This window comes from Lytechinus pictus, chromosome 2 (assembly GCF_037042905.1).
Source record: "Lytechinus pictus isolate F3 Inbred chromosome 2, Lp3.0, whole genome shotgun sequence".
In the NCBI taxonomy this organism is placed as follows: Eukaryota; Metazoa; Echinodermata; class Echinoidea; order Temnopleuroida; family Toxopneustidae; genus Lytechinus; species Lytechinus pictus.
In genome coordinates this window covers 20,890,401-20,962,489 of record NC_087246.1, presented here as the reverse complement: position 1 = coordinate 20,962,489, position 72,089 = coordinate 20,890,401, and the positions used below count along the sequence as shown (strand labels likewise).

General features: G+C 35.9%; 3 protein-coding genes across 4 annotated transcripts; all 3 read right to left on the bottom strand.

Moving 5' to 3' along the window:
* Positions 1 to 9,078: 9,078 nt before the first annotated feature.
* Positions 9,079 to 16,158, bottom strand: LOC129273769 (uncharacterized). Of its 2 annotated transcripts, XM_064112700.1 has the most exons (3): positions 14,885 to 15,051; positions 14,221 to 14,666; positions 9,079 to 11,109 (listed from the first exon to the last, which is right to left on the bottom strand). In XM_064112700.1, the coding sequence occupies exons 1-3, from the start codon at positions 14,899 to 14,901 to the stop codon at positions 10,487 to 10,489; spliced, it is 1,086 nt and encodes a 361-aa protein (XP_063968770.1). In that variant the 5' UTR covers positions 14,902 to 15,051; the 3' UTR covers positions 9,079 to 10,486. The 2 variants fall into 2 exon arrangements, with proteins under 2 accessions (XP_063968770.1, XP_054766754.2); XM_054910779.2 differs by having other exon boundaries at positions 14,221 to 16,158.
* A 6,533-nt stretch (positions 16,159 to 22,691) lies between these two features.
* Positions 22,692 to 55,716, bottom strand: LOC129283288 (carboxypeptidase B-like). Its single transcript, XM_064095792.1, has 10 exons — positions 55,611 to 55,716; positions 45,755 to 45,836; positions 44,170 to 44,370; positions 41,652 to 41,753; positions 38,768 to 38,869; positions 35,694 to 35,789; positions 28,077 to 28,167; positions 25,826 to 26,040; positions 24,859 to 24,943; positions 22,692 to 23,292 (listed from the first exon to the last, which is right to left on the bottom strand). The coding sequence occupies exons 1-10, from the start codon at positions 55,673 to 55,675 to the stop codon at positions 23,105 to 23,107; spliced, it is 1,227 nt and encodes a 408-aa protein (XP_063951862.1). The 5' UTR covers positions 55,676 to 55,716; the 3' UTR covers positions 22,692 to 23,104.
* A 3,446-nt stretch (positions 55,717 to 59,162) lies between these two features.
* Positions 59,163 to 69,691, bottom strand: LOC129254584 (carboxypeptidase B-like). The gene is made up of 10 exons (XM_054893080.2): positions 69,579 to 69,691; positions 69,331 to 69,412; positions 67,562 to 67,783; positions 66,839 to 66,940; positions 66,245 to 66,349; positions 65,502 to 65,612; positions 64,857 to 64,947; positions 62,826 to 63,034; positions 61,483 to 61,567; positions 59,163 to 59,673 (listed from the first exon to the last, which is right to left on the bottom strand). The coding sequence occupies exons 1-10, from the start codon at positions 69,635 to 69,637 to the stop codon at positions 59,483 to 59,485; spliced, it is 1,257 nt and encodes a 418-aa protein (XP_054749055.2). The 5' UTR covers positions 69,638 to 69,691; the 3' UTR covers positions 59,163 to 59,482.
* Positions 69,692 to 72,089: the final 2,398 nt, after the last annotated feature.

Sequence of the window (72,089 nt, the reverse complement as noted above, 5' to 3'; positions counted from 1 at the left end):
TTAGACGAGGGCTTGCTTGGTCATGTAAACCAAAGTCTGAAGTTCGTTTACACAAGAAAGAAGTTTGTAGCAATTTTGTAAAGGACAAGGTCAAAAATGGCATCGTATTTACACCACTCTTAAAGCCTCCCATGGCCTGTAAAGGACTTGATTGTTGACCCCGGCAATGACCTCTCCTCGGAACAGCGGATTTAGCCGGACAAGTTAACCATTAAAAATCATAAATGATTGCATATTTAGGTACAACCATTTATCTCCTTGGTACAACGGTCAAGTTCAATATATACAATTTCATGGAAGATGGACAGAAATACGAGGATGAGCACCTTTTACTTTCTTAACCTGAGACTATGGTGTTATCTTATTTCAACATAAATCATTTGACGTGGGCCAGTTTGATTACTTTTAAGACAGTTCTGACAGATTTTAGCCCATAGTGGCATTAAATATGTAAAGAATTCCCGAGTTTATTATAATATAGTTTAGGCCTGATGAATTGAAAACTATTTTTACTAAAATAGAGATCGACTTCCTCGGTTTTTTACCTTCTATTGATGAAATACTTTGAAAGGTAAGGTTTCTTACAACAAAAACAACAGCAACATCTATAGCACTACTACTACTGCTGCTGCTACTACTACTACTACTACTATTACTATTATCATTACTACTACTACTACTACCACCACCACCACCACCACCGCCGCCACTACTACTACGACGACTACTACTACTACTACTACCACTATACTACTATTTCTATATACTACTACACTCTAAAAAATGAAGTGCTAATTTAGCACTTAATGTCCTTGTATAGTGACTGCACTTTGAGTGCTGATTTTCTAGTTTAAATTTGAATGACTAAATCAGCATTTAAAGTGCAGTCACTATAAAAGGACATTAAGTGCTAAATTAGCACTTCATTTTTTAGAGTGTGGGGGAGATAGTGACGACCTATTCGATGCGATACACAAAATGAATTAAATGTTTTGTTTTCCAAGAGTTTTACACTGAATAATACTGTTATTTTGATTTCTTCTTCGAGACAAACGATGCTACATGTATTGAGAAAACCCCAACAAAATTAACTATACATGGCAAATATGAGAGCGTGTTAATATATTCCAAGGCCAGGCACATATATCTTCGTAGTCTCGTTTCCTAATCACCTTTATAACTATTCCTTGTCCGATTTCTTGGATTTCTTTCACATTTCCATTTGCTTCACTTCGCTCTTTTCCACTCCTTATATTGCTACCCAGTGGATTAGTCTCCGGACTTTGAAACAGAGGATCGTGGGCTCGAATCCCAGCCATGGCGCTATTTCCTTCGGCAAGAAATTAATGTGCTGCACTCGACCCAGGTGAGGTGACTGGGTACCCGGTAGGATTTATTCCTTGAACGCTTTAGCGCCTATTAATATGGCAGCTGAGCTACAGCCGGGGTAATAATATGATACCAATTATCAAAGCGCAGTTGAGTATATGCACACAGTAACTGCGCTATATAAATGGACATATTATTATCATTATTATTACTAAGTTCGGATTCCCCTTTAAAGTTTCTAAATAAAATAATGAATTGGCATAGGGGGGACTTGCTACCGAGCTACATCAAAAAATACCACCGATGCAGACTAAAGCACCTGCCTCGAGCAAATCTTCGCTATGTCAACGTAATTAGGCCAAGTGAATATATTTTTAATAACACACAGGCTACACTGAGTTCATGAGAATGTATCGTGAGTGAGAATAATTATAATGCATGATTTTACGAAGAACAGAAGCCATGTACCAAAAGCAATTTCAAACACTTTTTCTCTTTCACTGCATATGAAATAATCGAAGCAAAAAAATGCAAAAGGAAGAATGGATAGAGATCAAATTTAGGTCATGCGATCAAAATTATGATCAATATTGTAGCATTTGTTCTGAACGTTCGTAAAGTCATTTTATAACTTCAAGATAAGTTTAATAAAACTGAATCATTTACCAATACAGGTCAAATGCACACAGTTCAAGAGGCTGATTAACATAAGAATTGCTTTTTACTCACAATTCCCATTTCAATTTAGCTTGACTGTGGGCATATCATTGGCAATAAAATACACACCCATTCGCCATACCATATGAGACGGATAATCATTTACAAATATTTTTTCTACAAATATAAGTCATTGTAGGTAAATGTTGTATTTAAAAAAATCTTATATCCCTATCCCTTGGAAACAAACTAAAGTTAGAGACTGGCCGGTGATCAGGTGATAATCATGATAATAGTCCAATCATAGTTCATCCTGTCATTTTATCAGATTGCATGACATTGTCTTTCCTGTGTCTCTCATTTATTTATTCTGAAGACAGACAGTGTCTTCCTATTTCATATTTCTTGGTGATCTAAGCAGATGTCGCGTGCAGCAGTTTTGTTTACAATTAATAGATACCATGCGGGCAAATTATAAAGAACACTGTTAAATGAACAAAGGGTACACAGATTCATGTTTTCCCTCTAGATGAGAATGAATTAAAGAACTATTTACAAATCATACATACGATCAAGTGTATTATAAATAATTACTCGCAAGATGTAGGTCTACCTATGTAGTATATATTAAGATGAAATAACATAATAATTAAAATGCCTCGGCAAAAAGGAAGTGCATACTATGTTTCATAATAGTGCAAATGAGTTATTTGGCAAACCATTCTAATCACAAAACAATGACCGGTTAATAGGGATTCTATACCAGTCAGTAGTCTATTTAGTTGTTGGGTATTACTGGTTACGTGATATATTTCAACCAATCATTTGATAGGGTCCATAATCTGATAATAACAATTTTATAACAGAAAGGCACCAAAAGCAGGTGTGACATATACGTTTTAAGTAGGATCCACACAAATTTCCAGTTTCCTTGGTATGTTATATGGTCAGGAAAATATACCAAATTCCAATACAGTTGTGCGCTTCATTCCCAAAACCCGAAGGATTATCTCATACACGGGGCTGTACCTTGGTTTTAATGATAGTAATAACTTCATATACAGTATATACAACGTAGCCATTATGATGTGATATAAAAACTATTGCGAATGAACGAATGGATTTAGGCATCTATATTCACAATTAATTAACATCTCGCGAAGACCGTCCCTTCCCACCATGTCGATAGTAAGAAAATAGTGAATGATGATCGCTGGTTATTTATGAGCCCGGATATATTGAGATAAACAGTCATTTCTTGGATTTCCGCGTCAAATTTTAGAATCAAATTTGAAGAAAAATCTTGGCCGACTTCCATCGCTATACCACCTGAAGCAAGAGTCTCCATGCCAATGGCTGCAGCAGCTAGACAGATAAAACGAACTCTTTGATCAACCGAGGGCATTTTCGAGTTAGGTGGATGTTTCAGTCAATTTAAATTTTAAAATGAAAGTCAGGGAGAAACGCATAACTAATGTCATCCAAGAGGTCTGAAGATCGCAGCCCCATCGTAGTTTAGAAACTAAATTATTCATCACGATGTCAATTAAGTCGTTTCCTATTTTGATTTTTTGTCTCCCCAAAATAAATAAATAAAAACTGAAATATTTCTACGAATATTATTTCTTTCAGGCTTAAACCCTCTTAATGATTAGTGAGTTTATTCTACAGTGTATTGCAAATTATATGATAGAGGCCCACGACTAATTATTCCGACCAAACATGTCAACATGATCAATTTGGGTCAAAAGGGACTCCGGGCACAATCGCAATTATGATAATCATTATCATGGTTATAAATAAACATGATGTAGGCCAAAGCAAAGAAGCTCAAGCATCATACACCAATGACAACAGAAAAACGAACCATGGGATGATGACGGCCTATAGGAGAAAGGAAAATGACACGAAGAAATCCCTAACCCAACTCTACTTTCACCATCCAAACAGTGAGATTACCTCGGAATTCCTCAAGGATCTCAGCATCGTCTACCAAGGCGTCTAGAACTCTTATCATAATAGCATGGTAGAATCCACTAAGATGGCCAAATTGACAGAGTTCAAGGTCTTCCTCAAGGCTTGGATTCGACCAGTCGACCATCGCCGAAATTCGGATATGACTGGCGCAAATTATTCCTTCAAGTCCAGTGACTACCATTCTTCACTATATTTCACCTACGTATCATGCAGGTCCATAGCTCACAAGCATTCATCCTTCTGACCAATGAGGTAAACACAAATAACTACCACCACGAAACATGTAAATGTATTTGAATGATTATGATGAGAAAGCCACCTTTCATTTTTTAGGTATAAGTATGGTGATCTTATATAGGGTATCCATTTTACCCAAAAGATTACCTAAATCTTCCAGAAACGAAGTCAAGATCAATCGTTTCATACTGCAACGTCGGACTCCTCATGAGAATAGAATGTCATGATCTCAGACATCAATTGGTGGGCTTGAACGAATTTGTTTATCATGATCACAAATATTTTCCATTAAGAATGAAATACAGGGTTCGACCCATCGTTATTGTAATTCACTAGAATACATCCACGGACTCTAAATGAAAATCTTTGAAAGAAATAGAGATCACAACATGACAGGACGTTTTTGGTTTAGAGAATATGCCAACATAAGCAAATTACTATTTTATCAAAACTCCATTACTTTCCATTCATTATCAGGATATTTCCAGTTTCATGTTTACAATGTTGAGTTTAAAGGTCAAGTCCACCCCAGAAAAATTATTATTTTAATAATTAAAGAAAAATAAAATTGGTAAAACGCTGAAAATTTCATCAAAATCGGATGCAAAATAAGAAAGTTTTGACATTTTAAAGTTTCGCTTATTTCTCATATTAAAACAGTGATATGCACAACCCAGTGGCATGCAAATGAGACAGTCGATAACGTCCCTCATTCTCCATTTTTTGTTTTTATTGTTTGAATTATACAATATTTCATTTTTTTTACAGATTTTACAATAAGGACCAACTTGACTGAACCATACAGTATTAAACAATACCAATTTCACATTTTCAGAGAGGAATTAATCGTTGTTTGACTTGAAAATGAGGAGAAAATTAGAATATATTTCATAGAATAAAATTAAAAAGAAATAATGAGTGGATGACCTCATTAGTCTCCTCATTTGCATACCGACCAGGATGTGCATATAACATGTATAACTGTTTTGTGAAATTAATCGAAACTTTAAATTGTCATAACTTTCATATTTTACATCCGATTTTGATGAAAATTTCAGTGTTATGCTTGTTTGATTTTTCTCTTTTTATTCCAGTCAACTTTTTGTTGGGGCGGACTTGTTCTTTAAATAATAAAGTAACTTACCAACAGGGTATTCACTAAACAGTCCATGGATCGATATGATTGAAATTAATAAAATGAATCATCCAAGGCAGGTTATGTTTATCAATATAAGTTTTCGACCATCCCAGTTAAACATTAATTTTCCAACCTACGTAGTTGGAGGATTCGGCTTTGGAATCGGACAAAATGGCTTTGATCATATTAAGAAAAACTGAAGACAGACTAATCACAACATCTTGATACATATACATTATAAACAACTTAATAAAATCTGTTGTGCAGTAAATTGAGAGAAGGTGTGCTTTTGAAGAAAAGTGATAGAATACACCTCACCTGGTTCGACTCCTTGGATATTGTCCCGAATAGGAGACTTGACACGAAGTAAGCACAATCTGCAAGATGAGTAGAATCCATGTTAGCTGTATACCACTCATCATGAAACACCTCTCTGGACTTTCCCTGGATCTAGGCCCCACACGTCCGCTTGAGTGACTCCACGGCTTCACCCTTCTCATATAGAAAATTAAGTAGATTCCTCCGGCAACTGTGAATAAAATCACAATGACGATGAATTTCCCTGTCTTCTCCCGGTTGAGGCCGATAACTGTTTTCCAAACTTTTCTTGGGATGTCAACGACTTCAAATGATTTCTAGCCTTTCGTTGACTAAGTTGTACAATGCTGGGTATTGCTCCTCAGCAACATCACAAGGGGCAAGCTCACCTAAGTACTGTCTGCTTGATGAAATGTCCTCTCCTTGTGGTCTTCTTCTGAGCGTGCGTTTAGAGAAGTACTCTCTCTGGCTTCCTGCACTTCTGAGGCACGCTCGGATGCTATGAGCTCGAGAGGACATAGAAATCATAAGATTCTCAAAGACTTTACTTATAAAAGACGCTCATAGCTTCGCTGTTATATGCAGAAGGTTCATGAAAAGCTGAAACATATATTGATGATAAATGAAGAATATACTTTGAAACTTCTGTTATTCTGCTAATATTCACGACATGCACGGTCAGTGTAAGCCTATCAAGTTCTGCAGGAATATTCTGCAGTTTTGAGGTGGCGCTGTTCAATAATACTTGTCCGAGTCATTGATGCCTCCCATGATGAAAGCGTGGTGTGTGGGGGATGAGGGTGAGTGCAAGATAATGTAGGTTTGAAGTAACTTCCTCTTAAACAATTATTGTTACGATCATACAGTGTTTCATGAAAGAAGAGTCTAGAGAGTTCATGTAAAAATATCCATGTGTTAATGTGCTGAAGAAAATATTCAGTAATATTGACTTGAGATCATTCTAATATTTTTTTTAATGCAATACTTCGTTAAGTATGAGTTTATGTGATTATTTTTGGATTTTTATATACTTATAAAGGAATGAATAAACTTGAAACTAAAAGAAGAACTGATACCCTTATGGGCATGGCTCCATGACAAGGGGTACTAATTTGGCTTAATTTGGACATAATCATGGTGAGTAGTGTTCTGTTGGATGAAGTGCGTATAAACCCTACAATGATGAGATAATGCACAAAAAAAGACCCCAACGATTCACTTAAAACATTAGTCCTATTCAAGTTATGATTTACACGTCCTAAAACTGTTATAGCATAGATATATCAAGCTTTCTGTCATTTTAAATGAACCCCTCCCGAAGAAAAACAACAAATCTACGAACCGTCATCAACAATGGTGAGCAATGTTACTCGACAGTATTTGGGAAAAATAAGTAGCGCACGTACACTTATGACAGGTTAAAAACACCTAAAACAAACTAAGTAAATCTAAATCTATAATTATCCCTATTTTTTGATAAGTGCAAAATACCAAAGTCGCCTATTTTAGGGTCTATTACATGTGTTCGCGGCGAAGTCTTGTTCTTTCTGCCCATGAGGCAGGATCTATGCATTCTTCTCTTTGTCATGCTAATGTTTCACATTCCTAACCCTGCGCGCACATCATTAATGTTAGGCATCGAACCATGTCATTCATTTGGTCAATGAATTTCCTGCATGCCACTCAATCACCTCCATTTCAAGGCATGAAACGACCGATCGTTTTGGTTAAAAAAAACACGATCGGTCACTGAGTACGGTCGGAGAGGTACTTCAGCGACCGATGCACGCTTGATGTGAAAGCACATCGTACTCAGAGACCGATCGATATGGCCCTATTCATCCTTTGCGTAAAATATGTGCAGATCATTTTGCGCACAGACAGTTACAGCGACCGATCGCTCTGGGCCTGACCAAATTTCGACGGCGTTGTGAAAGCACTTCCGATCGGTCGCTGGGTACCCAGCGACCGTACCTTGATGTGAAAGCAGTGTTAAACTCGTAACATTTTTGTCATATTCTATTTGGACCATGCGGCATGAAGTCACCTTTTTTAGCTCTATTGATTTACTTGGTTCAAAAGTTTTACTCTGATTATAATTTGGAGATTATTTCGACAGTCGAGCACGTACGGCATGACTATCATCTGCAATCATGGCAATGCAAAATCAACGTCGTGAAATCGCTGGAAGAATAACTTCAAATGATCAATTCGGCATTATCCTGGTTTAAGTCACCACTCCCGTTCACTGCCGTTCATTTCGTCAGCGGCGATGACTTCTTTCCGCTCCCATTGACTTTGTACACAACGAGCGCACACACACTGACACACACGAGAAGAGAGGTGACTTATTTCAGGATAAGGCCAGGCATCATGATTGACTTAATGTCGAACTGTGAAATAACCTTGGACTATCGGGACCGGCAAGTTTCGTCTTGCGTGTGTGTGTGTGTGTGACACCCCAGTGGACACCGAGTGATCCGGGATTCGAGATATTTCGGCGGACTCGTCATTTCAATATTCTGCGGGGAAACAAGTTTTCGGTGAGTTGGAATCATTTTCTGAAGCTTAGGTCTCTTTCTCCTCGTATTGTCTCTCCTCGCCTCATTGGATTCCACAAGATATTCTTATTGATTTTCATCCTTCATGTTTTTAAACCTGGAGGTTTCAGACTGTTTGTGGGGAGCGTTTCATCGACGCTTATGTCCGACAAAATGTCGGGTCTATAACAACTTTCCAGCTCCACTTTGCGCTCACATTATTGACAATGACATTCGTATCCTTCTCTCTCCCCTTCTCTCTCTCTCTTTCTCTCTTTCTTTTTGCTTGTCATTGTTTTTCTGAGAAAAATCACGTTCGTTTTTTAATAAACTTTTATTTATTTTCTCTTTTTTTTTCTAAACCTTCACCCCCTACTTACAAAAAAATTATTCCCAGGCCCCTGATGTTTAGGGAGGAAATAAATTTGTTTCACATTAATGAGAAGACTGAAATACTTATATTTCATATAATAATAAACAAAATATTGAATGGATGGCGTCATCGCTTGACTTACATGTATTTGCATAACAACCAGGGGTTGCCTGTGAAGTTATTAAACTTTTTGGGAAATTTAGCCAAACTTTGAAAGATCTTATTTTAAATCTGATTTTCAAATGAAATGAAAGTTTCAGCATCAAGCTTGTGTGATTTTTTGACGATTCACATGAATATTTTTTTGTTGTTGGGACTCACTTTCCCTCTATTAGAGTAAACATTCTTTATTCCAATAATAGATTGAATGAATTGGTAACTCCGTCGAGAGTTGACGAATGTATTACGTCGTTTGGAAAAATGAGTATATAACAATCATATACATTTATTTAGAATACAAACATACGTAAAAAAAAGAAGTGCATTGATGAAACGTGGATATACAGGAGTACAGATTTCCATTAAATTTCAATTTAATTGATGTCAAGCAATGGGAACAAGGCATCTCTAATAAACCTGAAGCCCCCTTTTTTTTGTGACCGTATGAGGTTTGAGGCCGGATCGAGTCAGTCAATCTTAAAGTTTGGTTATGTTTAATCGGGTGCATGATTCAAAGACCTAATCGGAAGCGGATAACAAAGTTGACAAATTGTAGGCCAATGGAACTCTGATAAGCAACAAAATTCAATCATGCCAATCCCACATTCATGCATTTTTTCATGCGGACTGAGTATTTGCTTTAGAATGCCCTTTGTTGCGCTACTCGCCAGATAAGTTACTATTAAAAAGCCAGTTCACGGTTAGCTCATGATCAACTTTTCTCAAATGACCTTTGTGATTTTTCATTAGGATAAGCACTATCATTTTCAGATGTAGATGTTGCGTAAACCGGTAGAGTATTCAAATTCTAAGAACAAAAGGCATTGTATAAACCAGGTGACTAGAATAGTACATCAGGGATAAAGTTTGGAAATCTGTTTTATTGTCTGCCTTTGGCACATTTGACTATTGTTTAGGCTACTGCTAAATACCAGTGATTATGAAGGCTCTATTTTTTACTCTTCAGCTTGGATGTGATAAAATGAATATTTTGAAAGGAATACATGAATAATCATCAAATCACGAATGCCTATGTCAGTGAATTTGAAAGCCACCTTCATGGTTTATCTCCAATGACCTTTTTCTGCTCGCGCGCAGTTTACAACCGTGAACAGGCTTGGATTCAGCAAATAGGTCTATAGAGGGTCCCAGGATAGCCGAAATAAAGAATTAGTGAGGATTTATCATAACATAATTACAAATGCATGAGGCAAATAGCGTATCATTGTAAAGCTTAGAATCTTGTCATTCGCCTGATCAGAATTTGAACCATTCCTCATTTAGGTATGAGTAATTACAAAAATGAAAAAAAAAACTGGTGGTATCTGAATTAAAAAAAGAAAATCAATGTTCGTTAAATGATATCACAATCACAGCAAATAGTTAAAAATGACAATGTCCGGTTTTTTTCTTAAATCATGCCTGAATTCAAGTAATTTCATAAAATGAAGATGTTTTACAGGATAGCTGTCAAACTTCTCGACACTTTCTTGATAAGTCATGCATAAAGTCTTTGCTTACCGTGCAAATGCTACAGGAGAAAATCCGTTAGTATGGAAATAGAGTAGAAGCATAATCTCAAAGAGATACCAGAGGAAGAGACAAGGATACTTTAAGCTTTACAATGATACGTCATTCGTCTATTGAATTTGTGATAAACTTAGAATAGCCTAAGTCATCAATTCTTCGTTGTTGTTTTTTTTCTTGTGGGACGCACTGTGTAGTTCTAGTAATAACTCACTGAAATAATTACCATAATTATGTACATGGATTTTTCGGACAAAGATAATCTCTACCAAACTCATACGCAGCCCCGTGGAATATCTGATCTTCAATCACGCTGTAGCCCCAAATACCCAGTTTCTTGATGACAATCCTTATGGTTGCCACGTAGGTCTCTACCAAATTGTAACGGAAGCCCGTTTCCACTGGACCGCGGAGACACTTCTGAAAAGTATTTAAAGGAGTACTCATTGTCAACTCCAAAATATACAATGGACTGAAGATCTTAACCGCAGCCGTCCCATCACACGGCCATAGCTCCTGTGTCGTAAATGAATTATCAGGCCTGAAATCAAAATGAAGATGACGTTCAAAGTTTCTGTAGCCAAACAAGTGGGCCGGGATTGTGGGAGAGGTATCAAAATATGAAAGGATTCCGAATGTTCCTGCGAATGTCGCATTTGCAGTGCGATTGTATGCCTGTGTCCACATCCAGCCTGCCGGGAAGCCCTGGCCCCAGTTCTTCTCTTGATGGGCATGAGCCATACCATATATGACGGAGCCTGAATGAGTCCATGTGTATCTTCCTAGAGTTCCTAGGCTATAGACAAACCAATGAATTGGTAGCAGTGGTAGGTTAGAAAGCCAGCCTTCTGGACCTAAACGGGGAGAAGAAAAAAACATTCCCACGTAAGGAGGCCTAACCTTTTGCATGCGTCAGGTTTTGATTAAGTTTGTTTTACATAATTTAAATTATCACATTCATTTCATGATTTGCACATACTAAATTAAACTATTCATGGTTTATCGATGAAAACGAAATACAATTTTCTTGATTGTTTATCAAAATCAAATTAAACTAGAATTTTAATTCGTCATGAGGACGAATTAGGTGATCTGTCTCTGATTTCATGATCAGGAAGACAATCAGCAAGTTTATTGAGATCAATACGATGATCATATTGAAAACTGAACCTTTATTACGAAGAGAACATGTGGAATACTCTTAAAAAGAGGGAAATGAGAAGTTTGGTGAAATAAGTGAAGGTGATACACATTGTACATGTACATGTCATAATAAAAGGGTTTTTTAACTATTTTATTGTGCAATATATACCTTGTAATTGTCATAAAGGACCATTTGTGAAATGTTGAAAAGAAAAAAAAAAGGAAAAAAAATCTCATGTTCACCCCTGGGCTCGAACCCTGGACCCTAAGGACGCAAGTCTGACGCCTTATCAACTGAGCTACACTATTTCCCATAGACTTTACACATAAGCACTATTTCCCATAGACTTTACACATAAGCAAATTGAGAGGATCTCAAATCCAATTTTGAAAGAGAAATACGGGCATGATCCCGGCATCTGATCAGAAAATGGAGACCACATCTGCCATAGCTTACAATCTCAGCTACAACATATTCCAAGCTCAGAGAAAACCAACAAACAGAAATGGAGATATGGCTCGCGAATTAGAGGAATGTAAAATCCAGTTTTGAGAAAAAGTCATTTCCCATAGAGATTGCACACAAAATAACTTGCCATGTTTCAGGATGATCCATTCCTTGAAATGTAAACAAAGCCATCAAATTAGAAAGAGTATGTCCTCAGCTACAACATATTGAAAAGTGAGCGAAAATTGGCCAATATTTACGGAGTTAGAGTCAAATATGCATAATTATGATGACGTCATAAAAATGAAGTAGCAAAATGGGAATTTTGCGTTCCGACGCCATTTTGATGACGTCATGATAAAATTTCGGGTCAAATGTGACATGAAATCATATCTCCCATTCATACTCTATTCGAATATGAAAAAAAAATTTGGGGTCAACGGACTTCCTGAAGAGCTATAATGAATTTTGTATAGGCATGTTTTTGCACATATATTGTCTATGGTTAGTGCGCGCGCGCGTGCTGTAAACTTTGATGGAGGCTAATTCCGTTATTACTTGTCGTAGAAGGTTGATCAAGGTATCAAATTGTTCAGAATTATATTATCGGTGCATTGATATAAAAAAAAAACGGCAATCCTATGTTGCATAGTGCCATTACGCGCGAGAACGCGCGCGCAAATTTTTGAAATGCTTAAAATGGCCTGATTCATACTCTACTTTGGTCAAAAAGTGATTTTGAGCATTTTAAAATTTTGACGCGCGCGTACGCGCACGTCGTGACCTTTACATGACCTTTGATGACATGTACAGTTGACCCTTGACCTGAAGTTAATGTGATGAAAATATGGTTCATTTTTGATAATTGATAATGAAGATATCATTGATTATGTGATTTTACAAAATGGCGCCTAGATGACGTCATGATGATCTTTTGACCTTGAACTTGTTTCATACAGATGACATGATAAGTCCCCATAACTGATAATATTTTGAAGAAAATTGATTATGTAGATTTTGAGATTTTACGCTAACAAGAAAAGGGTGGGAAAATAAAAATTAAATAAATAAAGAAAAAAGAAAATTCGTACGAAATTAAGAGTTGATCTGTCGATTGACAGATCACCTAATAAATCTGAATAATGTATTAAGTATCAAGCCTCACTTGACACTATTGATCTGAAAAGTAGTGTAAAATACTAGGTGGTATACCCTGTAGTCTGTACAAAGGCAGATCATGAGACATGAAGGAGTTATGAGAGCACAGATGGCCTTATTCCTTTAGATTTTCGTTGTTCACTGTGAATAAATAAATAACATAGGATTTATATAGCGCACGTATCCACCTTCTTAGGTGCTCAGGGCGCTCCTAAATGTAGTTTCAGTGCACAATATTTAAAACAATTATGTTCATTGATGCGTGGTTTTACCATCAAGGTATTTGAATGCTTTATTTTTGATATATTTTTAGGGGATGTGATTTTTGTTGCCATCGATATTGTATTCTCATTGAGAAAATATAACAAAAAAATTTCTGATAACCTTGCATTCATACTTTTGTGAGAGGAGAGTTTTAATATTTGTAAATAATTATCTTCTTTCGATGTGGAGTTTACCTTAAACTAAATTAAATTCCGTGAGAATATTGCTTCGTTGTACCCTTAAATGCTCAAACTCAGGTTTGTTTCCACCTGATTTTTATGCCATTCAAGAGTGCTTGAGAAATGCAACTTGATTGACTTGAATACCGTCCAGACCATATCAAATGGAGTGAAAGCTCATTCCTGCGTTGCTCAAGAAGTTAGATAATTGCTTATTTTCAGTTCTAGTAGGATTTTACAAAATGGCCGCTAAAATATGCTTTTCGATAATATCTCGGCTTCTAAATAACTTGGAATAATAAATTGTGCACCCAATGGTATCAAAATGATAAACTTTTTTTTTAAGAAAAAAAATCAGTCTTTTTTTACGAATTACCAGGCTCGAAATCACGTTAAAATTGAAATTACGTGTTACAACATTTTTCAAACAATGCGACCAGAACTTTACCCTTCATTAAGGCGGGCACTCGAATGAGTAAAAAAAAAAAAAAAAATGAGTGTCTTTGGAAAGGGAAAAATAGGAATATCTTTGGCTTTCTAAATTGGTGATGCTCTGGAACGGAATTTGAGATTGAAAATGGGGGTCTTGACCGCGGCACATAATTATGTATCATGCATTTATACTAAGTACTACCCCTCCCCCCGGAAATCAGGTGCTCGAGCATTTCAATGAATTCCATCATATCACGGGTACCCATTTACTACACCTGGTAGAAGAGTGGCAAATGTAGATAAACCGATAGATGGTCAATCTACAAAGGCTGTGAACTCACCCTGCCCAGTAGAGTCCCAGAGCAGTGGTCCAGAGAAGCTTCCTGCAAAAGTCACTCCTTCAATTGTGAAATTAAATACCGTCGAGTCTGGAGTCACGTTGAAGAATCCAAAGGGGCGTGCAACATACTCGAAGTAAGACGGTGTCTGCAACGAGGGGTTTTTGCCAGTGACCGGTTTTCCACCATGTATTGTAACCTCGATGTCGTCTTCATCTGGGTAGGCCTCGACGACCACCATAGGAGACTCACCATTGCTGCGTAAGAGACCGATGTAAGTCAGCGGAGCAGAGTCTCCTGCTGACGTCGACTGGTTGATCCTTGGGAGGACACGACCGAAGAGCACACCGAATGATCTATTGTTGTCTGTATCAGTTAGTCTGGTGTACCAACCCTCAAAGAAAGGCCCGGTGGATGGGTAGAGATGAGGGTCATAGTGACTTGCATTGCTGTCAGGGAGCAACAGCAAACAAATCACCAGAATTAACAAGTGCATCGCAGTCTTTACAACGAACCCAATATCATGGTATACAGGCCAACATAAATGTTTCATCAGGTTTTCGCGAGCATCCGATAGCTTACACAATACTTTTGCTCAAATATCTGAAAAGGTATAGACGTCCAGTATAAATGATTATTATAGAACAATAACTTGTTAAAACGTTACCAAGTGGCTTGCTTCATTGCTTAATCCATAGAGTAGAAAAGCTATCAATTTCGATCAATGTCCAGTTAAAGGTTATGAAACTTCAAACAAACTCCTATAAATTATTGACGAGTTTTGCAGGTTGTACGTGGGTGTATCAATCCCTCGAACTTAATCTAGTTGTATGCGAGTCTTGATTTGTTTTTTGGTATTTTACTTTGGGATTGGCAATTCTCTACTTATATAATCCATATCAGCGTACAAAGTTCATAGCGAATCATATTCATATAGCTCATTGTACTTTGTAGACCCTGACTGCCTGTTATCTAATTTCACGCAAGTCTACCGACGTTCCACGACCGATATTTATGTTAGTATTCCAAGTTTAGTCATTTCCAGATCGGGATGGGGCGGAGAAAAAAAATTCAAGATCGGCCGCTAGAGGCTAATCTATTTATTATTCTTTGAGTATAGGCCTACATCTTAGTTTAATAGGCTTACCTCCAAACAGGATAACGTTTTTTATATGGCACAAGCTCAAATATTTGGATATGAATTTTATTTTGATCAGGGGAGTGTTTCATCAACATTTTCGTCTGACAAGTCAGATCTGACAAATTTCCTTGATTTTTGTGGGATGAAACAGACTTTGTCCATTTATGAAGAGCTCCCCTGAGAATATTCTGAGCAGTTTCTGTCATAAACAAGGTGCATAAATTATCTAACTAAGAAGTCATTGCTAGCGTGAAGTTTGTCCTTAAATGTGCTCTTTTAAGTCGAGCAGCACCGTCAATTCTTATGTATTATTTATAATCATTTTTTCCATAATTGTGAATGGGAAGAATTGTTACTTATGAGAAATATATTGAATGAAGGTTCCAGAAATTACCTCTCCAAAATGGCATATTTCAATCCATATTTCTGCCTTCATCGATCATCCGTCGAGCTGTTGTATAGATGACTGACATTGACGTCACACCCCGAACAAAGGGGGGGGGGTGCGACACCCCCTACTAATTTGGATAAAGTCGGTAAATTAGCGCTGCCGTCGGAAAAAATTGGGGAAAAAAGGAGCGAGAAGGAAAAAAAAAAAGAAGGGAGGAAGAGGAAACAAAAGGGGAGGAAGAGAAAGAGAAAAAAAGAAAGGAAAAAAAGAAAGAAAGAAAGGAAGGAAAAAAGAAAGAAATGGACAAAGAGGAAGAGGAAAACGAAAGGAAGGAAAAAATCAGAGAGGAGGAATGGGGTAGACAATTTTTTTGATTAGGTAAACCTGTGTGTCAGACTGTCGATGTGATTTAAGATGCGGAGTCTTAGACATGTTAGATGTTGGCAAAATTGTACCTTGTTCTTAGTTGGTCTTTGAGTTCCCTTATCTTTGTCAGTAAAATAATGCCAAATTGCATACTATTATCTTTAAATTACAGATGCATAAACTGAATTTGTTTAATGTAAAAACATGTAAAAAGATATGTTTTTAAGTCAAAATATCTAATTTTTGTAGCTCGCGCTTTGCGCTCGCATTTTGTTTATTGAGATAATTGTTTAATTACAGATGCAGAAACTGAGATTGTTTAATGTAAATACATATATAAACGTTTAGTTTTCAAGTTAAAATATTCCAGAATTTTCAGCTCGCGCTTCGCGCTCGCATTAATGTTTATTGAGATACCCAGCTTGTTTAATTACAGATGCAAAAACTGAGATTGTTTAATGTAAAAACATGTATAAACGTTATGTTTTCAAGTCAAAATATCTAATTTTTGTAGCTCGCGCTTCGCGCTCGCATTTTGTTTATTGAGATACTTGTTTAATTACAGATGCAGAAACTGAGATTGTTTAATGTAAAAACATATATAAACGTTTAGTTTTCAAGTTAAAATATTCCATAATTTTCAGCTCGCGCTTCGCGCTCGCATCATTCCGTGATATCCTTCCTTATCATGATTACAAAAAAAAATGCATGGAATGTCCGATTTAAAATCTTAGTTTGATTAGATAACCTCATGTTCATGATTGCGAAAAAGTGTTGAAAATGTCAAATTTTCAGGTTGTAAAATAAAAAAAAGAATAATTTCACGCTCGCAACAGTTGCATAGTTCAGTAAGTCAACGGCTTTTGCCGGTATTGTGATATCAATTTTTTTTAAATATAAATGACAGCTGTTGATAGAGTTTTTGGATATGGAAATTGACATCAGTGAAGAAAGTGATTATAATGACAATGATGATAATGGTGGGGAAGTAGGTCAACTCGAAGGAAGGAGGGAAGGAAGAAGAAGAAAAGGACCCGTTTTTTATGATGAACTAGATCAAATACTTTAATTTTTAATAATAAATTGACTTGAAAAGGGATCTGTTAAGGACTATTTGTAATGACTCGTGAAGAAGATACGTATTTTTTTTAAATTCTGACCTGGGTCCCGTAACACAAAGGTTAGCAATTGATATTACGCTTGATTTTTACGATTGATTATACATTGTAGTTAATGTAATCAATCGTAGATCATTGCTTAGCTTTGTGTTAAGGGCCCCTGGAGGTGCGAGGTGGAAGATTTGATAACCCGACCCAAAAATCAGACAATCTCCTTTATTAAAAAAAAAAAAGAATAAGTGGGGATATGATATCACCTGCTTGCTCATTGCATATTAACGAGGACATACATAACACTGTTTGACCGCAATAATGCGAAACTCTAAAATACCATATCTCTTTTTTATGGACATCCGCCTTGAACTCGCCCCACAAAAAGGTAGCGTTGTTACGCTTTTTCAATATTCTTTCGGTTTAACATACGATATCTCAGTTGAACGGAGAGATAGTGTTATGAAATTTGTATCATTTTAAGGCTAAAAATATACTCTATCATGTCTGAAAATAATGAGCGTAATAACCCGTAAATTCGACAGGATGAAACATCGCGAGGGTGGTTATGAGGCGCCGAATGTACCAATATTATATAGAACAATTATTTGTTATATAATCATTATTTATTAAATAATAACTATTATTTATATATAATTTACATTTTATTTGTAAATAACTACTATTATATAAAATATCATTTCTAATTATTTATATATAATTCCAAGTAATACTTCATTATTTGTAAATAATAATAGTTCGACATTCCATTATTTATAAATAATGATTATTTGTTTTTCATTATTTATAAATAATGATTATTTTTTTTCATTATTTATAAATAATGATTATTTGTTTTTCATTATTTATAAATAATGATTATTTGTTTTTCATTATTTATAAATAATGATTATTTGTTTTTCATTATTTACAAATAATGATTATTTGTTTTTCATTATTTATAAATAATGATTATTTGTTTTTCATTATTTATAAATAATTTGTTGAGTTTTCCATTATTTATAAATAATGATTATTTGTTAAATAATGAAATATCTACTTCATTATTTATAAATAATAATTTTGTTTCAATATCCCATTATTTATAAATAATCATTATTTATAAACAATTTTTACAGTTTGCCATTATATACAAATAATCATTATTTATATACAAATAACCATTATTTATTAAATAATGCCATTATTTATTAAATAATGCCATTATTTATTAAATAATGGAAAACTCGCTATAACATGCAAATGTGGGACCGCCCATGATATGAATATTCATGATGCGATTTCCTTTTTCGTGATTTTTCTTCACAAATTTTTGTCCATTTCCTCTTCATAATGACATTTCTTGAAGCAATTTTCTAGGGATATGGTCTGATTGTAATATTCTTAATTTTCTATATAACTTCGTCTTCGTAGAAATATCAAAAAGTGTAATTTTATACGATTTTTCCTACAGTTCACAATCCCCATAGGCGCGCGTGTATCGTAGGGACAACCGGTGAATCGACGGAGTGCTCTTCATCGAAATACTACGTTGGTTGGTCCCCGGAAGTGGCGGGCGGAATTTAGCCCGAATCCTCGATGGAAGTCGATCAAGTGCATATGAGCTGAGAGAGTGAAATATCAGTGTACTTGTACAGGCCCTTCTACTTTTTATAAATATTTCTTGTTGCTTTTTTTTGTTAAGTTAATTTTTCCTGGTGTAGAGATAAGTTTCAGTTCTAATAATGCACTTCAAATACATTTTGGAGTGTCTGTTTGAGGCGTTTGGGGCGATTTCACCCTGGCCCCAAAATGCTCGCAACGACAATACGGGGGCATGATGACCCCTAAATTTTTAAAAACTTATTTTTCTATTGAAAATTATCACAAAATTCACCAAAAGTGTGCACGAAAGCCTTCGTATTTCACTTTTAAAACTCCAAAAAGTGCCCAAATGACAAGCTTGGTCGCTTCGCTGTGTCGCTTTCAACTTGAGAACGTTTACGCGTCTGCTTCCCCCCCCCCCCCCCCTCCTCCGAAAGAAATTCTGTATACGGCCATGCTCTAAAGAGCCTGGCACATTGATTTATGTATACTTTCATTTTCATTATTTTTATCTCATTATCAACATGGCCTTACGCAGAATTTTTTCCAGGGGGGCCGGGGCCGGAGCATGACGCGCGTAAACTTTCTCAAAAAAATCTTGAAAGCGAGACAGCCACGGGACCAAGCCCAAATGACAAGCTTGGTCGCTTCGCTGTCTCGCTTTCAACTTGAGAACGTTTACCCGTGTCTGCCCCCACCCCCCGAAAGAAATTCTGTGAACGGCCATGCTCAAAAGAGCATATGGCACATTGATTTATATGTACTTTTCATTTTCATTATTTTTATCACATTATCATCATGGCCTTACACAGAATTTTTACCGGGGGGGGGGGAGCAGCTAGGACGCGCGTAAAGTTTCTCAAAAAAATCTTGCCTGAAAGCGAGACAGCGACGCGACCAAGCTCAAATGACAAGCTTGGTCGCTTCGCTTTTTCAAGATTTTTATGAGAAAGTTTACGCGCGTCCTGCTCCCCCCACCCCCCCCCCCCCCGGAAAAAATTCTGCGTAAGGCCATGATGATAATGAGATAAAAATAATGAAAATGAAGTATACATTAATCAATGTGCCAGGCTCTTTAGAGCATGGCCGTATACAGAATTTCTTTCGGAGGAGGGGGGGGGGGAAGCAGACGCGTAAACGTTCTCAAGTTGAAAGCGACACAGCGAAGCGACCAAGCTTGTCATTTGGGCACTTTTTGGAGTTTTAAAAGTGAAATACGAAGGCTTTCGTGCACACTTTTGGTGAATTTTGTGATAATTTTCAATAGAAAAATAAGTTTTTAAAAATTTAGGGGTCATCATGCCCCCGTATTGTCGTTGCGAGCATTTTGGGGCCAGGGTGAAATCGCCCCAAACGCCTCAAACAGACACTCCAAAATGTATTTGAAGTGCATTATTAGAACTGAAACTTATCTCTACACCAGGAAAAATTAACTTAACAAAAAAAGCAACAAGAAATATTTATAAAAAGTAGAAGGGCCTGTACAAGTACACTGATATTTCACTCTCTCAGCTCATATGCACTTGATCGACTTCCATCGAGGATTCGGGCTAAATTCCGCCCGCCACTTCCGGGGACCAACCAACGTAGTATTTCGATGAAGAGCACTCCGTCGATTCACCGGTTGTCCCTACGATACACGCGCGCCTATGGGGATTGTGAACTGTAGGAAAAATCGTATAAAATTACACTTTTTGATATTTCTACGAAGACGAAGTTATATAGAAAATGAAGAATATTACAATCAGACCATATCCCTAGAAAATTGCTTCAAGAAATGTCATTATGAAGAGGAAATGGACAAAAATTTGTGAAGAAAAATCACGAAAAAGGAAATCGCATCATGAATATTCATATAATGGGCGGTCCCACATTTGCATGTTATAGCGAGTTTTCCATTATTTAATAAATAATGGCATTATTTAATAAATAATGGCATTATTCAATAAATAATGGTTATTTGTATATAAATAATGATTATTTGTATATAATGGCAAACTGTAAAAATTGTTTATAAATAATGATTATTTATAAATAATGGGATATTGAAACAAAATTATTATTTATAAATAATGAAGTAGATATTTCATTATTTAACAAATAATCATTATTTATAAATAATGGAAAACTCAACAAATTATTTATAAATAATGAAAAACAAATAATCATTATTTATAAATAATGAAAAACAAATAATCATTATTTGTAAATAATGAAAAACAAATAATCATTATTTATAAATAATGAAAAACAAATAATCATTATATATAAATAATGAAAAACAAATAATCATTATTTATAAATAATGGAATGTCGAACTATTATTATTTACAAATAATGAAGTATTACTTGGAATTATATATAAATAATTAGAAATGATATTTTATATAATAGTAGTTATTTACAAATAAAATGTAAATTATATATAAATAATAGTTATTATTTAATAAATAATGATTATATAACAAATAATTGTTCTATATAATATTGGTACATTCGGCGCCTCATAGGTGGTGGTGGGGGGGGGGGGTCATTCACACAAAGTCTACGGGAGAGTCACGTTTCATATTTTAAGCATGAATAACTTTGGTACACAGGGGGCTATACTGATTTTGGTCTCATTTTAAAGCTTGAAGTGAGTAGTATAATGATATATAATTATTTACAATCTATTTCAATTAATTGTAATTGGCAATAATTAAGAAAGACTTAAAATTCTTTACATAAAGATTACCAAAAATTATCGCATAGGAATAATTTATGATGTGATTTTTTCGGCCAAATGGAGACGAATTATTATGAATTTGGTGTCATGTGGAAGCTGAGTATAAGCTGTATTAGGCTTGATAGTATTAGCTTATATGCATATTGATTTGTGTCACTTTGTTGAATAAAATGAATAAAACACGGTTTGTTGATGGGTGGTGGAAGCGGTACACATTCCATGCGACTCTATGGGATTGTTGTATTACTAGTATTAAACATGCCTTACTTTGGTTTTGAAGGGGCTAGACATTTGATTGTGGTCTAATTTTACAGCTAAATACAATTATACAATCATCAGCTATTATAGTTCATTAGAAATTTAAGGTAACAACGGTTAAAAATCTCGCTTCTCGATATTTGAAATTAACATAAATGTGCATATCAAACTTACCTTGATGAAACTATTGAATCCCCTTAAGTTATATATCATTATATATCATTCGAAAAGGGAATTTCATGAGCAATACAAATTTGATAACTAATTCATGGTATGGGCAAAAGAGAGAAAACAAATAGGCCTATAGACGTCTGAAATAAAGCTTACTGAGGGTCCCAAATATTATTATTCCACTCATAAAATATGAGCAGCTTACCCTATGCCTAATTTTTAATGCCACATTTGGAATTCTTATTAAATTTCTTTTCAGAAAGGTATGTTTTTTTTCAAAATATCTATTTTTTCAAAATTATGACCGTTATCATTAGACTTGGGTGACGTTCCACAAATGGGGCGAGTTCAAAAAAACACATGGCCTTATTCCTTCCGATTTTAATGAAATCTAAAGATTGCTGGTTTATTGCAACGCTCCATCAGACACTCTTAAATATTTCTGAACCACCAGCAGAACAAAACAAAAATCTCAATCAAGTAATCAAGTGTTGCAGAGGCTGTTTTTATTACATTTCTTGAGTCATTCATCCAATGCAATAGACTCCCAATTTCTTATTGTTATTAACTTTAGAGGGATTTACTTGATCGGTTGTGAAATACATAATATTTTGTACATTGAAATATATATTGACATATTATATATATATATATATATATATATATATATATATATGATGCACTTATATCAGTAATAATAATATTTTTAAAGTGATACTGAAGATATGGATGTCACGTATGGTTATAATTCTTTAGTCAATCTTGTACCAGCAGTGGAAGATTAAAAGGTGAAAATTATATTTAGATTATTGAACGAACAAAGAACTAAATGATATTTAGACCTTGCAAATATGTAGAACATACTCCGTGAAAGTATGATAATATTTTCATAATTATACAATTATTAAAATTATTTAAATCATAACGATCAAAATGTTCACAAAAGTTATAATCAGCTATAAATTTTTCTAAATTTAAAACGATTGACAATTTTTTATCTCTGTATTAAGAAATGCAACATCCGGAAGTAGGGGTTGGATTCTAATTAACTCATTACCTACTGGAACTAGGTGGTTTCTGTACAAACTCTATGGGCTATACAGAATCCAGTAGTCAACGGATTAAGAGTTATTTTTTATGCTGTTTAGGAGGGCCTTGAGTCCTGCATAAGTCTCCTGTCCAGTCGGTAGGAGCTGATTCTCGGGGAGGACGAAACCATGTCTCCCTGTATCCCTCAATTCAACGACGTAAGAATAAGGAGCCCCCAATTCTGCATAACCCCAGTCAACACTGCACCCATCTGCAGCATCTAGAATACAAAAAAAAATCAATTTGAAAAAAGAATGTTAATCATCAAAAGAGAGAAAACAAATAGGCCTATAGACGTCTAAGGCATGTGGTCACCCCCCGCAAAAAACAAAACAGCTAGAAGTTGCTTTTCCGGTCTCAATGAAATTGCTCATTTACCCTAAAAAAGGGGGCTACAACAATACAGACACAAACTGCGGCCAGTTTTAGCTTAAAAAATGCTCCCATTTCTTGATATTTTTTTTCCTGAGTTTTTGAGTGCAATTAACATTCATTTTCCCGAGGTTAAAAGACAAGTCCACCCCAACAAAACGTTGATTTCGAGTAAAAGGAAATAAATCAAACAAGCATATAACACTGAAAATTTCATCACAATAGGATGTGAAAATAAGGAAGTAATGGCATTTTAAAGTTTCGCTTAATTTCACAAAACAGTAACATGTACGTCCTCGTCAGCATGCAAATGAGGAAACTAAGGACATCACCTAATTTCTTTGGTATTTCATTATATTAAATATTTTAATTTTCTCTTAATGTGAAAGAAAGTTTTAATTTATCAATGAACCTGGAAATACCATTGTTTTTAACATGTTATGATTCAATTGAGAGGGTCTTTGTCAAAACTGTAAAAATGAAAATATTATAGAATTCCAAACATAAAAACAAAGAAATGCTGAGTGAGGGACATCATCGACTTTTTTATTTGAACACCAATGAGTTGTGCAGAGAGCTGTTTTGTAAAAAAAATATAAACAATAAATTTTCAATGTCATAACTTTCTTATTTTACATCCGATTTAATTACATTTCAGCGTTGTTTTGGTTTGATTTTTCTCTAATTATTCAAATTAATCAACCCTTTGCTGGGGTAGATTTGACCTTCAACTTTAACGTGCTTAACATGTTAATTTCCTATATATACATGGAGCATTTTCTCACTTGGTCACCATGTTACTACTTGTAATCTAGCTTTTAGATAGTATCTAGGGCACTAAGAATATGCCAGATCTTGCCAATAATGAAGTAACGATTTTATTTCAGTGAAAGAGATGAGTGCTCAAAGGGTCTCTAGGATTAATTAAAGGGGCTGTTCACCCAGACGAAAGATTTTGTTGTAAAATACCATGAAAAATAATAAAATCATTAATAGTAATTTTTTTTAGGAAAACCATTAAGGATTAAGAAAGTTATAAGAATTTTTTTATTTTTTATTTGTGACGTCATAATACGAGCAGCTGCCCAATATATTATGTAACAAAACGCATAAATTTCAAGTTTGTATTGGTTCATGATGACTAATTTCTTGTTCTTTCAGAAGCGGCTGTGTAATGATTTGTATGGTGATATACTGAAGTTACAATAAAAACCCTTTCAAATTCTGAAAAAAATGCATTCCATTTATTTATTTTTTTTAAATTCACGCTATAAAACTGTTTGCATATGATTTTTCAAATCTTTTCTTCAAACATTCCCAAATGTTCTATGATTATTTGTTCGTATATTAAAAAAAGGGCACTTTTTGTCAGGTTTAACTTCCCCTTTGAACAGGCAGGTCACAATTAACTTACAAAGTGTTATTGCTGATGGTCCATATGTATATGCTGTCCCATGTACACCTTCTAGGGCTGCACATGCTTCTTTTGCAGCACCAACCTGAACAGAAACAGAACAGAAATTGTAATGTCATTTATCCTGTAGAAGGAAAAAAATCATGAACATGATTGCGATCATTAATGCATGCCCTTCTAGACCCCGAACACGCGTAACCTGGCCAACTGGTGGCACCCCCAATGATATAACCAATATTGAATGCTGCTCTTCCACTGGCGTGATACATTGGTATTATCTTCGACTTGATTGTCCCAGACAGGAATCTGGAAAAGGCCCATTAAATATTAATTTTGTAGTATGGTCTAAGTATTTGTCCAAGATATCTATGTCTATGCTTGTTCCAAAAGCAAACGATTGGAATTTTTATGTAAAAAATGCAGAACTGAGAGTTAGATGTTTTTGTGTTATGGCAGAGGTGCTGCGATACATGTGGGGATCGGGGGGTGACTGTCCTCAATATTTTTTCAAGTATTGGAAAAAAGGGGGTTTTGGCCTGCCGATTGAAGATCGTCCGGAAGTGTCCATTTACAATAGAAAACATTTGGCATTTTATCGATGTTAATTTAACTTATGATTTATCACTTAGCATAAAATATTTTTCCCCTACCCCTAAAGACAAAAGCTTGATCCGCCCCTGAATGATAACATTTCTTTTCATTCCCTGCTGTACCAACTCGGGATAATTTTATGGAATGGTGGATGACATAACATTCGAAATAACATAATAGCTAACTTGTAGTCGGTTCCGTTGGTCTAAATGCAATCTCTGTATAGCATGCAATGCAAGTCATAGTTATTTCATTTTTAAGATTTTTTTTTACTCATTTTAATAACTAGCTTCGTAGAGAGAGGACTTTCAACCCTACATGTATTTCAGCAAGTGAATATTGAATACATGTGGAAATAGCAGAAGATTCCGTTTACCTGTGTATCGGAGTTTTCAGCATATAATTTCCTGTAAGAATACGGAGAGAGCCAAAGCTGGGAGTAGGAGTGGAAGTCAATAAAGCACGCAATGTCTCTGCCCTCCTCTTTGAGATCCTTTAGAAATCTAGTAGTTCCTTCGACTTCTGGTTCAGAATGGAATGATGGACCACGAAATGTGTCAGAGCACGCATTACCAGATGATCCCGATCCCTCTGCACGAAATAAAAGCCAATTTAATTCTACATCAGTCAACAAAAAACAAAAAAACATGAAATATGCGTGAAATTAAAGGCCAATTCCACCCCAGCACAAAGATGAAATGAATAATAAGATAATAATGATAATAATAATAATAATAAATATACGTGTTACAACAGCACGAGTTAAGAAATACACTTATATCAAATCAGTTAAAGCGGAAGATCACTCTGACAAAAAGCTTCTTGTAAAATAGCAGAAATAAAGTATATTGGGAAAGGTTTAAGAAAAATCCATTAAAGATTACGAAAGCTATTACATTTTTTTTCTTTGTGACGTTATATACGAGCGTCTGCCCCACATGTTATGTAATGTAAAACACATAAATTTCCATGATTTTTTTAGATGTTCATGATGACTTAAAATTTGTGTGTTGATATAATAAAGTTACAATATAAACAATTTATAATTTTTTGAGTAAATGAAACTTCATTGATTTTTGTTTTAAATTCACGATACATGTGAAGCTGTTTGCATGTGACGTCACATATTAAAAAAAATTTAAATTCTAATAAAAACTTTTAAATCTCTGATGGATCTTCCTCAAACCTTCACTAATATTTATTATTTTTTTTCTGCTATTTCAATAATAAATCTTTAGTCAAGGTGAACTTCCCCTTAAATGATAAATTTGTTAGTCAAGAAATCGGTAGATCTGTACCGGGGTACTCGAATTATAATATAATAGCTATAGAATGCGTCCCACAAAAAACGCAACCGAGGATTAGCGATGATTTATCAAAACTTAATCACAAATAGAACAGACAATTGACCTATCATTGTAAAGCTTATAGAATGTCTTCTTTTAGCTGGTATAACATACAAGATTTTTCATCCACGAATGAGTAATGAGCAAAAGCAATTTGAAGAAAGGATAGCAAAAAGTCATTTGGCTGGGGGTATCAAAATTTCAAAAGGAAAATTACATACCTAAAAAAGTTCAGTATCTGCTCTTTAATGTGATAGCTAGATCGCAGAAAATGGTCCAGAAATAACAAAGTTATGTTTCTTCGAAACAATGCTTGCATTTCCATAATTTCATGAAACATACGTGTTTTCGCCGGTTTCCCACCGAAGCTATCGCACAGTTAACAGAAACTTTCTGCCTGGCTAATCCTCTACAGAACGGGGTGTCGAGTATTAAAGTCTAAAAACTATTTTGTAAAACCTCTTCACTTCATGAATTTATTGGAATTCAAGCCTTATTTCAAATAAACAGAACTTTGTTATTTCTCGATTTTTCTTTGTTCTTCCGTAATTTAGACCTAAAACGGGCCTACTTTTTTGCAATCGTGATCAGGGTGTGTATTCTAACTTAACTTTTAATGCGAATACAAAGGGCGAGCTAAAATATTTTACTGACCTGAAAATTGGAGATTTCAATGACTTTTTGTGGGAATTCATGAAGAGGATACGAATCTCAAAAGAATGGGATTTTTTTTAAATGTACTTATTGTCTTTTACAAAGTGCAGAGAAGATAACATACAAAGTTTGAGATAAAGGCTAGATCTGTGTCAATAGCTTTTTACGAGAAGGTGTCATGCCGAAAATGGCTCATTTTTATACTTTCATAAAAGGGTGATTATTTTTTATTCAAATGGTCTGTCTAATTAATTTAGGGTTTAATTTAGTTGTTTATTGGTCTGTAAAAATTTCCATTGAAAAAAACAATGAAAAACAAAGAAATACATAAGAAATTAAAAAAACAAAGAAATACATAAAGAAAAAAAATCACTTTTGCAACTTTTCTTTGTGGAAACCTTTTTATATTAGATTAAAAAGATGACATCTAGAAAAAAAGAATCGTTTTCAGATTTTTTTTTGTACTGGCTTGAAGTTTATGTGGAAAAGAATGTGCGTGCCAAATTTCGGAGCGATCGCGCCAAAGGCGGCCGAGATCAGAAGGGGGGGCCATCAAGCCCCCCCCCCCCGTCCTCAATACATCTCAAATAGCCCAGTCCTTCTAGGGTTAATGAACGAATACTTTACCATTCCACTTATGCTCGTAATTGCGATTTGGGTCGACACCCACACATAAATATCCCGCATGAGTACTCCGTGTTTTCCTCCACATTCGGTCCTGCACATACAGGGAGAAAAGTAAGTTTAGACCGTCATGTGGGATATAAAGTGAATAGCTAAATACAGCGAAGTAAGATGACTAATATCTTTATATTATTTTTGAGATGGAGAAATTGTTTATTTGATTTTACAGCATTATGACTAAACGTATACGATACAAGCGCCGTTCAGGTAACAATTAATGTGATATTAATATCATCTTTTTGTAAATTATAAAAATAAAAAAAACTTGTATTTTAGCATGAGGTTTTTGAGAGATAACGAAGACCTAAAATCGAGAATTTTGTGAATACGTGCTGAATGTTATCAATTATGCAATGTGACACGTAGAGCAATATTGAATAATAGCAGCCGATTGACTCCTTAACTACTTACATATTAGCTACTGAAGATAGTTTCACGTAGATTTCCACTGTAGTAATTATCTTAGACGGAAATCCCAGGGACGCGCGCCCCCACCTTTTGGAAAGGGGGGACACAATACAAAATGTCCCCCACTATTTTTGAAGGAGCAAAAAAAAGAAAGGGGGAAAGAAAGAAGAAAATAAGAGAATTAAGGGAAAAGAGAGGAGAGGGGAAAAGGAGGAAAAATCAGAGGAGGAAGACAAGTGAATAAAATATAGTGGAAGACGTATTTCATGTCAATATACAGGCGCGGATCAGGGGGGGGGGGGCTAAGGGTGCGCGCGCCCCCCGTAGGATCCCCCCGCGACTTCGATGATATACATAATATAGGCTGATATGGGGCTTGAGATATCAAGTATTGAAGTCAATATACAAACATATTTCAGTTCGGACATCGAGCTTTCAGTATTTTGTTTGATTTACAAATTTATTTTCAAAAGTTGCTCTGTAAATGTCCGTTTTATTGTCTAAGTATCAACACTTTCAGCCTGCTCTGCGCGCTCCCATTATTTGATTTGCCAATTCCTTTTCTCTTCGTGTGTTTCATAAAGTTCTCAAAATATCCCTTTTCATGTTTTATTGTCAAAAACCAATCAGCTAGCGCTGCGCGCTCGCATTTTGATGGGTGAGTAATGTATAGTATATTCTAATTCTATAACAAACTACCTAAAATCCCATTTCCTGACATTTTATAAAACAACTTCGGCTCGCGATTTGCGCTCGCATTAATTGTTAAAAATATATTAACCCGTGTATCCTATTCAAAATTACAAAAGTGCTTAAAATGTTCAGTTTTCAGACCTTAATACCAACAAAATGGGCATGGTTGCTCAGTGGTAGAGCGTCCGCTTCATGAACGGGAGGTCGTGGGTTCGATCCCTGGCCGAGTCATACCAAAGACTTATAAAAATGGGACCTTCTGCCTTCTTGCTAGGCGCTCAGCATTTAGATTGGAGAAGGGTAGTGATAAAATATTATGTTATGCAGGGCCCGCTGGAAGAGCAGTTTTCTAACTGAAGTGGCTATGTGAACAATGCGAGCGCGAAGCGCGAGCTAATTTTTTTTGTGAACACTTATACCTAAAAAAAATAGACGTGCGAAGCACTTTTTGTAATCATAAACAGGACATGTATACAGTGCGTCCCACATAAAACGAAACCAAGATTTAGCGATGATTTATCATAACTTAATCATAAATACAATAGACAAATGACCTATCAATGTAAAGCTTAGAATCTCCTCTTTCATCCGATATTACTTAGATTATTCCTCATTCACGCATGAGTGAGCAAAAACAATTTGAAGAAAGGATACCAAAAACTCATTTGGCGGAGGGTATCTGAATTTCATAAAGAAAATCACATGCCTAATTTGCATCAGGCAAATTCCATGCATAAGCATGGGTTTGTTTTATTCATTGAGAAACAGAAAGTCAAATTTTAATGTAATTCCTGAAGGCTGGAAACTTGCAGATTGAAAAAAAAACCTTATAAATTTATACTTTATCAATTTCAAAATGATTAACTGCAAAAGCTGATACATTTCATTCCATCAGAACAATGGAATATTATAAGCAAGAAAATGATTGGTAAAGTAAAATCAATGTGGCAAATAACATAGAAGGTCGATTCTTTTAATGATAAAGGATGTCATGTGAAGTGTCATGGCAAGTTCGGTTCTTGAAAGTAAGTCATACGGGTGATACATTGAAAATGTATTTGTTTTTTACATGTAATCAAAGGTTATTTGTGTTGAAAACTCAAAATAATGCAAGGAAACATTGAAGTCCTTTATTATGGTTTTTCCAAGATTTTCAGATAGTCAATTTAAGAAAATGCATTACAGTATAAACAAAGAGACAAAAACATCAGGTTTTATTGCAAAAATTACTTATACAGTGCGTATAAAAAGAACGGGACAGATTTGAAAAGTCTATAAAATTTTGGTTTCAAATTATGATGTCTATATTTTGGTGTTAATTGGTGCTCTGAGGTCTTATCTTTCAAATGCCATTAAAAAAATTAGTTTCGTTCATCCTTGAGCGAACACGGAATGTTTTTGTGTGGGGTTAAAAAGGAGTGTTGCGCCAAAATGGCATAAAATTATAAATATGATGATCGGACTTCTTGCTAATCAGCAGACTTCTTAACCTTTTCATTATCTTTGCCATAATTTTCGAATTATGCGGTCAAAAATCATTTTCAAATCTGTTTATTTGCTTGAATTGTTCTGTTTTTGTTTCTTTTTGATGTGTCCTCTTTTAGCTTTGAATATTTCTTCTTTAAGCAAAAACAACCGAAGTATGGGAGAGAATACATTTCCCCCAAAATCCTTTCATTGTGTGCTACAAAGGTTATGGTGCCTTTGAACAGTGTCATACAGATGGGCGGGGGCTCGGCATGTTCCCCCCTAAAAAAAGTGGAAAGGAAATAAAAGGAAAGATTGAAACTGAAATATGATTTTTTTTTTCTGAATATTATGTCTAAATCTATCACTGCATTGGATATTTTCATTAAAAAGTGGAAATTTTTGCTTGCTCGCTTCGCTCACTCACAACTTTTTAATACATTTTATCCAATCTGCCATATCTAGCTACTTCAAAATTGACTAAATACACCATTGCCATTGAAAGACATGAATCCTTTCCTGTTTGTCCTGCCAAGCACATTATTAAACTTGATCAAGGAATCAATAACCCCTTGAAAATAGAATTCATTTTTTTAAAGGTTTCATAACATAATTCGTTGAATACGATTTGAATAATTACAAGTTCTCCCAATTAATAATGCAAATCTTCTTGCTTGGGTTGACAAAGAGTCTTTTTTCTTACTTATGAAGGAAAATTCAAAGGTAAAAGTATTTTTGATGAAAAAACAAAATAATTAAAGTAAATAAATAAATTTGTAAATGAAATTTGACAGCATAATTCGAGAATCAAGGCAAAGATAATGAAAAGGTTAAGAGGAAGTCTCCTGAATAGCAAGAAATCTGATCATCAAATTTCTCATCTCTGCCATTTTGGCGCAAGCCTCTTTTTGAACCCCCGACAAAAACGTCTCGTGATTGCTCAAGCATGAACAAAATTTATTTTTTTAAATGACATTTCAAAGATAGGATTTCAGAGCATCTATTAACATCAAAATATAGATATCATAATTTGAAAAAAAATTATAGACTTTTCAAAACTGTCCCATTTTTGTTGATACGCACTGTATATTTACGTTGCATTCTCTCTCTCTCTCTCTCTACTTCTCTTTGTCCTCAGATCTTCCTCGTGTACTCTTTCTCATCACTCTTTATTAAAAAATTCGCCTAGTTTCAGATTTCCTCTACAGACGCAAGAGACGTCTTCTTTTGATTGGAATTCGATGAGATATAAAAAACTTCGCGCTCCCTGCACCCCCTAGGTACGCTTAACGTGCCCCCAAAATCCAGCTCTGGATCCGCCCCTGATATATGAAATTGCCTGTTTGATGAGGTACACATCTTGCTCGATATGCTAATATGGAGCTTAAAATATTGAAGTCAACATAATAAAACAGTTTTTGGCGGGACATCGATCTTCCATTTCTTTATTTGATTTAAAAATTGATTTTTTAAAAGATTTCTGGAAAATGTCTGTCTTATGGTACGAATATCAATATTTTCAGCTCATACTACGCACTAGCATTATTTGATTTTTCAAGTACATATTTTCCTCGTCTATTCCATATAGTTCTCAAAAAATCCATTTCAGGTCTGATTGTCAAAACGTAACAGCTAGCGCTGCGCGCTCGTATTTGCATTGGTGAGTTATGTATCCACAATCATACTAATTCTAACAAATCCTTCCATGACAGCTTATCAAAACAAATGGCTCGCGATTTGCACTCGCATCATTTTTGTTAAAATATATTAACCTATGCATCCTAATTATATTTACAAAAGTGCTTTAAATGTCCAGTTTTCTGGCTTTTATATCAGTAAATTTTGCGCTCTCATAAAGCGTATTAGATTGATAAGAAAGATAAAACATTTTCATGAATTCCTAATAATCAAATTTCTCTTTTTCAGAATGGAATATCAACAAGTTTCATCTCGCGTTGAGGAAGAGGAATAGGAATTTATCATTTTCATACGATGACAAAATGTCCTTAGAATGTCCGGTCCTAGGTCAAAATAATAATACAAATATCAGCTCGCTATTTGCGCTCACATCAAACTCCACTTCAGAATCTTCGTACCTATTTTTTGAAGAAGTGCTTAAGAAGTTAAGTTACCCTTTTTCAGACCGGAATATCATTATTTTCAGCCCGCGCTTCGCGCACGCTTTATTGATTTTCATAAGAAAAAAATGCACTGAGAATGCCCAGATGCCCCAAAACGCGCAAGCATGTTTATTGAGATACGCAGATTGTTCTTTATTTATTTAGTTTCAGATCAGAATAGCAAAAATTCACTCACATTTTTAATGCAGCAAGATACTCAATTACACATCCTTTTCCTGATTTACAAAACATTAATAGTGTGTCCCATTTATAGGTCTAAATCCCAATTTTGTTTCCCCTCGTTTCGCGCTCGTATCAATTGTATCATTATCTTGTTCATTACTAATCCCCTAGTTATTCCTGATGAAATGGGCCTAGATTCCTCACCCAAATTTCGATAGGTCCTAACTGAAAGAATGACAGCATATTAATTCGTTAATACTATCGTTTTTATTAAAAACGTTCAGGTAAAATTGTTTGCACGTATTTAGTTTTCCGAAAAGACCAAAATATCCTAGATGAGTAATAATAGTATCGTTTCGACGTAATTGTATTAGAAGATCTTTAACGGGATAACTTGTTTTTTGTAAACACAAAAAGGAACTCCAACAGAACTTTTTGATACTGGTGTTGGGAAATTAGCCAACAAATCTGTAACAACATTTTTGCTTTATGCTATTACATGTACTTTAATTCCCCCACTATTTTTTTTCTCTTTTAATAAACGAATGCGCACATTTTTACCAGCAATTCAACGTGAAACTAGAAATTTGACGTGTCCAAAGGACACAGATGCCCCCGCTTAACGCAATCAGAAATTTATTCAATATGATTGAACTTAATATCGTGCAGAAACCAATATGCATATATCATGCATATAGCTGTGACCTTTGACTTTCGGACTCCGAATTTGAACTTAGCCTGTATTTTGGTGTCATCTACCAACACACCAAAAAATTTTAAAATCTGTTAAATATTTCATAAGTTATCACGCGGAAACGAACTCGCATATTTAATGAGCTGTGACCTTGACCTGCGGACTCCGAATTCCAACTAGCCTGTAATTTGGTGTGTCATCTACCTATACACCCAAAAATGTTCAAAATCCATTAAAAAAATTTCGAGTTATTGCGCGAAAACCAACTCGCATATTTAATGAGCTGTGACCTTTGACCTGCGGACTCCGAATTCGAACTTAGCCTGTATTGGTGTCATCTACCTATATACACACCCAAAATTTTTAAAATCCATTAAATATCTTTCGAGTTATTGCGCGGAAACCAACTCGCATATTTAATGAGCTGTGACCTTTGACCTACGGACTCCGAATTCAAACTTAGCCTGTATTTTGGTGTCATCTACCTACACACCCAAATGTTTTAAAATCCATTGAATATTTTTCGAGTTATTGCGCGTAAACCAACTCGCATATCTAATGAGCTGTGACCTTTGACCTGCGGACTCCGGATTCAAACTTAGCCTGTATTTGGTGTCATCTACCTACACACCCAAAAATTTTAAAATCCATTGAAAATTTTTCGAGTTATTGCGCGTAAACCAAGTGGGGGAACAGACGGATGGAAGGACACAGACGGACAGGGGCAACGCTTAATGTCCCCTCCGGACTTCGTCTGCGGGGGCATAAAAATATATATATTTAACGCATTTCCACGCGCTTTTTTTTTGCAATCTTCCTTTCGTTAAAGTTACTGATACAACATGCGGTAAAGAAAGAAAATGCAATGCTACCAGTTTGAAAAATAAAGTATGTCAAAATAATTGACATAATTAATTGCCTATATAGTGTTAATGTCGATTTTATTTCTGCACTTGCGATTTGATTTCAAACTCGTTATTAAAAGGGGTATGCATTCGCCCCCACCCCCTCTCTCTATCCCACTCTCCATATCCAGGGGCGTCGATCCATTTTTCAGATGGGGGGGGGGGGGGCGAAATCATGAATCAACGTTCCAAAGGCGCTCGATCACACAATACAAACAAACTCACACACACACACACATAGGCCTATACATATATATAATTATATATATATATATGACTCATGAGAAAGAGACACATATCTCACCAACAAATTAATGCGAGCGCGAAGCGCGAGCTGAAATTTTATACTATACTGACCTGAAAACAGGAAAAAGGTACCTGTTTAGGACTGTTTGTAGTAACTCATGAGGATACATATCTCACTACACAGACAATGCGAGTGCTGAGAGCGAGCTGAAGTTTCTATATATTCTGACCTGAAAGCTTGATATTCTAAGCATTTTTTGTAACAGTGATTAAGATGGGTATCTAAAAGAACAATAGATGCGAGCGCGAAGCGCGAGCTGAAAATTTTGATATTTCGATCTGAAAAAAAAAATGACAATTTAATGGACGTTTTTAATAAAGAACAAGATATATATCCAACAAAAGATTATTGCGAATCGAAGCGGGAGTTCTTTTGAGGTTTAGAACTGAAAACGGGACATTCTATTCACCTATTAAATCATGAAAAGTATGGGTTATTGCTACAGAAATGCGAGCGCGAAGCGCCAGCTGAAAAATTCCAATCTGAAAAGCGGACATTATGAGCACGATTTTAAATAAAATACGAGTTGTGTATCACAATCTCGCTTGCTGATTTTTTTGTAACAGTACAATCTTATTTTATTTTTGCACATGCGGAATTATTGGTGGGGGGGGGAAACATATCGTTTTGCCCCCCCCCCCAATATTTTCATTGGTGGGGCGATCGCCCCCTGCCCCCCCCCCCCCGGATCGACGCCTCTGTCCATATCTATGGGAGAGGTGAGGTTACTTTACAACTAAGCAACCCTTATAAAGTACTTGTAATAGTAAGTTCAGTACTTACACTTGTCCACGAGTGCTCGTATCCATCTACGTTGAGTGAGGGAACGATGAAAAAATCAAACTCGTCGAGGAAGCCTTCACCATTATTTTCCAACAGCTGGAGAGTGACATAATAATTATTATGAATACGAACAGATTGTACATCTCATCGATATCAGGTCAGTTTACCGCAAGAATGAACTTAGGGGTAATTTTTAGGATTATTTCGATATTTCAAATGTTCAAAAATATATCGTAGGCTATCCAGTGGTGAAACAATTATCTCGAAATTCAAGTAAAACTCAAAATATCAGCAAATTCAAAGGGGTAAAATAGAAATATACTCGTAAAAATGACCCCTAAGTCCCGAAAAATACAAAGTAAATGAATCATTTAGTTTGTAGTTCTTCATTGTGAACATTATTGTGATCATTATTCTGAATATTAGTTTTTGAAAGAGACCCTCAAATAACATTATAGATAAATAAAATTAGTTGAAGTAAAACATGGCTTTAAATACAGTGTTCATAGAAATACAAACAAAGACTAATAATATGCCCTTACTGGATATTAAGAATGTATCTAAAGACATTATCATGTACCTCAATAATAAAGAAGATCATTTTGAAGAAGTATCAGTAAGAGTATTTTGAGAGAAGTAAAATCCTACATATTTTGTTTCAATGATAAAATATTGTTAAAATCCCTATTATGTAAAGGTAATGAATTTCAAATGTTAGGTTCTGCTTATCTAATTGATTTATCTCTAATGTCTCTATTCAAAGTAAAATCATCACGGAATGACCGAGGTAACCCTTATTTTTATCTGAGCGATGCATAAAACAAGTGGAACGCCTCTGACAGTCTCGCCTGCATTACGCAATTCGATAAAGCAGCACTGCTGACTTTGAAAACAGCTATTAAATAATTATTCACAAAAGAAAGCACTCATATGATAATAAATTACTATGTCCATTGACCCAACATGACCTTTGACCATGATCATTTGACCTTGATTACCCTTATGTCTACATGCATAGTTCATGAACTAGATGTGTAGATCCATAAACTTTCTAAGTTATGATTCCAATTCAACAAATACCCCAACGCGGCAAAAGTTCATTGACTCTAAATGAGTTTGATTTTGGTCATGTGACCTGAAACAAGCACAATATATTCAGAGATACATGGTTACTCTTATGTCTCAAGTTTCATCAATTAGGTCTATAAACTTTTAAAGATGACAATTCCACAAATACCCCCAACATTATCAAAGTTCGATTACCCTAACTGACCTTTGACCTTAGTCATGTGACCTTAAACTCGCACAGGATGTTTAGGGATACTTAATTGCTCTTATAATTAAATTTCATGAACTAGATCCATACAATTTCAAGGTTATGATGACAATTCCACAAATACTCCCAACATGGTCAAAGTTCGCTGACCCTAAGTGACCTTTGACCTTGGTCATGTGACCTAAAACTCAGGTAGGATCTATCACCCTTATGTCCAAGTTCCATGAACTAGGTCTATATAATTTCGAAGTTATGACGACATTTCAAAAATTAACCTTGCTTAAGATTTCGACATTAATTCCCCCAATATGGTCTAAGTTCATTGACCCTATAAAAACTTTTGCCCTTAATCATGTGACCTGAAAGTCAGGCAGGATTTTAAGTAAAACTTGATTACCCTTGTGTTCAAGTTTCATGAACTAGGTCCATATGCTTTCTAATTCATGATGACATTTAAAAAACTTAACCTTGGTTAAGATTTCAGTGTTGACGACGCCGCCGCCGTCGGAAAAGCGGCGCCTATAGTATCGCTCTGCTATGCATGCGAGACAAAAAAAAACTGCAATTTTCGTTGGATGAAAATCATCAATTTTCGATGTTTTATGTCTACAAAATAAATGAATGTCAGTCTTTTTAGGAGGGGTGCTCGTTCGAACATCGAGTATATTTTCCGAGTAGATTTTTTTTCTGTATGAAACGATTTTTTTCTTCTGATGATACGTGTATATCATCGCACAAATAAAACTACTTTCCAATTATTGAGAAAATTATATTTGTGGGAATTTATGTCACATGACATAGCGGAGAAGCCATCCCTTAATTATGACGTCAAAAAACAAAACTTTGAAATCTATAACTCTTTTATCTTTGATGGATTTTCATAAAACCTTGAGGAATATTTTTATTTTTGTGTTTTTTGTTTTCATCAAAACCAACTTATCGTCAGGGAGTTTGATCGGGGTGCAATAAAGGGGAAAATGAACATAAGGGACTAATCCATAGCCTGCTTGGTTGATTCATAATATGAAACATAAGTATGTGCAGTACTTTAACCTGTGAACAAGGTAATCATGCTTCTACAATATCATCCACCTATTCTAACAAAATGCAGAATAGTGCTTTAATTTATTATTCTTATTATACTCGGTACAAGACGCTCGTGCTTCGCTCGCAACGTCTTAAAAAAAATCAACATCTTAGTTTTATACAGTGCGTCCCAGAAAAGAGGAAACTAGGATTCCACATCTTTTTTCTTATAAAGAAAATCAATTATGATATTTGATTTACATTATCACACAATTCAATTATTTCTCTACATTTTGATACCTAATATGTGGCAAACAGTTTTAATGTCAAAATCCGGTTGCGCTGAAAAAATGGACAAGATTGATTCGTTATACTATACGGCAACCGTGCTTATTCCACGATTGGCTCATTCTCATTTATTTTGCATTCTTTGTTAAGTTTCTCTCACTGATCCCTGAAATGAGAGTGGGTCCAGATTAACACATTGAGTTTCTGCGCAAATCGTTTCTGATAGGCCTCCGTATTTATTGTTTGTAATCTGCCATGCGTGAATGATTAGTAAGCTGCTGGTCTCAAATTAAAGATGAGATTCTACTCTTACGAAAAGTATCAAATTCATAGTAAAAACATGTTTAATAATTGTGAAATCCATCTCTGAAAACAGGTTTCCCTTTTTGTGGGACGCACTGTATATTTCACTTAATATTGAGATGAATCAGTTTATCACTTCCCCATAATTGAAGATGGAGTCCCCTAATAACGGTATACCCACCTGATTTGTCATGTACATTACAGTTGCTGGTGAGACCCACTCACGGGCATGGATACCGCCTTGAAAATAGACTACCCTCTTTGTGTTCCCACCTGTGCTAATCTGAAAAGATGCAAATTATGAATAACATATATATATATATATATGTAACTATATTATGTACATATGGCGGTTTGTCATATTTCAATACTCACCTACACCCGACAAAGGAAATTTAATTGGTGGTGTCGAAAATCTGTTTATCTGACGGTCAATCGGATCGGGGTCGCTCACGTCACTAGCCCGTCTCTGTGGTCTAGTGGTTATGGCACCGGCGTTCAAAGCTGGTGTCCAGGGTTCGATTCCCGGCAGATAATTTCTTCGGCATCACCATTTTTTACAAAGGGCAGATATCTTTTGGGAACCTTGATTTAAACTATATGCTTACCATTGTTCTCTCCATTTCTTTCACAACATGTTTAAATACAAGAGTTGCCAAAGCTGTTGTGCATGTACAAGTTCACACACACACACACACACACACACACACACACACACACACACACATATTTATATTTATATATATGTGTGTGTGTGTGTGTGTGTGTATATTCATTGGAAGTAGAGTACCAAACTAATACAATTTTATTCTTGTGTGGTGTGTTACGGTACATTTTGGTAAATGGCACATTTTGGTCAATTACCAAAATGTGCTGTAACAAGGTGCAGTATGAATCAATAATATAAACAAATTCGGTGAAGGTAAAAAAAAATGTATTTGGGTATTTCCTGTGATAGACAACAGAGGTTGAGTATTAGCAGGCGCGCCGGAACACTTTCAGTTTTAGGGGGGCGAAATCCCGAAGGGGACACAATATTTTTGACAGCGTGAGATACCGAAGCGATCGAGCGGGAGAGGGTGTGGGACCCCCCATGATAAGGACTTTGTGTAAAAATGGAGTATAAAAGTTGCGTTTCTAAGAGCATTTAAAAAATAAATTTCTTGATGATTAAACATAGAATTCACTACGAAAGACTATACTCATAATTTATGAGAACCTATGAAATCTACGCGCAAAACGATCGCTTCGGAATGTGGTTTTCATGTCCTGATGTCTGATCATTTAAATTACCTTTTACGCTTATATTGACTCAAAATACCAGAAATTACATTTTTCATGCAATATCCTTTCAGAAACATTTATTTATGTACATTTACATACACGGACGACGCGAGAGAGCACAATCATCATAAGTTTTAAGTAATTCCTGTCAGAACAAAGAGTGTATTAAGCAGAAGAAGCGTAACAACAGAAACAAAAGAAATTCTAATGAATGTCTTCAAATGCAAAATGTCGTAATGTCCTGACGTGGCAGACGTCGATAAGCACTTAAATCCCCATTCTATGCAAATCATTTCTGACATCAGCATTGGAGATAGTCCCTGATTATCCATGCATGGACAATACGTTTCATATTTTGTAACTGGAGGGAAAAGAAATATGACAAGCTTAATTGTCTAACAATTCAAAACTTTTCTGAAAATCATTAAAGTTTAAAACATTACTCGATCTATGTGTTTCCTTTTGCATGTTTTGTATGGCTGGGAAGCACTTTTGGATGACTCCTTCAAAATGTTCTTTTTTCTTTACACATTTTCTGGGGAAATGTGACCATAACTAGGGAATGATGAATATCAAATTCAAGGATATATTCATTTGTAAATAACCATGAACTGATTAAAAAACTACCGCAGCTCATAATGTACATTATGTAACATTATTTAGAAGAAAACAATTACATTCCAATAGCGGATGTGGTTGACGGTACACCATGTGGAGTTTTCGAAAAAGTGGATAGAGGAAGAAGTGAAATTGATAGGGAGGAAGTGGACAGTTGATAGTCGAGTAATTTTTTGTTTAAATGAGCGTAGTCCTGAAAAAGACAGTAAACCAGAAAAGGTTGAAGAGTTGAAGAGGCTTGAGTAGTTGATAGATGAGTACTCCTGCTCTGCACTCCATTCGCCGACTCAAGCTAGCATCTTCTCATTTATCCAATAATCCAACTACTCAAGCCTTTTTAACTCTTTAACCTTTTCTTTTTTACAGTCATTTTCAGAACTACACACATTTTCAAGAAATGTTACTCTAGGACCTTATCTCAATCTTCCAATTTCTCGCCTGTCAATTTTACTTCTTCGGAAGAAGTAAAATTGATAGGCGAGAAATTGGAAGATTGAGAGTAGGTCCTAGAGTAATATATGACGACCTCGAGATGTTATGGTTTCTGGGCTTGACAGCTATGACATAGATTCCATATGTTGCTCGAGTAACTAGCGTTCACGCGCGTTAGTAATATCGGGTCCGGTCTGAGCGTTTCTGGGCGACCGCGCGTTTGTTAGCCGACACAGCCACCATGAATTGGTGAACCACTTTCAATTTGCCATTCGGTTTTAGTCTGAAATGTATTCATTAAAAGGTTAAACGTTATCACACTGTAATAAGATGGAAAAGGGGCTTATCAAAGGTATGTTTCACAGAGGGACATGTTCGTCAAAAGACGCGAGGCTTACTATGATATGTAATTGCCTCGTCAGGGGCGATTTTTTTTTCATTTTTGACAATGGAAATGACAATTTTTTTAGGCAGAAAAGTGCCTTCATCGTTTACTTTTGTCCTTAAATAATTTATCATTTTTCTACTTTTAGGGGGGCACATTGGGGGAGGGGGGGGGGACAATATCTCGTTTTGCCCCCCAAACATTTTATTTGGGGGGCAAGCGCCCCACTGCCCCCCCCCCCCCCCCCGCTTCCGGCGCCCTTGAGTATTAGGATTCTACGGTTATCGTGAAGCAAAGCAAAGTGGAGCATGCGCATTTGTGAATCGTGGGAATCTTATACAAATACCTTGAGACCGTTGATTTCTTTACCAAGAAAAGATGTGGCGAATTTAGTCTCCGTTGCGATGCTAGAGTACTGGTTAGCCATATCTTTTACCCAAGCTTGGATCTGACATTCAAAATGGGGAGAGAAAGGAGGGGGAAAGATAGATAGATGGAGGGAGAGAGAAACAGTGGGTGGGTGGGAGAAAGAAGGGGAGGGGTAGGTAAAAATCGAGAAATTTTAATTAAAATGCATGCGAAACAAGTGTCAAATTTGATTTCGCTTATAACGACTATTGTTAAAAAATTCAAGTAAATGTGTTTTACGCTGTACTACTTTTGTAAGATTGTTGACATACAAGTGAATTTCAATAACACATAGGATAAAACAACTACAAACATATATTGATATAGTCGAAAGAGAGGATGAAAGGTGGGAAAAGAATGCAAGCCAGCGAAGCGAGGCAAATTTTTTACCATTTTTTATCTAATATTGTGATTTTTTTTATTTTGTGATCTATTTTTACATAATATTCAGAAAACGATATCGTATTTCATAGTTGTTGTTTTTTTCTTGTTTTCTTGCTCGCCTGAATTTTTTTGGGTCAATTGCTCCTCAAGCCCTTTCTTCATTTTCCAGCCAGTGTAGTTTATACTCTTATACCCCCTCTCTCCGAAAAATATGAATGGGAAAGGAAGAAGAATAAGAGAGTTCGAGTTCACATCTCATCTACGTAGTAAGTGGGGGGATCAGAAAGCATAATAATAGATATACAATCTCTCTCAAAAAAATATAAATTTGCCTATTTTTTGTCTTCCTAAAATCGGATCCTCCAAAGATATTGCACTATAATTGGTTGCATTTTTTGCATCAAACGACCAGTAAGTATCGATGGAGGTATGAAAAACCGCTATTTTCCTGGCAGAATTGAAATGATTTAAAATGTGACAGGACCTCCTTGTCTGTGAAATACAGTGCGTATCAAAAGAATAAGAAATAATCCTGTAGAATTGTATATTTGTAATATCCTGAAGCATTTTCCACATTTAAACATTGGTACAGATCTCTATTAAGCAAAATGACAATATAACTGTCGAAAAATCTTTCCGCTTGAGTGAGCACCACTTACCTTTAAAAAGTTCGTGAAAATGATTTGCGCAGAACTTGGAAATGGTTACACGGATAAAAGTAGAAATTAATCATGAAAAACACACGGCATTGAGCTGGGAAAATTTATTTGAAGACACCTTTTATCTGTACTAATTATTTTTTTTCTTGCCCAAACACTTCATAGAGCGCCATTGCGCCCCTCCCCTCCCCACACATCTAGGCCATCGTGATGCTATCTGCTTTATACGGAGCTGTGATTCACATGAAATGGCTTAGGCTTGATTTTCGTTTCGTAAATCATCAAGCTTGGGAAAAGTGGAGAAACGAGTACTAAATTACAAAAACTTAGTGAAAGAACCATGGAGATGTCTGAAATAAACTTTTGTTTACATTCAGTTATGTCCTCAAATCCAGTTGCACTGTTAGAAAATTTATCCTTAAAATAAAAGAAGTTCCTGCAGCAGAGTCTCGAGAACACCTGTAATCTTACCAGATTGCGTAATCTTACAGGAAATTGATATTTGGTGTATGGAACCTACAAATTTCCTTTAATAAAACACAATTTTCCCCTTTTTAAACAGACCTGTTCTGTTAAATTGCAGAAAATACCTGTTTTATGAATTTACAGAATGATTCTGTTATTGCTTTCTGCAAAATCTACTGGTTTTTTCTGTAAAATCGGGGTTTCTTTAACAGTGTGACACAAAAAGGGCAAAGGTTGTGCTTACCTATAGAGTTAAAATGTTAATTTGGGTGGCAAAATTGCTACAAAATGTATCTGTTTTATTTTAATTTGCTAACAACGCAAAAGAAATGTATGAGAAATATATCAAACGTTCAGTTTGTTCTCACTTTTTTCCTTGACACACTGAAAATTTCTGCGAGCTTTACAAAAATGGATAGTGCTCACACAAGTGTAACATTCTGTCAACATTGTTACTTTCATTTGATAGATGAGACCCAAACTCAATAGTATACGTGAAAGAACTATCCCCATGTTGTATATATTTCAATTCCCAGGACTTTTTCAAAGTGTAAACTTTTTATTGATACGCAGTAGGACAAAATATTCATCGCCATCAAATAAATCACGCAGTAGGCATGTTAGATAAAAGTCGGCGAATACATGGAAGAGGCGCGCTCTTCTCTTTCAAAATCAATCATACAAATTGAAGCATTTATTCAGTAATCTGGAACATATTTCTTCTCAAGAAAAACAAAAGTATTATGTTAACTTCAATTAACTCAATGCCATAGTCCAAATCGCGAGTGCGTTGTTAATAAAGCCATAGAGATATAACAGGTCTGGTACTGCGCCCGCAATGTGGGAAATGTGAGAAAATAAGCCGTAGAAATAATATCGTTTACTGCATCCTTTCTGTTCAATCCACCAAGAAAGTGGATAAGTTGCCATAATGTGACATCGGCCTACCTCTTCGTATGTGTGATAGGTCTCGTAAAAACCAGTTGAAGGTAGGATACCATCCTGGTTATCGATGAGCGTTTGGACGTCCTCCACCATGACATGGTAGTCAATGTCACGTGACTCCAGGAGATACTTGAAACCTCCCACAAGATTGGGTGCCATCATGACATCAGTGAAACCATTTCGGTTGTGAGTCCAGAAGTCGTACTAAATATCAAAGAATAAAGATCTTTTGGGTCATCATTCCGATATTTTCAAGAAAACAAATAACGCTATTTTTCTGAAATTGACGTGAAATCGGATATACAGTCTCATTAGGAAAATTAGGAAAATGACATTCAAAAGACGAAATTCAAAAATAAAGAACTTCTTTGATCAATAAAGTGACAAAATTTCCTTTGATCTATCTGCATGATATATAGAATATTGTTTATCCGACACTGAAAAAAAATCATTGTGAGTTCAGCCGGTGGACGGAGGACCTACATCAATCATAGCAAAACAAACACCGAACGCTGATACCCCTAGCCACTACCCTTAACACAACGAATTTAAGTAATTTGCCGTAAAAATACTACTCCCTTACCCTTAAAAAATAGATTACCATCATCATGAATATTATAATCTAACATGTTACCCTCTGTTAAACTTTTATCGAGAACATTGCCTTTATTTACATTGCAACATTGGGCCAATACGGCTTATAACTAAAATATCTTATTCGAGATTCATTAAGATGATAAATGTACCTATTTTTATCATAGTCAAGTCTGTAAAAAAAATTATGTCTTAAACTATCTATGACTTATAGATAGATAGATCGATAGATCAATTTTGTTTTCACACGGTAAAATACCCAAACAGATACGGAGTCTGATTTGCATTGGGGCCGTGCCATGAACAAAATATACAAAGTAAAAGGCACCCAATCTTAATACAAGAGTAACACATATAATTCTTACCAGGTGATAATACATATGGGTAGGTTTATACAAGTAATTACGAATCATAATCAAATTCTAAGTTAAAAATATACAAAATACTTGCAGTATGAACGCATACTACAGAAAATAACATCATTTTAGGGTAAGATATTACTCAGATACATAATTGATTGATTTGAATTACCGTGATAATCTCTGTATAACGACGCTGCGCACTCACACGCTCTCCCTTACATATACGCCCCACACATCCTTCCCAACACCAGTCATCATTAAGTCACACCCCTATGTTATAACGCATACACACATATTGGGTAGATAATCATATAAAGGATTTAAAAAAAAACTGTTAAAGGCGAGATCCCCCTTTGTGATTCATACCCTTATATTAGCTAAAGCCCTTTTGAAACTGGTAGTGGTATTACATTGTTGCATAAGTATTTGTAGGCCTACTTTAATGTCACTAAGCACATTTCTTCAAGATCCTTTAAGATGGTGCCTTTATCTATGAAAAGAAAGTTCTTAATGTCAAGAAAATGGGATAAAGAAAAGGGCTTTCCATAGCGTACTAGGCCTACGTCGACATACGCTTGCTAAAACGGTTAGGTGTGGCAGCCCCTTAACAATACTCTTATCATAAGAATCACCTTTTCGTTCAAAGTCTCGGCTAAGTGATGGATGTAATCATTCTGGATAACGCCTTTAGGCTCGATACGGAGAGTTTGATATCTGCATGGGAGAATAAAATGAAAAGAATACCAAGTCATATAATTGTTCAAACTTTCAAATAAAATGTACATTAGCCGATTACCATGGATGTATATGAACATCAAACATGTCAACACAAGATACGCTCGGAAAGTCCATCTCTTCTTCAATGACATGCCCAATCAAATCCATAGACTGAGAGGGAATGAGAGAAGCTTTAAACCGATCACTCTCGTTGTGAGAAATTGTTAAAATCCACTTTCACATTGATTCGTTAGGTTTTCTTTGCCTGATGTTGCACGATCGATCGCTTGGTTTCTTGCGAGCGTATGGCAAGCCGTTTTAACATTTATTCACATTTCTGACATTTTCTAATTTGTTAACCACATGAAACCATTTCTTGATATCAAGAATTCAATTCTTAAAAACAAGAAATGGTTTAATGTGCTTCACAAATTAGAATTCTTAATATCAAGAAATGAATTCTTGATATAAAAAAACGATTTCTTGATATTAAGAAATGAATTCTTTATATAAAAAATTGAATTCTTGATATCACTAAACATTTATTTTTATATCAAAAACTCATGTCTTGATATCAAGAATTTCAAGAATTCATTTCTTGATATCAAGAATTCATTTCTGATTTCGAGCGGAAATGTATTGCAAGAAATCGTTCTGAGTTTCGAACACAAATGTATTGCACGAATTCCCTCTCTAGCACCAAGCGTTAATGTATTGCAAGAATTCATTGTGATTTCGGAAATTCGTGCAATATATTTGCGTTTGAAATCAAATTGAATTCTTGCAATACATGAATACTCAGTGTCAGAGAAGAATTCGTGCGATATTTTTGCGTTCGAAATAGCAATGAATTCTTGCAATACATTAATGCTCGGTACCAGAAAGGGAATTCGTGCATTGCATTTCCGTTAAAAATCAGAATGATTTCTTGCAAAAAATTAATGATCGAAATCAGAAATTAATTCTTGATATCAATAAGCCTTGGAGTGGATCAGGAGCTACCTCTTGAATATGAAGCAACATGTCTTTTTAAACGGGTGCAATTCTCAAATGAAAAAAAATAATTGTGGAGTTCCACATGGTAGTCTTTTAGGCCCGATTTTGTTTATAGTTTATATTAATGATTTTTGTAGATCATCAGATGTTCTTTCTTTCATTCTCTTTGCGGACGACTCTAACTTATTTTTTTCACATAAAAATCCTCTTCACCTTGCTAATATAATCAACTCTGAACTAGAAAATGTCACCCAATGGATAAGAGCAAATTAATTGTCAATAAATCTTCAAAAAACAAAATATATGTTGTTTAGCAACTCTATAAATACACTTCCTGTTGATATTATTTTGGATGGAACTCCCTTGGAAAATGTATCCCATATTAAGTTTCTTGGAATAACAGTTGATAATAAGCTCTCATGGAAATTCCACATAGATAACATGTGTAAAACTATTTCACGCAACGTTGGTATAATTAACAAGCTTAAATTTTGTTTACCATTATCGTCCCTGCTTACATTATATTCATCCCTTATATTGCCTTATTCAAATTATGGAATTTTAGCGTGGGGTAGTACACAACAAACACTCGTAGAAAAATTACTCCTATTACAAAAGAAGTCTCTTCGTATCATAAGTCACACAGCATATTTGTCTCATACCAACCCATTATTTTTTTAACATAAACTATTGAAAATTGAAGACTTATATTTGTTTAATCTCGGTCAGTTTATGTATAACTATAACAACAACAACCTCCCAAATGTATTTAATTCAATGTTTCAAAAAAATCAATCCATTCATAACTATCCAACAAGGCGATTGGGTGAATTCCATTTATCACTTTTAAGAACTTTGCTGGCTCAGAACACATTTATATATGATGGACCGAAGTTATGGACCTCACTTCATAACGATATATCAACTGCAAAATCTTTCAACTCTTTTAAGACTAAATTCAAATTATCTCTATTAAAATCTTATATACTCCCAAATTAAGTCTAATTCGTCATCTCTGTCAAGTCATCATTATTACTATAAAGACTATAATTAAAACATAAAATAATCATTATCCTTTTTTATTGAAAAAAAAAATCTGACACAAGTCCTTCTCAGATGTGCTCGTTATTGAACCTCATACATTATTGTGTCTATCCTCTCCTCTATTTTCTCTTTCTTTCCTGTCCGCTTATCCGCCTTCCTACCGGTTATTTGTTTTACGGCATCAATCACATTTTTCGTGCATTATATTCTTTCCAGGTTATTTTATATATTTTTTCTCCTTTTATACACATCATTGAATCCAGTTTGCTTGAGTCCACGATGGCATATGTTCTACCTACGTTCAGCAGCACCCATCCATCTTCTCAGTGCATTCTCCCCTTTTTTCATCTCTTTTTTTTTTTTGGGGGGGGGGGGTGGGGTGGGGAAGGGTGGATATATTTTAGGACGGGTTGTTTTGTCCTATATCAAACTATATTTTCTGATAACTTCGTATTTATTTTGTGAGTATTATTTCTCTCTCATTTTTTTTTCTCATTTGATTACATATATCTGTATTTGTACTTTGTTATTATGTTATTTGTTGTGTTATCTATTTTTTGAGGGGCCCACATTGTACAAGCATTGCTTTTTAGTGGGTCCCTCCATTTCCATCTTAATTTAATTTCTATTGAAAAATAGTATACATATTCAAAACCTACAATGTGTTGCCCAAATTGTTGCAACGGATACAAATATTTATGTTTATATATGGGATACAATTTGTTTTTGTTTGATGGAAGTGAAATAAATGAATTTGAATTTGAAGAAATGAATTCTTGATATCAAGAAATGAATACTTGATATCATGAATTGAATTCTTGATATCAAGAAATGAATTCTTGATATCGAGAAATCTAATTCTTAATATCAGAAAATGTGAATAAATGTTAAAACGGCTTGCCATACGAGCGCTTGCGGTAGGCGATCGCACGAAAAAAACGATTTTATGTGGTTAATAAATGGAATTTTTGATATCAAGAAATGTATTCTTGATATCAAGAAATCTAATTCTTGATATCAAAAAATGAATATTTTAAATCAAGAAATGAATTCTTGATATCAGAAAAAGTGAATAAATGTTAAAACGGCTTGCCATACGAGCGCTTGCGGTAGGCGATCGCACGAAAAAAAACACGATTTTATGTGGTTAATGAATGGAAATTCTTGATATCAAGAAATGAATTCTTGATAACAAGAAATCTAATTCTTGATATCAAGAAATGAATTCTTGATATCAAGAAATGAATTCTTGATATCAAGAAATCTAATTCTTGAAATAAAAAATGTGAATAAATGTTAAAACGGCTTGCCATACGAGCGCTTGCGGTAGGCGATCGCACGAAAAAAACGATTTTATGTGGTTAATAAATGGAATTTTTGATATCAAGAAATGAATTCTTGATATCAAGAAATCTAATTCTTGATATCAAGAAATCTAATTCTTGATATCAAGAAATGAATACTTTATATCAAGAAGTGAATTCTTGATATAAAAAAATGTGATTAAATGTTAAAACGGCTTGCCATACGAGCGCTCGCGGTAGGCGATCGCACGAAAAAAAAAACGATTTTATGTGGTTAATAAATGGAATTTTTGATATCAAGAAATGTATTCTTGATACCAAGAAATCTAATTCTTGATATCAAGAAATGAATACTTTATATCAAGAAATGAATTCTTGATATCAAGAAATCTAATTCTTGATATCAGAAAATGTGAATAAATGTTAAAACGGCTTGCCATACGAGCGCTTGCGGTCGGCGATCGTACGAAAAAAACGATTTTATGTGGTTAATGAATGGAAATTCTTGATATCAAGAAATGAATTCTTGATAACAAGATATCTAATTCTTGATATCAAGAAATGAATTCTTGATATCAAGAAATGAATTCTTGATATCAAGAAATCTAATTCTTGATATCAGAAAATGTGAATAAATGTTAAAACGGCTTGCCATACGAGCGCTTGCGGTAGGCGATCGCACGAAAATAAAAACGATTTTATGTGGTTAATGAATGGAAATTCTTGATATCAAGAAATGATTTCTTGATATCAAGAAATCTAATTCTTGATATCAAGAAATGAATACTTTATATCAAGAAATGAATTCTTGAATTCTTGATATCAAGAAATCTAATTATTGATATCAAGAAATGAATACTTTATATCAAGAAATGAATTCTTGATATCAAGAAATCTAATTCTTGATATCAGAAAATGTGAATAAATGTTAAAACGGCTTGCCATACGAGCGCTTGCGGTCGGCGATCGCACGAAAAAAAAACGATTTTATGTGGTTAAGCCCCTTTCACAATTGACGTACGACCTGTTTACGACCGCCTGCAACAGTTTTTTCTTGTTGTTGCACGATCGATCTCTTGGTGTCTTGCGAGCACTCGCAGTGGTTGTAGACGAACGCACGAATTTGAGGTGGTCGGAGGTGGTCGTGACTGGTCGCATCTGAATTTGAACATGTTCAAAATCCAAACGCGATCAAATACGATTGATTTACTCGCATCAGGTCGTACCATCGGTCGGGCGTTCATCGTGTGAGTGTTGTTCAACGTTGTACGACTTGGTGCGAGAGGTGACACAACTACGTATAGTCGCATTTAGTCGACTGGAGGTCGTACAACACTTGCACATGCACTAGATACCTACAGAGACCAGTCTTGCGACTGGTTGCGATAATATAAGACTGTTGCAAGACCGATCGAAATTACGGCTTACAACATTCCACTACCGTTGCATTCGCATGTATGCGACCGTACAGCCCCTTTCACAATTGACATCCGACCAGTTTACGACCGCCTGCAACAGTTTTTTCCTGCTGTTGCACGATCGATCTCTTGGTGACTTGCGAGCACTCGCAGTCGTTGTAGACGGTCGCACGAACTCAAGGTGGTCGTGACTGGTCACATCTGAACTTTGAACATGTTCAAAATCCGAACGCGATCAAATACGACCGATTCACTCGCATCAGCTCGTATCCGGGGTCGTACCATCGGTCGGGCGATCATCGTGGGAGTGTTGTTCAACGTTGCACGACTTGGTGCGACAGGTGGCACAACTAAGTAATCGCATTTACTCGACTGGAGGTCGTACAACACTTGCACATGTGCTAGCGACCTACATGTACAGAGACCTGTCTTGCGACTGGGTGCGATAATATGATGGGCCATAAGACTGTTGCAAGACCGATCGCAACGGCTTACAACATTGCACTACCGTTGTGTGCGACCGTTCCCCTCGCAATCCCTCGTGCAACACTCGCATGTGATCGCACGAGCACAATAGGATCATAAGCGACTTACTCGTGCAACGGGTTTTACTGGTTGTTTTTGTTGTACGACAGCTGTTGCAACTGTGAAAGCCTCTGTGCGATATTATGAGATGACTGGCGATTGATGCCTGTTGCAGCCTGTCGCACGACCAAAAGGTCGCAAGTGGTCGTACGTCAATTGTGAAAGGGGCTTAATGAATGGAAATTCTTGATATCAACGTTGAACAAGACTCGCACGATGATCGCCCGACCGATGGTACGACCCCGGGTACGGCCTGATGCGAGTGAATCGATCGTATTTGATCGCGTTCGGATTTTGAACATGTTGAAAGTTCAGATGTGACCAGTCACGACCACCTCGAGTTCGTGTGACCGTCTACAACGACTGCAAGTGCTCGCAAGACACCAAGAGATCGATCGTGCAACAACAAGAAAAAAAATGTTGCAGGCGGTCGTAAACTGGTCGGACGTCAATTGTGAAAGGGGCTGAACGGTCGCATACATGAGAATGCAACGGTAGTGGAATGTTGTAAGCCGTAATTTCGATCGGTCTTGCAACAGTCTTATATTATCGCACCCAGTCGCAAGACTGGTCTCTGTAGGTCTCCAGCACATGTGCAAGTGTTGTACGACCTCCAGTCGAGTAAATGCGACTACTTAGTTGTGCCATCACCTCTCACATCAAGTCGTACAACGTTGAACAACACTCACACGATGATCTCCAGACCGATGGTACGATCTGATGCGAGTGAATCGATCGTATTTGATCGCGTTTGGATTTTGAACATCTTCAAAGTTCAGATGCGACCAGTCACGACCACCTCGAGTTCGTGCGATCGTCTACAACGACTGCGAATGCTCGCAAGACACCAAAAGATCGATCGTGCAACAACAGGAAAAAATTGTTGCAGGCGGTCGTAAACAGGTCGTACGTCAATTGTGAAAGGGGCTTTAACGATGGAAAACTGAATACTATCAATCAACTGAGGAAGTGTTATACCTCACATCACACGCATGAACACTCGCACCTGTTTCATTAAATCGTCCGAGTGATCGCGTTGCCTCACATCGACTATTGCGACCTCACGACTAGGCAATCAGTCGTACAACTAGTTAGACCGTTAACATGGTTAATAATAAGACCGTTAATAGAATATGGCCATTCAATTTGGTCACCTTTTAGTATAGGTGATCAGAAACGGCTAGTGTACGTGCAGCGAAGAGCTACCAAGCTAATCCCTCGACTGAGGAACTTGTCCTATTCTGAGCGACTGCAACGCTACCATCTCTTCTACATAGACGTAGAAGCTAGAGGAGATATGATAGATGTTTACAATATAGTTTATGCATGGTATCTATGACACTAGCATATATCTGCTTGTACGAAGTAAGGAAGGAAGGACTAGAGGCCATTCCCAGAAACTTGAGAAGCAGTATGCAAAGCTTGATGTAAGGAAGTTCTTTTCAAATCGAGTTATTAGTTCTTGGAACAGTCTACCAGAAAATGTGGTTTCAGCACCTTCTGTAAATTCCTTTGAGAATCGGCTTGATAATCACTGGAAGGATATTGCTTTTTTGTACGACTTTGAATAATGGATTTTATATCTTGCCACATGTAACTACTTGCCACATATGCAACTACTTGCCACATGCTATTACTTGTCACATGGAACTAATTGAAACTGATAGTGTGGATCATACAGTTTATTCCCTTGGACCGATGAACAGGCATAGTCCTACAAGCATCGTTGGATAAAAGTAAAAGTAAGTAAGTAAAGTAGACTTCACATGTAAGTACGTGGGTCACCTGTGATGGCGCCGTGGTGTAGCGGTTCTGACTCTCGCCTTGTAATCAGAGGGTTGTGTGTTCGAATCCCACCATGACCTAGCGTCCTTGGCAAGGCGTCAATTCACACTTTGCCACTCTCACCCAGGTGCTAATTGGGTACCGGTAGGAAACAACCGTCATTGTGGTTGATTTAGCAAGTGTGCACCTACAGGCTGCTTGAAATGCTATGAATCCAGTGACCGGGTTATAATAATTGTGAAGCGCTTTGAACAGTCGTAGATTGATAAAGCGCTATATAGGGCCTACATGTAAATTCCAATTATTATTATTATTTCAAGAGCTGTCGTGAATAGCGATTCCACTACCTGCCTCTGAATATGACCAGTGACCGGGTTATAATAATTGTGAAGCGCTTTGAACAGTCGTAGATTGATAAAGCGCTATATAGGGCCTACATGTAAATTCCAATTATTATTATTATTTCAAGAGCTGTCGTGAATAGCGATTCCACTACCTGCCTCTGAATATGACTGGTGTACTCTGGCATATTAATCGTGTCCAGTTTTTTTACTAAAAAATCGAAGGTCAAGCAGATCAGCTGAGTCACAAGAGTTGAATAACTAGACGAGAGTAGGAGTGCATAAGTAAGAATAAAAACATTCCTCGAATTCTGAAAACAAATCAAATAATGTTAAATATTTTGAAGATTAATATCAATTACAATATGTAATTTTCCTGACTTTCTACGTTTACCTAAATCTGATTGCGTGCAAGAATAATACTGGCTTCCGATAAGAGTGCTTAAATTAATGGTATACACGGAGATCCCATCATCAGAGGGATCAGCTTGACGTCATCAGTCGCATCCCATTCAAACCCTCTTTTTGAAAATTTTGGCGTTTCCACACACAGAAAAAGTGAAAATCGGGTTTTTCAACGTGATCAAAAATAATTTGCGTCTGTAGAGAGTAGACAAACATTTTTCAAGAACTATCGCAATCCTTGGGTCTTATTAAAAAAAACTTGTAATAATAACAAATTTACAATAATGAAACGCTACTGAAATCCTTCAATATGATTGGCAAATCGTAAATTTATTACGGAAATTGTGCATTTGCAATTATAACAAATCTGTATGAAATGGGAACCTTATAGTTTTTCAATTATTTATTTTGGTTTTTTTCTTGCTTATGCTTCTCTTTTCCCCTCAAACTTTTCAGACAGATAGATCCCACTCTGAACCGCGCATACAGGGTCACAATTTCGTTTTACTTTTTTTTAACATTCCGCTGAACGTAATATCATATTCATATACTTTATTCATGGGGATTTTATTCATTTCCATTCGTTTTCATCGATTCATTTTATATCGCAATCTTAAACTGACCCCTGGACTGGTCCCGTATTCCGAACTCTGGCATAAACCATAGTCTGAGTCTTAAATAGAATAATTGAAAGCTAAAAATGTTATACAAACACGGTTAAACCTAGCCTCTTGTCGAGGCTGCTTCCCGAGCGAAGCGAGGGATAATTGGGCCTGGCGAGCGCAGCGAGCCATAATCCGCTTTGCGAATTAGGATATCCCTCGCTTCGCTCGGGAAGCAGTCGCCACGGCCTCGACAAGAAGCTAGGTTAAACCAAATTTTTAGACCATGGTAACGATTTTGGTTTCTGTTATGTTAACTACCGTCGAAACTCTGCAGAACATTTTTTTCGTTTTACTGGTAAACGGCGAACTGGTAAACATCTTTAAATACCTCTCGGTTAATCAGGCGTAGTGGCTGACCTTATACTATAGAGTATATACTTTTTATCAAAGTGGAGACAATAACAGAGCGGTGACTCTAACTCTCAACCTAACGATTACGAGTCCAATTTTCTAACTACAAGACCACATGACTTGATTTATTAATTAATAAATCAAATCAACGTTCTGAATATTGGTCCTGAAGTAAAAAGGCTGTACAAAGTTCTACATGCTAGTGATGCTACATCGCGAGGTGGTTTTCTGAACCGGTTTGGAAGATCGCTTCCAAGATCGCTTCGACCGTTCTCACTACACGTTAAACTAGTTTCCAGTAAACTAGTTTTAGGAATGTACTGAAAACGGCGTTTTACACAACACTACACCATGGCCCTGTGCACGATTATTTTTTCTATAAGGGGCGCTGATGTGAATTTGACAAGCAAAAAATGAAGGTCATTTTGGGACAGAGAAATTTGACAAGCAAAAAGAAAAGAGAAGAAAAAAAGGCTTTCACTACAAAACGAAGATCACTTTGATCCAGATAAATTGACAAGTAAAAAGAATGGCTATCAATATATACAAAAGGAATAGTAAAAGTCAAATTAATCGTCTATTGGTGAATATGTGACAGACGAATAAAAATGGTCAATATCTACAAAAATTCCGTTAAATACTAACCAATAAATATTGGTTGATTTTGGTCACTTTTGTCGGTCGAAAATAATCATCTACGCATTGGTGATTTTAACCAATCCTTTCGAACGTTGCCAATTAAATGAATGAATACTGTTTAAATTAGACTTAAATACACTATTGCCCATCGATGGTTCAAGAATAAGTAAGGCGTAGAGCTATGAAATTATTCGAAAGTTTTCCAAGTGTATTTGGATGATAATGAAAGAAGACCTACCCGTCATATCGAACCTTCTCAGCTACGGCTAGAGCGACAAGTAAAGAAATAATTAGCAGTTTCATCGTGATGATTGTAGTCTTGACGTCGATGGTGACGAACAGACAGATGAAGTTTAAGACGATTTTCTCTCCCTTTTTATTGTTTGTTGGAGACCCTAACACGGGGGAGCTTCTCCTATACAATTAACCTAACAAATTTCAATTTATAATTGTGAACAGTGTTCCGTTGCGCGATATCCCATGTTGAAGTCTCGTGCGCAATATTTGTTTGAATTATGTTTCTAATCAAGTTGACGTCTGAAGACCTAAGTCGAGTTGTATAACGTCTATTACAGTCTTTCTATTGACAAGTGGATATTGCCTATACCCTTGATGGCATGTCGGATATCCAATGACCAATAAAGACTTTAATTTGTGGAAGAGCCTTGGTGTAGTGGTTCTGACTCTCGCCTTGTAAACAGAGTGTCGTGTGTCCGAATCCCACCACGGTCTAGCGTCATTTGTCAAGGCGTTAATCATGTTAATCCACACTTTGCCACTCTCGATCGACCCAGGTGCTGAATGGTAGGATGCGAAATATATTGTATGTTTGAATTTGCCAGCGCCATAATGAGGCTGCGATGAATGCAAGGAATGCTCCCAATGGAGTGGAAATTTTGCACTTTTCGTACGGGATTGAAACGAATCCAATGACCGGGGTAATAATATGCTGTAAAGCGCTTTTAGCCGATCTGGGAAAAGCGCTATATAAAAATTGGCTATTATTATTTTGTACTGCTGGAAGACATGCAGATAATTTATGTAAAATATTGAGAAGTTGGTCTTTGTATTATACGAACTTTAATTATTATTCCACCCTCTTATAAACATTTTAAAGGGGAGGAAAGGCAAAATGTTAGGAGTGTTATAGGTTCACCTGCAAAGGTAACTCGTGTTAAAGACACCGACAAAGTAACTCCAGACCATCGACAAAAAATATATTATTTCCAGTTTTGAGTACAATGTCATGAGTCGATTTCGTTGTAGTTTCTGGTGGTAAAAAAAAATCTTCAGCCTGTGCACCGTGCACATTAAAACAGATAAGAATGTGTACAAAATTTGTTATAATAAAAACAGAAATGAAAAAAAAAAATGTGTACAATGATTCAGAGTAACGGATTGGGAAAACATGAACAAAGGTTTCTACCATACATCTCAATGCAGTTTCACATTTACAAGAAAATCGAGCATTTTTGAAAGGTTTTGCGTAATATTCGTCTTCAAGTATGAATTGTCATGTTATCTCTAATCTGATTTAATTTGTGATCAATGTACAGAGATGGAGCACTCTAATGTGGAGCGTGATTTCTATGAAGGCAGTAGGTCTACATGTACCTGATTGAATCGAGATCTGTTATCTGAACAATTTTCACAAATCTTACTAGGTCTAGTCATGAAACTTGGATAATTATAATCACAGTATTACTGATCATCTTGCGCAAGTTTTAGGTCACATGATCAAGGTCAAATATCATTAAGGGTCAATGAACTTTGTTAATATACCTAGTAGGGATACCTAGGGAAATTTCTGAATGTAGGCATGTTATGCCTCTGTATTCAGTTCTAGATTTTTCCTCCTCAAGATGGCTGGCTTGATCACTTCCGGGAACAGGGCTTTCGTAGTCATATTTTATTGGCTCATTTTTCCAGCATCTATCCAGGGCAGCTTCAAAACTGTGCACACTTGGGGCAGTGACAACTTCATTATTTAGGCTATTCCATGTCTTACGTATTCTAACATAAAAAGAATTCCTATATTTCTGGGTCTTTGTCCTTGGTATGAACAATTTTTTACTGTGACCTCTGATATGTTGAGTTCGCTATATTTTTCTTCTAAATTAAGTTTTGTACATAGATCATAATTAATAAAGTGTTTATATGTTTCAATCATGTCACCCCTAACTCTTCGATACGCCAGAGTTGGGATTTTTAACTGTTTAAGTCGTTGTGCATAGGAAAGCTTCCTTAATTTAGGGACTAATTTTGTTGGGGGTATTAACCTTAAAAACCACTGTTATGTCTTCAAAATAATCATAACTTTGCAGATATCTGTTTCTTACAATTTGGAAATGGGAGGGATCAAGTATAGGCCTAACACTAATAATTTCGGACAAGTTTCAGGTCACCTGATTAAAGTCCAAGGATAAGGTCAATGAACTTTTTTAAATTTTCAGTTTTTAAAGTCATTATTGTTTTTATATTGAATCACACAATACAGGCAAGAGGTGTTCAACTTGGAATAAAGTTATGTTTGAGCGTGTTATGTTTTTTGTTGGTTTTTAGCGTTTGTGTGTATTTTTGCCTATTTTCACGCGAAAATTTGCTGCGTCGCCATAATATGTGTTAATGAGAACACCTCATTTGTTACTGACAAATGTGGTAAATGTCACTGACAACCATCCTGTAGGGTTGGCATCTCTGTTATTATACCATCTCCTGCATGTATTGTGCTTGTTCTTAATTATATCACTACATTTTGTGTAGAAAAAAGAAAGGACCCTGTTTTGATGGAGGTCATGGGCGGAAGCCAGAGGTGTGGCAGCCGACGGTCAGAGTGGAGACGTTCGATAGACGCCCTATATGTGCCACTAGGCATCTGGATAATATAGACAAGAGGTAATATATCAGTACATTTTAAGTGATATATTATGATATTAAGATGAGGATAATTATAATCAGTCGTCAATTGATTCGACACGACATCACACCAAACGATACTAATGAATCAACTATTCGTATGGAGTTGTCATGAAGTACCCATCGATATTATTACCTATAAAAGAAACTTATTAGGCTCAGGTTACTTACAACAACCCCCCACCCTCCCCCTCGAAATGATTTTGCCGTTTGCAGACAAGACGAAATCAATATCTCCATGTCATATTTCATTATTGGTAAGACCCAGCTATTCAATATGGGTCTTACCCCTTATTTTGACTCGGTATCAACTCGCTATCGATAAAGATGATATTATTCTCTTTCATATTTGTCTTAGCCAAATAAAAATCAACTGCAGGTTCTTCTTTTCTCATGGATGAGAAGATTACATTTCCATCATTTGGTTAACCCTTTTATTTCATGAACGTATACAGGGAGTTGAAAGTTTCATGCATGTTATCTTTGATTTGTATTTTAGGATTGCAGGAGTTAAATATTAGTTGTTTTTCCTCGTACATGGCCTTGTCGAATTTCAAAGGCAGTGCAATGTCTTTTAACTACCAAATTAACCCTGAACAGATGTTACAATAAAGTTTGTGCGCGTCATATTCTGGTTGTTGATCTGTTTGTCGTTTTTCAATCAGAGGGTCGAGGGTTCGAATCCCCTCCAGGACATGTTTTGCTTCTGCTAGAATTTTGCCCGAACGAGTCGAGTTGATGCATGGTAGCCACCAGCATGACCAGGATGAATTACTTGAATACTCTGAGCGTTGGAAGCAGCAGCAGCCACGCCCGTACATGTATGTAATATAAGCAACATGATAACAAAAGACACAGACACTGTAATGACTAATTATACGTATAATTGTATCATGTATTTAACGTGTATTTAACACAATACTTTGTTTCGTAGTCGACATGTTGATTGTTCCAAATCCATATTGAACCAATGCATATATTTGTAAATGAAACGGTTTCATGACTGAGGTATGATTATGTAGACAAAGCAACAGGAGTCGAATCATTAAGAGATAGTTCTCCCAAAGCTTTGCAAAGAACGTTTAGATGATGCATATTTCTCCTTCTTTTAGATTAGTCTTCCTTAAACATGATATCTTGGAAGTCTGCAAATCATGGTTTCGAGTTCGTTTAGGCAATTGGCAAGTGAATGATCTACTTGTATTCCTCCACCATGTGTTTGCATAGAGCCTTTACAGCTTCATACGTCTCTTCGCCAGTTGGTATGATCTGGTTGGCTGGAAGAAGGAAACCGTACCGTCCAGTATCTCTCAGCTCCACAACGTAAGAATACTTTGCTCCCAGAGTGACGTAGCCCCAATCTTCGCTGCATCCAGATGCGGCGTCTGTGCACATTTCAAATAAGGAAAGAGGGGTTCAGCGTAATACTTCTGACCTCCTATCAGTTGACTGTCGGTTTCATTCATTTCACAATGAAACTCTGTAATTGTTTTTACCCCTCTCGGTTGCTTTCTTGTTAGCCAACCTATATTTGAGTGTGTGTTGTGTGTGTGATATGCAAATGTGTAGGCTAAACATGCATACACTATTCCATAATCACATTTAAACATTACCATATAATATTGATATAATCCAATGTAATAACTGCTCCAAATATACTACCTACAATTCTACTCCAACCACCACCATTACTAGTTTACTACCACACTATCATTACCACTTCGACTTCTCCTATACTACTACTACTACTACTACTACTACTACTACTACTTATATCATAATGCTAGTTAATAGGCTTAGGTAATGTCTCTTTATAAAAAAAATCATGTTGCGTTTTTTGGAATAGATAAAATTACGAATGGGATCAAATTGCGACACTGCAATCAAATATTATAATGATCAGAATGGTAACAATGATATCAAAATAATATTTAGGTCTCAGCTGGTACACTGCAAAAACCTTGGTGTTAATTTAACACCAGCCCGGAATCTATATATGTCCACACCAGAGAAGTGTTAAACAACACCAGTTTCGTTTTGGTCTAACACCAGATAGGTGTTAATACAATTCCAATTAGTATTAAGACAGCATCGGTTTGATTCCAAACTTGTGTTTTTAATTACTTCTCTGGTGTGGACATATATAGATTCCGGGCTGGTGTTAAATCAACACGGGAGTTTTTGCCGCAGTGTAGGTGTTTCATTGAGCTATTCGCGAAGTTACACACGTCTTAACACACGGCTGGAACATGATCTTAGATGCTAATTCAGCTTCAATATAATTTATACATGCATCTTTAGCACAAGAAAATGCCAGCACCAGTCGTGCGAAACGTTATTCGCAACTTTCGAACATCATTTGCATGAAAAACTCACCTGGATGGTCAAGTCAGCGTATGCCAACTTACTGGCCAAACGTTTTCTCCTTCAAGCAAATATCTTTATACCAAGCATTTCACTCGTAATATCAATAATTGTACTTTCATAACTCAAAATATCAAGTATTGATTTCTTAAGAAGAACAGTTTGCGTTGTTAGCAATGGGCAATTCTTGATATATCAAGAAATGGGATAAAAAGAAAATGGCTTTCCATAACCTACGAGAGTCGGTATCATGCTGATTCAATGTTCAGGGCGCCGTCATACAAAGATTTGCGATTGATCCGATCAACCACAAATATGGAAAGCCAGCAATATCAACATCTTAAATGCATGTTTGTTAAAAAATGTTTTCTTGGTAGGATGTATATTCATACATGTATCGTTTTCTTGAAAATTTGGTGTTCTTGCCTTTATAGACAAACGACATTTGGCAAATTGTCTGTATTGATTGGATCAATCGTAACTCTTTGTAATACGGGGCCCTAATGTGGCAGCCTATTTTCATGGCCCTGGGAAGCGGAGCTCCTGGTGGTGCTGAAGCATTCCCTAAGATTAGTTTGTCTGGGGGTGCTGCGTGTGTTATACACCATAGGCAGCATTCCCTTGAAATTGTCAAAAAGTAGAAAATTAACCAAAGTTACCTTCATTTTTTGTGAAAACTTTTTTTTTTGCTTGTCCATTTTTGTTGACAAATATAACTTTCATTTTGATTTCGGAGTGGAAACCTTTTGTCTATGTGCTTGTCATTTTTTTTACTTAAAAATCCCCTATTAAAAAATCGTTCCCAGGGACCTGTCAATTTTAATACTTACAAAGGGTCCTTGCAGAAGGGCCATATATGTAATCGGTACCATGTACACTTGCAAGAGCGTTTACAGCTTTGGCAGCAGCCTCGTCCTAAAAAAGAATGATAAACTAATTTAATGATGATGATTAATGTGAGTATTTTGAATTTTGATGATTGCCATCAACTCAATCATGATCAATGTTTCCATTTGTTTATTGCAAATTGTACTTAATTTTTAGGTCAAACTAATAAGCCGAGTTATATCTTTATCCATGTCAATGATAAACCAGTCTACTTTCTAACGAAGCAGATTATGTTTGATTTAAGGAATTTTATAAAATTTGTATGTTGACCGTTTATTCTTGTTGCATGTTCTAATCATTCTCAGCCATCATGCCTTTATGACCTGTATACACACACACACATATTATATATATATATATATATATATAATATATACATACGTGTTTTCTTCATCATCACCACCAGAATTTTATCATGACCACGACCAGATCCCCTAGCATGTTAGATGCACTCTGTGGTCGTTTTCGTCACCCTCATTATCCAAAAACCACCACCATGAACCATCATAAATTTTTATGAACCATCGCTACCAACACCAACATCAACTTAATAAGTAACCAACTTAAAATGCCATCATCACATGAAAGACCTTCATAACCATGTTAAACTTCAAAATGGCAAAACAACAAGTAAATCTAAATAAATAAAGTGAATTGCTGAAAGTTTCATCAATCAATTGCCAGGTTATTGAATTTTAAAGTTTAGCAAGTTTTTGAAAACAATCATATGCAAGCCGTCATGGACAAATCATGTTCCGACTTTCCTTGTTCTTATGTTCATTTTTTTCAATCCTTTTAACAATTTTATTGTTCTTTGTGCCTGATTTTGCCATCATAAAATAATAATAAAAAAGTAGCCCAAGGTTTTACATGAAGCTATTTGAATATGAATTAACACTATTACATGAAATCATAATTATATCATATATATGTCTCCCTTATAACAAAACAAATTGCAACTACGATTATCCGTTGTCAATCCTTCTTTTTTTTTCATTTTGAGGGAACAAAAAATAAATGAATTCAATTTCATATAATAAAGTACAAAAGAGTAAGTGGTAATATGCCATCATCTGCTTGCTCAATGCATATTCGTGATGAGAACATGCATAGATTTTTTTTATCACTGAAATAACGAAAAATTTAAAAAGTCATAACTTTCTTATTCCTTGTCCGAGTTTGATGAACACTTCAGTGTTTTGTTTGTTGTGAAAGTACCACAACAGGCAGTAAACATGGGACTTCAGAAAAAAAAAGGCCTATGACTTTCATTTTATTTCCTTACATGATCGTCCTTGTCCAGAGGCAGGATAGCCCTGGCGGTGAACGACCACGGAGCGAGCCAGAGCTGAGAGTAACTGTGGAAGTCGATGAAGCAAACGAACTCCTGGTTGGCGTTGAGAAGGAAAGAAGTTGTACCAGCAACCTCTGGCTCAGAGAAGGCGTTAGGGCCACGGTAGGTGTCTGAGCAGGCACTGGTGCTGGCACCCTCGCCTGAAATCGAGAAGGTATTACAAGCAGGACCATGTTATGTGATACTGGGAAGCGAATTGCGCTTGGTTTACAACGGATCATGGTACATCATTTGTGTAGGCAACTTTTTATCAGGTATTAAGATTTCAGAGCCCCTGTCTCTATCTCTATTACTCTCTCTAGTTTTTATTTTCCTCCCATCTGTCGTCAGAACAAAAGTGTATATCAAAGCAAGCACAAACAAAACAATTACAGACGCTGTCAACCGCGTAGCCAGGATTTCATTTCGGAGGGGGCGGTAATTGCACGCGAAGCGTGCCAACACTTACAGAGCGCGCGAAGCGCGCTCCCTAGGGGGTGGGTGCAGGGAGGGGGAGTTTCCCCCTCCCTTGCGAAGCGCGAAGCTTTTGGTGTTTCATAAATTAAAATGAAAAGGAGCCGTCTCTCTTGTCTCTAGTACCTACATCAGCTCCAATTCAGTTGACTATATTGTGATTTTAAACCTTGTTTTCAAAAGTGATTGTTAACGCACAAAAAGGAATACAATGGAGGAAATTAAAATCATAATAACCCCGCGCGAAGCGCGGAAGCTAAAGCGTTTTATCAATTTTTTTGCCATGAAAAGGGTCCCGAGAAAAGGGTATTCTCAAAGATATATTGAATACTTCCCTTGGAAATATCAGATTTTATTACAAACAATTTAGCGACAGTGCATATCTTTAACTCGCAAAACAGAGGAAAAGAAGTGTATATGCAGGGAGGAAGATATTCCTCTCCGCGCAGAGCAATAAAACTCTGAAATTTCAAAGGGCGGACGTTTCATCAAATGCAGATATATCTAATACCCCATCGGCTCTAATTCAATTGATTTCCTAAGATTATTGAACTTCATTACAAGGAAAATAGTGCGCAAAAAGTTGAAACTTCTGTGAATTATTAAATTTATTTAAAAAAGGATGCCTAATTTATTTGACTTATCCTGAAGCGCTTCATTTGAATTATAAAGAAACCTAAGTGTCATTCAAAATTTCACACTGAGGGCAAAAAACAGGACAGGAGATGAATGTGCAGGGAAATAACATGAAGATTAATAGAATTTGAAAAAAAATTGTACTTTTTTATTTAATACGACACGAATTTTATACATTCCTCTTTTTAAATTAGGAACATGTTTGCCCCAAATTATGGTTGTTTAGTAATGACCTGAAAAGCAGGAGAAGTTGACTTTATGGAGGTGACGGCAGAAATGTATATAAAGATTTTACCCGCCCGGAGCCGACCCGACCAGAATTTGCGCGATCAATTAAAAAAAAAGATAACTTCATATACTTCGGCCTAACCTTACTCTAATTCCATGCCCTATTCTATACATGCATTTGACCTTTAACTGGCAAGAAACACATATAGCTGAGGTGGAAAAGCAGGGTTAGAGAAAGGGTGGGGGAAACAATGGAGAAACATCAATATTGTCATTTAACCGCGCGCAGCGCGGAAGCAAAATTCATATATGAATTTAGAGTAAGAGTGAAGGAGTTTCTACTTTGAGAAAAAAAAATAAAGAATAAAAAGAAAAAAACCCGACAAAGCTACCTTTCTTCCCTTTCCTCCCTTCCCTTTTCTTTTTTTCCTCTCTTTTTTCCCTTCTTTTTTTTTCTTTTTGGGGACGTTTTGGGGGGGGCGACCGCCCCCACCGCCCCCCCCCTGGCTACGCGCCTGGACGCTGTCTAATAATTATGTACTACTTCAGAGTTATATTCATTGTAGATTATTTGGACTATTGAAGGCTATTGTTATATCTATACTTACAAAATATGGGCACCTTTTCATAAAACATAGTACGTACCTCCCCATTCATACTCATAGTTCCTGTTAGGGTCTACTCCTCGACATGCACTACCACTGTTAACTGATCGTGTCTTTCTCCACATACGGTCCTAGAACGTCATGAAAACATGTTTTAACACTGTTAAATTCCATAAATGTACATTATATTGTTCTAGAACTAGACAATTACTTATCATCACCTCCAATAGAACAGGTGGCAGTGGGGGAAACGTGTGATCGAGACGATCCACAGGTAGAGTGGAAGAGATGCCGTTTTATTCACAGATCTACTATACAGATCTACTTTAAAAATATTCACAGATCTACTTTAAAAATATTGAATTCGTGGATCTGTAACTTTTTGCCGTATTTTATATTTACATCTTATTTTATATTTACATCTGACCTAGTCTAGTTCATAGAGGAATCTTGATGAGGGTAAATTTATTCACGAAAATGAAACAACAGAACGCTAAGAATCTTTGAAGACATAAGCTATCTCTTCTACGATATCATACCTGCTACGGAGATTAAAGATGTATACATGATTATGATGGCCTTTTTTCAGTGAAGAAATTGAGTTAGAGGGGCTATGTTAAGAAGCTACCACACTTTCATCTAATACATCTCTTAGTCTTTTGTTATTTTCATAATTTATTCTTACACGAGTCCAGGTATAAGAGTAGCCGTCGACATTGAGTGAGGGTACGATGTAGAAGTCGAAAGCATCAAGGATCTCAGTGACATCGCTGTCCACACCATAGTTTTCTAGAAGCTGCGTTGGTGAATATTTCATACAATATCGCGTTACAAAAAGCGTATAACTAAATGGAAGCATATCATTCACCAGTATACCCCCCCCCCCCCGATGTTTTTTTTTTTCGAACTGAACGGATTTTTAAAATTCTATACACCTTCATTTTATTTTATATAATTTTCAAGAACAAGATACGATCAGTAGGTATCTATTGGTATGACTGGGTACTGAACAGTTGTTTGAAGAAGTACACAATCTAACACTAAACATGATTGGTCACTATAACAAAATTTATGACATTTTTGGTATTCCGAAGCATATAAACTACATGTATGTACAAGCATCAAAGTAAAACGCAACATCCAGTAATTCATATATCAATATCATACGAGCTCATCAACTATATTTTGTCTTATTTGAGAAGACTGAATATGAAAAGCTACAATCATTTGAGCGTATTCATTTTCATATATTTAGGGATTAAAGGCTCGAATTCAACCAGCAGGTGGTGTACTTGGAACCCAATTACGATTGAGTTGCATTAATTTAGTAATTTTGCATCACTTGAGTGTGAAGACAGCTATTGTACACCACTAAACATGCTAAAGGTGCACAATTACACCATGTGGGAAGGTACAAAGAGTGCTTACAGATTTAGTGATGAACATGACGGTCGCAGGTGACACCCACTCACGAGCATGGATACCTCCCTGCCAGTAGACTGCCTTCTTGGTACCAATACCTCCAGTACTGATCTATAAAAGTGAAAATTGTGTATATTAGAAAGGAAAAAAAAATATTATTGTATTTTATGTTAATGTTAAAATGTTATTTTGAATCGGTATAAGCCACTCAACAGGTGCCATTTTGCAGGTGACACGCATCTACAACATCAATAAATATACAACACGTAACTAATTTGCGTATATTTAAAAAAAGTAAAATACAAAAAAGGAGAGTCGGCATTATAACAAATCGACAGAACAGGATCTACGAACAATAAATAGGTGTGTAGAGGGTGGGAAGGAGTGAAGCTGAAAGAGGGGAAAAGGAAAGGGGAGGGAGATGGGCCTAGAACCTAGATGGAAAGGTGGGCAGAAGAGGATACCGATGATTATTGACTCATATATATCGGTTAGGTTAAAGAAAATGATAACTCCTTTGTATTGTTTTAGTCATCAGTCTTTACATATCATCTTGATAACTATCATATTACTAGAAAGATATACATTGTAAATTCCAACCTTTACGGCATTGATGGCGCGACCTTCAGTCGAAGTAGCGATCTGGAATTGTTGAGCAATTGCGCTGTGAGCAGCAGTGATCTCAAATACCCAAGCTTGGATCTAGTAATGAAAATTGTAAAGAAAAAAAAACACAAAATTGAAATCGAGTAATCGATAAATGTAAGAAAATGTTTTACATGAATGTGGAATATGATACCGAGGCCTATACATATAGTGATGACGAATTTACTACGTGGACCTGACATTCTATGTGTTAGGATTCTTACATGGAAATAAATCAGTAATTAAATGCTTAAGATCTGACGTGTTGATGACCGTTCATTATATTTTCCCAGTGACATGGCACAATTTATAGATATCCATCATTACACGATTTACAATAAGAATCTGGATACCAAAATGCTGAAATAGCATGATTGTTATCAAAATGTGTTCTAGAAAGGTATTGACTTATACATTCTGCTCTGCAGATGGAAAGTAAATGAATATTAGCATCCTTAGCATCTAATAGTTTACATGTTAATGTAAGATTTTCAAATGAAGAAAATGTCACTAATATCGGATTACCATGTGATTGTAAATAAGATCTAATATTGACATTATCTAACAAATTAATCATGCTAAGTATGTCTTCCTTTCAAAGTTTGTTTTAGGTAAAGGCCTATACGCTCGTCGATTTATAATCATCATGGTTTTCTTGAAGTAGACTTAGGACGTTACCTCTTCGTATGTGTGGTACATACTGTAGTCGAAATCGGCGCCAATCTTTACATCGTCTTCGGAGCGAGCCTGGGAGTCGATGACGGACTGGACATCATCGATCATGACAGAATATTTGATCTGTTTAGCATCCAACAATTCCTTGATGTCATCCTGGAAGCGAGGTTGGACAAGGATGTCAGTCGGTCGCTTGGTAGTTCGGGGTTGAGACCAGAATGATATCTATGGGAATACAGAATAAATCAATTCATTACCGCTACATATTTTTTTTTCATTCATTAAAATTGCAATATCATAAATATATATCAAGATGAATGAATGGATAAGTGGAAATGACAGAAGACTGCGTCCAATGATCTCATATATAGCCATTTCAAGTAAGCGTTAGGGCCAGTGTTCCGAACTTGATCTAAAGTGCCAAAAAAGGGTTTATATTTTACACCACTATTATATTTACCACTCCAAGACTGTTGCTTTGAGTGACAAATGTGATGAAAATTTGTTCATCTAGATGTGGAGGTTTACATTACCAGTAGTTACCAATAGTTAGGGTATGCAATCTTAAAATGTTGGGCAGCATACTGTCCACAGACTCCACACAAACATTAGTTAAACCAAATTATTCAACTCTGGGTAGTTTTCAACCAATACTGTGTATCTTAACCCAAAGCACACATTATTGGTTTAAAATTACCCAGAATTGGATAAAGTTTTAACCAATTGTTAAGTGGACAGTATGCTACCCAACATTTTTAAGAGTATACAATTAAGTCGCACCAGACTTAAGATTACCGGTCTATAGGTGTGTAAATGCCTAAGGCCCGCTAAGGGTGTGTTGGGGGCTTGTGTGTGTTTGAGTGAGTGTGTATAAATAAATGAAATAGTTATATCTATTGTGTATTGGTTTGTTTGTTTGTTTGTTTGATTGATTGATTTAAATTATTTTGGAGATAACAACTCAAGATACATGATAACATAGTATTACAGAAATAAACACATTTTCATATATATATACAGCTTTCATCCAGGAAAATACAAAAACAAATGCAAAAATAATTTATTTCTTTGTACAAAAATCAACAATGAACATGAGGTGTGAACGCAGCGGACCGTCATCATGAGCGGGAAGGGTGATGTAGACGGCGCCTACAATTAAGATAAGCTCAACTATATGACTTTGTGTGAAACTTTTAAGTTATTTTGCATGAAAATATAAAAACTGCAACAGATTTGAGGGAATTTCCAGGTGCATTACATTTCAATTTAATCAACTCTATGATTTTAGATTTATTAGGCATGGTTTGCACTTTAGAAACATTAACACGGAGGAAAATTTGCAGAAAGAACCCCGCCCGATGATCACGTCTTCGTTGTCTTTTTAATCAAACTCGCACCCCTCTGGAACCTAAGAAAATAGATTCAGAGAAGAAGTCAAAATATACACTAGTGAAGGTGTTCAAATGTACCATTGATTAAAAAAATGCAAAGTTGCAAGTTTAAAGGTGCTTTTGTTTCTTTATGGTGCTTCTGGTGTATCATTAGTCGGCACCATACATACTTATCAGAGTTTAAAAATTATACATATTTTTTCTTAGAGTGTATTTTAGCATTTCACAGTGTCAAACTTCTCAATCATTGGACACCTAGTTTGCGTGTATATGATATATGAACCAACCATTGTAAAGCACTTGTTATTTTTGAACAACAGTTTTCTGGTACTTATTCCCATTACCAAAGAGACATGTTGATTGGTGGGAGTGCTTGCCTACCTTTCCCTCCAGTTCATTTTTCAATGTATTGAGAAAGTCCAGCTGAAGTTCATTCGCTGGCTCAACTCGAAGTGCCTGGTATCTGAAGAAAATTGAGATAAATATGAACAGATTTTTTTAAATATGTTGAGGGAAAACTGTGAGCTTACTTTAAGTACTTTGAAAAAGGTCTTTGGCAGAAACGTCCGTATGATATACATGTATATGTTTTATACATTTGTACCTGTATAATGTTTACCAACACTCACCCGTCATAACATACTGCAGAAGCCACAGCAACCAGCGCTAGAAGAATTAAAGTCTTCATCTTGGAGATCCTATCGTCCTATAGTTCTCACAAGAATGATGCTTTGGAGCTTTTGTATGAGTTTGTTGAACATATTTATACTAAATACTTTAGTTAACGTTTTATCAAATAAAAAGAGGATTAAACCATCATGCTTGCTTAAAATAAGCAGTATTAATACCAATGGTACCGGTAACCGCATGCTAATCCGTAAGCAAACTTGGAAGATTTTTTTATCAGTTTGAAATGTTATGACAATTCATTACCAAAACAATTAAGAACACAGAAATGATGGTTTACATTCAACCCATGGATTCTTTTACAAGGACATAACAGTGAATTTCAATCGCAAAGGTTGGCATAGATACCGGTGTAATCTAAAAGTGTTCTAACATTACAATCGTATACAAAGAAATGGGAATTTTGATTATCATTTTTTCATGACTAATTCTGAATTGATTCTGATTCCAACCAACTGGGTTTTTCTCCGCACTTCGGAGGAAGGGGATCTGCCAGTACAGGGTGCAATCAAATCTGAATTGGCTGTTACATAAGATTTTGCTGCTCGTCACTTCCCTGATATAATTTTTCTTATAGAAATTGTTACCACATGTCTGAAAGCTGTATATGAAAATTGGGATTTTCTTCCCATCGCACCCTTAAGTAGTTGATTAATACCCCTAAAATAGATAAATAAAAATATAAATAAATTAAAACAAAATCTAGGTAAACAAAAACAAAATGGGCGACATTTGAATTGAGATACATGTATTTAAATATGCAATTTTTTTACCCATCTCTTATAAATCTTCAGACAGCTCTCCAAAAGCTTCTGAGATGTGTGGCATCATAAGCGGGTTGTTGATGTAACAAGCATATGTTGTCCAAAAAAACATACGGCGGCATATTACATTTTCAGTGCCTATTCTGTTATCTTCTTTTGTTTCATTCATTTCTCGCACACTTCGTTTATCCATAAAAAAATCATTTAATTCTTTGTTTCACTCAAAACCCCATAGATGGTATTAAGTGCTTGAGAAATTATAAAATAATAAAGTAATTAGTCATTTGTGAAAATTAACATGAGCAAACTGTGCAGCTTTAGTTCTTTGAGTTGTTATAGAAAATTTGTATCAGAACCGCAGTGTCTAGGCAACCAGTGAGAATATCAAGAATTATTATTAATTGTTATTGTCGTTTATTTAAAGATCAAACATGAAAGCCTCTATAAGAGTAGTTTGTAAAGTTTCTTCAACATGCTATAAAATGATTACTGTTAAATAATCAATATTAGGCATTGCATTCGGGCATATTATAAAAGTGAAAACTCTTAGTTTCTTCGTTTATAAGTGTTACCCTAGTATAAGATCTTTCTCCAGAGAAGTTTATGCCACCGTCACACCAACGAAATCGAACCCAAACGGATCATTGATATGCCATTCAAGGTAAAGGTAATAGCTTTAATCGTCTAGAGACGAATAAGTCTGTGTGACTTTGTGATCAGGGAGTTTGCACAACCATTACGCAGACGCTCTCTGGAACTTTGAGAGTCTATTGTCAAAATCCCTTCATGACAAAGAAACATCTGTCGACAATCGGTGAATCAAATCGGCAGTGTTGTCGGTGAAAAAGTACAAATTTTCAATTTTTCGTCAGCTCCGAATCTTAAGACAATCTGCTGTCGATCCCGCTTCACCAATATTCGATGAAGACCTCTAAGCTGTTCATTGTCAATTTGAATACATTTACTATGTTGAAGAATCCGTCCCGTTGCAATTGCGAAAACTCGGCAATATCGAAAAGAGCCGACGTTTGATGGGAATGATGCAGATGTCACTGCATCGAGATTACCTTCCTTTGTAATCTTGCACGTCATATAATCTTTATCTTATTAATTCAACAAATGGACAGACATGATAAGAGGATACATGCATTTACGAACGTACTCTTTGAGCAGAGACACGCGTTGGACGAATCTGAGGTTGATGTCTTGTGCACACGAGTCTTGGTAGGCGGACCATGGAGGTACAAAATGTGCAGACCCACTTTAGTGCCGTGTGTAAATCTGAACGTTTGCACAGGACCAAAGAAAATTTATAAAGTGACTCTTATATTTGCCACGTAGGGTGAAATGGTAAGTGATACCACATTAAATGAACTTTATGCAGCATAATTCAAAATGGTCATCCTTTAACGTACTAAGTATGATTTGCCTTTCATAGCTTAAGAGGGATTTTTTTTTAAAGTCTGGCAAATAGGGTTAGGGCGAATTGCATCCCCACAAAGTGTGAATATCGAAGGCGCCGAAAGTCAGTTGCTTATCTAGGACAAACTGTTAATGCATGGATTAATCTTGAAACGGAGTCAAAGTGCTTTAAATGGCCTCATTTTGCGTTCTAAAAATGCAAATTCTTATGAGAGTTTGGCCATGACCAACCCCCACGTTTTGCTTATTGCAAAGGTTATATCCGCT

Excerpts from the sequence above, each read along its gene's own strand:
- LOC129273769 (XM_054910779.2), bottom strand. The coding sequence starts at position 14,770 with ATGAAACATTTATGTTGGCCTGTATACCATGATATTGGGTTCGTTGTA. Across the intron at positions 11,110-14,220 it reads CTGGGACTCTACTGGGCAGG|GTCCAGAAGGCTGGCTTTCT; the intron begins GTGAGTTCACAG and ends CTCCCCGTTTAG.
- LOC129283288 (XM_064095792.1), bottom strand. The coding sequence starts at position 55,675 with ATGAAACTGCTAATTATTTCTTTACTTGTCGCTCTAGCCGTAGCTGAG. Across the intron at positions 28,168-35,693 it reads ACGAGCACTCGTGGACAAGT|GACCGAATGTGGAGGAAAAC; the intron begins GTAAGTACTGAA and ends CTGTATGTGCAG. Across the intron at positions 23,293-24,858 it reads ACCATCAGCAATAACACTTT|ATGCTGCAGATGGGTGCAGT; the intron begins GTAAGTTAATTG and ends TTTGTATTCTAG.
- LOC129254584 (XM_054893080.2), bottom strand. The coding sequence starts at position 69,637 with ATGAAGACTTTAATTCTTCTAGCGCTGGTTGCTGTGGCTTCTGCAGTA. Across the intron at positions 65,613-66,244 it reads TCATGTTCATCACTAAATCT|CTTCTAGAAAACTATGGTGT; the intron begins GTAAGCACTCTT and ends TCACCAACGCAG. Across the intron at positions 64,948-65,501 it reads ACTCTTATACCTGGACTCGT|GACCGTATGTGGAGAAAGAC; the intron begins GTAAGAATAAAT and ends ATGACGTTCTAG.